This window comes from Candoia aspera, chromosome 14 (assembly GCF_035149785.1).
Source record: "Candoia aspera isolate rCanAsp1 chromosome 14, rCanAsp1.hap2, whole genome shotgun sequence".
In the NCBI taxonomy this organism is placed as follows: domain Eukaryota; kingdom Metazoa; phylum Chordata; class Lepidosauria; order Squamata; family Boidae; genus Candoia; species Candoia aspera.
In genome coordinates this window covers 10,727,605-10,787,627 of record NC_086166.1, presented here as the reverse complement: position 1 = coordinate 10,787,627, position 60,023 = coordinate 10,727,605, and the positions used below count along the sequence as shown (strand labels likewise).

The 60,023-nt window shown below is 43.4% G+C and overlaps 1 protein-coding gene across 1 annotated transcript; it reads left to right on the top strand.

Moving 5' to 3' along the window:
* Positions 1–21,705: 21,705 nt before the first annotated feature.
* On the top strand, positions 21,706–59,691 carry RAB40C (RAB40C, member RAS oncogene family). The gene is made up of 7 exons (XM_063314854.1): positions 21,706–21,803; positions 24,578–24,929; positions 47,518–47,578; positions 51,289–51,349; positions 54,409–54,486; positions 55,968–56,190; positions 58,877–59,691. The coding sequence occupies exons 2-7, from the start codon at positions 24,776–24,778 to the stop codon at positions 59,155–59,157; spliced, it is 858 nt and encodes a 285-aa protein (XP_063170924.1). The 5' UTR covers positions 21,706–21,803; positions 24,578–24,775; the 3' UTR covers positions 59,158–59,691.
* Positions 59,692–60,023: the final 332 nt, after the last annotated feature.

Genomic DNA, 60,023 nt, shown 5'->3' with positions numbered 1-60,023 from the left:
TATTCTGTTTGTTATATTGTGCCCAGAGTCCTTCTGAGCCGGGTTGTGCCAAATCAATAAACAAACACAGATTGTAACCTCTTAGCGGAGATTGCTGTTCTGCCTTCATTTTCCTGTACCTGGAGTCATCTGAATGTTTAAGATCATCTTTCCATGCCATTGGAAAAACTGGCCTGTGCTCCCTCTTGTACACACACACACACACACAGACACAGACATACGCACTTGCACATAGCAAGTTTCTGAGCTGATGCTGCACAGAAGACAGTGTATTAAAAACAAAAGAAAAAGCAACTCTCTGATCCGATGCACTGGCTGTGTTTATTTCTGGACAAAGGATGCCATTTAATCAGTCTTCTTGACAGCGAGTAGGATTGGATGATTATCCTCTTTCTTTAGCCCCCTCCTGGGGGGGTGGGGTGAGGAGGGGGGAAGGGCCTGAAGGAAGCGGCTCCGTCAGGGCCAGGAAGGTACAATGCAGCATCCTTCCAGCGCACCAAGTTGCATTGTGGCCAAGCCACGCACTGACAAAGCACTTGGAGGGGAAGAATGACAGATGCCTTTCTCTTGCAAGCCTTGCTTTCTGACTTGCATTTTCATTCTGAGCACAGGATCTTTGACTCGCTAAAGCCAGCACTCCAGAATTCAAAGAGGGAGCAAACTAGCTATTCAGTCTCAGCCTGCAGATTGTCCGTTCTTGAGTGATCTTCGGCCGAACCACAGCCAAGACGGGTTTTTCTTCCGTCTTATTTACGAGATCCTTTGTTCTGAGACGGCATCTGGGACGTGCCCCAAAACTTCACCTTCAGCTATGGGTATGGTTTGGAACTTAGGCTGAAATCTCCTGCTTATTTTCTTTTTCCTCAATGTTCATAAAAAAGAAACCGGCGTTAAAAAGATTATTCCGTAGTAAAAGCATTAATATTATTTAATACCATCTTGAAAACCCAGTGTCCTTTCCCTTATTGTTGGTAGTGGTGGTGGGGAACAGCAGGATTAGATCTTGTTGGATGGGAAAACATATTTCCTTCCCTTTCCCAAATCTACTTTGATTGCTTTAAATCTGGATTGGACTCAGGCCTCTTCAGCCAGCAGCTGAGTCATGTTGACCAACTAGCTGACTTGGTGAGGTTTCCACATGTGCCTAACGCATGTATGTCACTGGAGGGGGTGTATATGTTGGGCTGTGTATGAAGCTTTACAACACTTCCTGCCGCAACCTCCTGACAACAATTTGGCAAAAATATTATAAATTTGGCATTCCAATCTTTTTGGCCCTGAGCATCCTGTCTGTTTCTAGAGTCACATTCTCATGGGGAACATAACCTGTAGCTCAGAATGACCCAGAACTGATAGTTAACAATATCTGTTGGTACAGAGTAGAAAGGACAAGGGAAAAACATGCTTTTGGCATGCAAGAGATTCCAGCCCAGCCCCTGACATCTAGCCAGAGTTGGGAAAGTTGTCTCAAATGCCAGAGAGAAACAAACTAGACTAGGATCTCTCTCTGGGTTGCAATCAATTGGCAACCCTAGGTTCATCACACTGAGTTAGACATGCTTTCCCAATCCTCACTGGTTAACAATAACAACGAAGAGCGAAAAGAACACTGTGCTCCACTTGGCTGTCTCTCAGTCACAGTTTTTTCCCAGGCTCCAACTTCCTTGCTTGTAATAGTTGCGTTGAACCAACAAAAGAAGTTTTAGCTTCTCCAATTTATAGGCTGTCTTTACCTAATGCTCTAATGCATGATTAACTGAACAGAACTTCACTAAATTAACCCAGTTTAATTCATCCAGTGGGGTGGCACAATAGTCCGAGCCACAAACCGGCTGGCCACGCTTGCACTGGGCATGCTGCAGGGTCCCCGTCACCGTATCTGTGGAACGATATATTGAGGACATTAAAGTCTGTCACTTGTGTTTTGCAGTCAATAATTGGTTCCAAGTCATTAACCAGCTTTTTCATCTTTCTCAGACAGCCATCTTGCACCAGGTTCGTTTGGTGCCCTTGAGCTTCTAATAAACCTAAAGGAGATCTTGCAGGCTGGATACAGTACCTGCCCACCCATCCCCAGTGCAGGCAGTACCAAGAAGTGGTGGTTGATGTTTGTGTGTGTGTGTGATGGACACAGATTTTGAATTCAGACCTTAGTCCATTTTCTTGCACCGTACTGTCTTTTCAGCACTTCTGGAGTCCCCACACACTTCCAGGTTTGAAGAAGAAGAGAAAAGTAGATAGTTGCAAAATAGTCTGTCCTCCTTCTTCTGTAGTCCCAGGGTCTCTCAAACCCCCTGTCCACCCATCAACAGAGTCCTTTTGGAAGTGCATCAGTAAATTTTGTACCATCTCATCTCAATGGCTGCTGAGCTGCCCAAGCTCAGGCAAAAGACTTCCACGTAGGCGTGAATGGGGTTTAGTTTCACGCGTCGTTCCTGTTCCTTCTGAAGATGAGACTTCCTTCCTAGACAGGGTGTAAAGTGTTGCCTGGCTTTTAACAGTTCACTGAGCTATTCTACCTTGGCTGACAGATCGTCGTTCATTGTCCTAGTGTTTTTCTAGCAACTGCTACCAAGTGGAGGAGGGTTGAGAGAATTGCCATTGCCCTTAAGATAACAATAACAGGAGCTAGAAGAAAATGTTGGGATTGTACAGCAGTTAGACATATTGGGATTTCCCAGCTGCACATGGAAGACACCTGTCCAACACCTTCCCAATAGGTGTCTATTTTTTTTTAAAGGAGGGGGATTGTTTTTGTTAGAAACTGCCCACCACCCAACAGCTGTTTCTTTCAGGAGGACATTTGTAGATAGGGCCCATCGTAAGTTTCCCTCTTAGGGTAAAAGGTAGCTTGTGTAAAGGAGATGGTTCTCATCCAGATTGCAGAACCCAGAAAAGACCTTTCATGAATCCTTTCTCCCTTCTTGACACCCCAGTTCTGATTGTACAGCCTGGTGCTTTTCCCTTCAGAAAAGGAAAGGAAAGGAAATTAAAAAAAAAAAAAAACTACCCTCCCTATGGAAGTGGTGGGTTCTCCATCTCTAGAGTTTTTGAAGAAGAGGCTGAACAGCCCCCTCTCATGGATGGTAGAAGTGGTTTTCTGCTCATTACAGAGGGTGGGACTAGATGATCTTCGTGCTCCCTTCCAACTCTACACTTCTGTGATTCTTGTGAAGTGGTCTTCTGCTGAAATCATGAGTCTTATATTCATAGCAGTGCTATTACAGAAAGATTCTCGGATATTGCTTGGGGCAAGTGGTTGCTGGGAATGTTGAGAGCTGCAGTCTCAATACATCTGGATGGTGCCAGTTTGGGGAAACGATGGTAAGAGTTGATGTTAACCCAACCAGCAGCATTTTTTTTCTCCCCCATAGTTCAAAGGGGAGATTATGAGTTTCCCTCTATCTACAATTCCCAGGGTTCTTTGCAGGGAAGCCAGAGAAATGTCCAAGTCTGGTGCCAACAACTAACATCTGGAGACAGTTGTCAGGAACACCCTCCCCCCCCAGTCCTGTGAAAATCTCTCTCTCTCTCTCTCTCTTCCTCTCTCTCTCTCCATCCCCTCCCAGTGTTGGCCCACTAAGCTGGACCCTGGAACTGGATCTAACTGCCCTTTTAAACGTTCTTTCTATTCCCCAACCTTGCCGTGCCTTAGGGCCATTGAGGGAAATTGAAGAGGTTGTTCAGGGCTACATAGAGCATCACTGCCAACGAATTCCTTGCTTGGATCAAACTTGGCTCCAGCTCAGGCAGTCAAGTTCACTTCAACCCTTGCTAGTTTTAATACTCTTTCAGAAAACTGGCCTTAGCCTTAGATTTGTCCCTTCCATTGCTTGGTAATGGTGTCTAGTAAGAGAATGGCAGGATGCGTGCTTTGCCTGCAAGAAAAACCAGGCCTTGGCATCTCCCGTGAAAAGGATCTTAGTAGGCAGGGGATATGAAAGGGCTCCCTGTCCCCAAGACTTCATGCTAGTTAGAGCAGGAAGAGAAACAAAGAAGACAGATGGACTATCGCGTGCCAAAGGAGATGAGTGTTAGAAGCTATGGTGATGTCACATGTTAGAACATCAACACACAAACAATACAACGAGAAATATGAATGGAATATACAGTACATATAAAGAAAATGCCCTTCTCACCCCTATGGCTGGTCTGTGTCTTCCTCAACTTTGGGTCCCTTACCAGAGGCCTTGGAGTTTGAGGGCTCTGCACAGAATCTCAGCTGTTCCTAGCCCTGCACTCTTCTGGACTGAGAGCTCTGATGTGGCTCCTGGGATCTGTTGGAGCCCCTCTCCCAACGTGGGGGTCACAGCCCCAAGTGGGGGACTAGAACTTTCTAGCCTGATGCCTTAACCACTATGCCAAACTTTATATAAATCACACCAAAATACATAATTCACCTCATATGCCTGATGCTGTGATGCACGTGGCACCACTCCTCCCCCTCCAACACCACCCCATGTTGGGTGAACTCAATCAGTTGTGGCTTATTCGGTCCATAGCAAACCACGCTTTGGTTATGTTGCACAAACACAGCCATAGCCTGTTTTGGTATACATTAGATTCGCAGCTTCCACCCACAGGAGAAGCAGAGAAGTTCCATTTGTCCTGGTAAGGACCCTGTTCCAATGCCTTGCATCCATGGGCAGGGAGATTTTCACTTTGAATTTTTCAATATCCCTTAAGAGAAAAGAAACACTTTGAAATCTTGCAAGCCTGATCAAAGTCTTTCCACTCCCCTCTTATTGTCAGCTCTCTAAAGTAAGATGGGGGGTGGGGTGGGGTTGGAAGGTGTCTGCTTTAAACTGGATGAATTAAAGCCACTTTTTAAAATCCCCTTTTCCACAGCTTTCCCAAGCTCTTCTCTCCGTGTCTGATTTCTTCACTGCTTCTTGCTCTCCCCTGCTCCCTTCTGCCTTATGTCAGTAAGAATATTATCCATTGCAGCCTTTTATTTTACAATCCCACAGCTACCTTCAGAAGGCTTTTGGCAAGAAGGCGAAGGCTGGGCAGAGGGAAATGGTAAAAGGAGATGACCCCAGCCAGACAGCTGCTCTGTTAATTTTTCTTTTGTCAATACTGCACTGAGCTGGTGTTGTTTTAGGGCAGATAATTTGGGCCCCAGGCTTACGTCGAGCAGCATAAATTCGGCAGGACTGTGCTGCTAGCGTTCCCAGCATGTCTTTGTTGGATTCTTTCCACCAATGATGAATTTAACATCCCAAGACTGAGAACATTTCACGCGTGTTATGGGGGCAAAGTGAAATATGTTTGAGCCCAAAACAGCTATGGATAATCCTTGCTCCCCCTGAACATACCAATATAATAGTTTCCGGATGTGTACCATAGTTTTTCACATGGACATTCATCTAGTTCAGAGGAAGGCAAAATATAATCTCCAGGGCCTGCAGAGAGCAAAGCCTTTGCTATCTTGACCTTACCCAAGTGGTCAAGCCAAACACTTTGACAATGCTTTGATAGGGTGGTAGCTCGGGGGAGAAAAGAAACATTTCAGCACAATGTAAGTGCGACAAACCTAAAAGAGGGCTTAACCTGTTTACTTTTGCTGTTTTCAGAAAAAACAAAGCAAAAATGAAGCTACAGAAATGAAGTAGGGCACGAGTGATTTTCAGTCAATGGTCTCTTACATCCAAACTAAAAAGGAACTTAAACATTAATATCAATACTAGTTTGCCCACATTCATAAATAATAACGGCCAATTTCTCTAGGGGATATTTTGTTTTTCCAACCAGTGGAGGGGGTAGGGAGACACAAATGTATTCCTGGGAAAGAACACTAGCCTGCTGACTATTTCAGAAGGTGAAAAAAGGAGGAAAATGGTTAATGGTCAGAATATTGTCTGGTGTCCTTTGTTCTCCTGTCATCTTCCTCTTTCATACTTTGCAAGGAGGAACAGAGATAATGTTTGGATGTCCAAAGACCCCCACTTAGCTGCCTTCCTGTGACTGCATGCAGCCAAGACATCACCCAGGATTAAATGTTTTAGGTTCTGGCTCCATCCATCAATTACGGACCAAGCCCCACTGGAAGAACATCTACCTCCCAGGAAGAATATCATGACAAGAGGAAGGTTAATCTAGGCCTGAAGTTCGCCAGAAAAGAAGCACCAGTGAGGAGTTTATTGAACCTCCTCCTGCGAGGTAGAACATCCAGGCTTTTCCTCTTCTTTTTCCCTCCACCTGTTCCCTTGGATGTCTTGTTTTAGTTTAATTCACTTTATTAATGCTCTCTTCAGAAGGCCGTTACCTGGAAAACAAGACAAGGTTACAATGCAGAAAGGCATCCCTGTATTTCTTCCTCTCCAGAATCTCTACTGGTTACCCTTGTTCTCAGTCTGGAGCTTTCAAGATCGTAGCTTAGACCCCAAAAGACAATGAGATTGGGGCAAGCTGTAAGCAATGAATGAATGAATACTAGACATAAAGCCGCTCATGTACCAGCTTATGAACCATGTCCCTGAAAGGCCTCTGCTAACCCAATGGGAATTTGTTGGACCAAAACCCATGTAAATAAATATTTTTCAAAATGTCAGATGGAACAGAAATCCTGAGGGATATTTGGGCTGGGAATTCTAGGAGCTTGGGACAAGGTAGTTTTGTGGAATTCATGTCAATACTTGACCTAAGTGCGTTCCATCAGGTAATAAGAAAAGAACCTGTAACTTGGTAATATGTTATTGTGAATATACATGCCTGAGAAAGACATTGTTTCAGTACCTCTGCTATCAAAACCTTAATAAAAATGCACAACCTGATTCCTCGGATGAGAAAAATAGATTGCCTTTTGTCCAGTGATGGAAAAAATGCAACAGTAGTTTGTGAGCCAAGTTCTTGGGTTTGAGAACTTCCCTGGAGCCCAACAATCATGAATGGTTGGAGTATCATCACAAAAGATGGTGATAGTGATGATGATTTATTAACCTTGTATGCTGCCTGACTCTCAATGACTCTGGGCGGTTCACAACAATCAAACAAACTACCATAAAATCAATAAAATGTAAAAGATAAAAGATGCTCCTCCGTTCCGGAGCACCCCAAGAAATGTTTGGATTTCTCCCACTCGCTTATCCCGAATCGTTTAGTGCAAGTCTTGCATTAGAAATCTGGAATTGCCTGCATAAAGGATGTTATTATAGTTTCACTCACGTCCTGGTTGCTGGGGTGTAAAATTATGTGCTTGCTTCAAGAGTACTGGAACATTTGTTCCTCCTGTGCCAGAAAACAACAATACTGCAGATCTGAATTCCCACAAGTTCTGACAAAGGTGAATTAATGTGGCTGGTGGCAGCTGTTGTTTAATTAAGAAGAAGCCCTTTGAAATCATCCATCAACTGCCTGGACAGCATGGAGAAGGCATTTGGGTCACAAGTCTTCCCTTTATGGTGAGATATATTTGTGAGATATATTTAAATTATCGTAATGACTTCTGAATTGTTTCCTATCTATCTATCGTCTGTCTGTCTGTCTGTCTATATATCTATCATCATCTCTCATCTATCTAGTTTTCCTTCTCTCTTTTTTTTTAGTGCAGAATAAGACTAATCAGTCACAGGAGAAGATCTATGCACTTAACCATTTTCTCCAAAGACAAAAGCCTGCTATTAGTCTCTGGTCGCAAAATGAACAAAGAGCGTTGTGGGATCTTCGGGGCTAATAAATAACCTGTATCATAAGCCGTCATGGCTTATAGTCCATCAAATGCATAGAATGTTACTCTATGGAAGAAGTAGATCTACACCTGTAGTTGTAAGAGGGAATAGTAAACCGACCAGAGGGAGGTGAAACTTAAAGAGATGGAGACAGTGATAGATAGTTATAAATAGTACCTGTCCTAACAACCAGGAAACACACTGAGACAAGGAACTGGTCTCTAATATTTATTGCTAGTACTTAACAGGAATCCTAACAAACTGAAGAAGCGTGGGAAAACCCAGACATATAACCCCCAAGGGTTAAGGCGGTCCCGATCTGTGTCTCTTTGAATGGCTGAACAATTCATCAGTGCCACGCATGCGCTTGACAGTCTGGATGGGAGCCCCCTGCTCGCCATCCTTACTCATGACAGTACCCTTCTCAAAAGAGTTGTTGAGCTTTAAGTACAGATTATTCTTGCATCTGTTAATTGACTGAACATATTGTGTGACAAGAAGCCTTGGTTTTTCTTTAAAACATGAGAAATCAAGTTAGCTGGTCTGATGTAGTGGATAAGGCAGGGTTTCTCAACCTTAGCAACTTTAAGATGTGTGGACTGCAACTCCCAGAATTCCCCAGCCAGTATAGCTGGCTGGGGAATTCTGGGAGTTGCAGTCCACACATCTTAAAGTTGCTAAGGTTGAGAAACAATGGGTTAAGGTGTTGACTAGCAGTGGGGAGCCATCCTCAGTCACCAACACTCACAGGATGACTTTTGACCAGTCTCTCTCTCTCTCTCACTAGCCAGTTATTCCAGCTCACAAGATTGTTGCTGTGGGGAAAATTGGAGGATGACGGACAAGTGGGATATATGTCAAAGAACTGAAAACCAAGGTGTGGGCGTTTAGGAAGGAGTCAGTGGGTCACTGGTTTGCACTAAACAGCAAAACGGAGCAAGGCTAGTTACCTAGCATGTGTTAGTGACAGAAATGGAAAACGAGGTAGGATATCTGACCTGGTCAGTTTCACTTCATGAGAGCCAATGTGGTGTATAGTGAAGGTGCTGGAGAGACCCAGGTTCGAGTCCCCCCTCCCTCAGCCACAATCTGGGGGACTTTGGACCAGTCCGTCCCACTCCACCCAAAAACTAGCCTGGTCCAATGATGAAGGTGCTGGACTAGGACTGGGGAGATCAAGGTTCTAGTCTTCCCTCAGCCACAGAAGGTCCTGGAGTGACTTTGGCCATCCTGCCCCTCTCTCTCAGAACCCAAGCTACCTCGCAGGGTTGTAGTTTGGGGGGGAAAAACAGGAGGAGGAAGTGCTCAGTTTGCTCCCTTATGCTCCTGGAGGAAAGGTGGGTTATCAGTGAAAAAAAGGTAAGAGTTCAAGTCCAGCTGTTTTCTGGAGGACATTGAGCTTTGAGCTTTTTCTTTGGGTCCCCTCCCTTTGGCACAGAGCAGAAGCGCTGAATGGACTGGGATATCCAACTCTGAATTACAGTAAATCATCATCACCATCATCATTATCCTGGTCTTGGGTCATTAGAATGGTCTCAAGGAAGCCCACTTTAAGGAGAATCTCATTCCTTGGGCTGGAATCTGTAGTGCAGTGTTCCTCAACCTCGGCAGCTTGCAGCTGTGTGGGCTTCAACTCCCAGAATTCCCCAGCCAGCCAGGCTGGCTGGGGAATTCTGGGAGTTGAAGTCCACACAGCTGCAAGCTGCCGAGGTTGAGGAACACTGCTGTGATGGGTCTGTTTTGTGTGCATTGTTCCTCCCCGGGAGGACAAATCAGTTTCCTAGATAGGTTTCTTTCGTGCCCTTCGCCGGCTTGTATTTCCCTTTCATTCTTAACCTCCCAGCAGCAGGCAAATGAAAGTTGCTGGGGATCTTTATCCGTGCCATGAAATATTAATAACCGGCCTTGGGTTCTGTTCCCCCTTGGCCTTCTCAGAGGCAGTCCAGCCTTGGCAAGGCAGCTTTGAGGATCTGAACAAAAAGGTTCCGAACGGGAAAAGTTCAGAGCATGGCCGGTCAGTCCCCAAGACCCTCTAACGCCGGGGTTGCAAATGAGGATTTAAGCGGAGCAAAACAGAGCCCACTTGGCCACCTTTTCCTTGGCTCATTTTTGAATTTATTGGTTGTATGTCCTGCCTTTCATTCAGGAGCTCAAGAGGAAAAGCAGGGCGATGTCTCCTTCTAGTTTCCAACAGCAACCTTGGAAGGTAGACTGGGTTGAGAAAAAAGGACTGGCCCGAAGACCCCACCACCACACCAGGAGCTTCCATGGGTGAGGAAGTGTCAGAATCTGGGTCTCTCCACCCCTAGTCTAATGCCTCTACAGCTATACCATGCTGGCATCTAGTCCTATCATGCAACCATGCAGAACTATGACACAGATTTGCAAATGCCAGGAAAGAATACCACTTTCTATTTCTGGTCCCATTTCTCAACATGGACCTAACCATGGCCCACACTTGCCCCAGCAACCTCCTTTTTCTGCCTTATCCCCTTGAAGTCGCGGACATCTCATCCCCAGTCCATGAGTGCGACCAGCTCAAATCACCCTTCCCGCTTGCGGTTTTCGAATTCTGCTTTCCCTCTTATTCCAACACCATCCAAGGACAGGTGTTACATCAAGGTGTGTAAAACTAATTAGGGTTTGTCAATGATCAGGAACAGAGGCAATAGAGGCAGGATGGGGATCAGCATAAAGGCCATGCTGTACAGTTTTCTGCAACCCAAAGGTGGATGATACTGTAACTCAGCAGTGGAGAAAGGGCCTATGTGTTATTTCTGGGGGAGGTGGTTGCATGGCTTTTGAAGGTATTAGTTTGCCCAAGGCCAAAAACAGTTTAAAACTGGTTCTTGGCACCTCTTCTGGAGGGAGGGAGGGAGGGAGGGAGGGAGAAAAGGCAGGGAGGGAGGGAAGGAGGGGAGAGGAGAGGAGAGGAGAGGAGAGGAGAGGAAAGGAAAGGAAAGGAAGAGAGAGAAAGAGAAAAAGAAAAAGGGAGGGAAGGCAAGCAGGCAGGCAGGCAGGAAGGAAGGGCTGATGGAGGGAGAAAGAGTATATGAGAATGAAAGAAAAGGCAGTTGGATATGAAGGAGAAGAAGAAACTGGAGGTTAAGTGGCTCAAGAATGCCTTTTTCACACTCTTCACTGAGATACAAAAGAATCCTATTGCACTCAGACATGCACTTAAATGCCAGCTAGGGACAAAAATATAACCTTGTGATATAACCAAACCATTAGTGCTTTCCAGGGCCAGATGGGGCAGCAAGACCCACCAGAAGATCCAAAGGCACCAACTGTCATCCAGGTAAACGGCCCTCGCGGAAGTGGCTTCTTGGCAGAAAGCCAGGCATGACTCTTATGGTGGGTTGGATCATGAGTATTTCATGCTCTGCCTGATCATGCCTTCGCTGGCCTATGAATAATTCACTTCCACAAGGCTCCCTTTAGCATCTCAAATTATTCGTTCTGCGAGGTTTTTGCTGAGTCCAGGAGTAACAACACTTGGACCGCCTCTCCCTGCCAAATCCTTTCCTTCAGCTTCATCTCTTTCACAACATTATGGCTTGGGGGAGGTTAAAATCCAAGTTCCAAAGAGAAGCAAGAGAAATGGTGGCTCTTAACACTTTGCCAGCACCAAAGGGCGGCTGGGCTTAGTTGGCTCAGCGACAGTTTAAACGCTGACCGGAACTGGGCCCTTTGCTTTGATCTCCATCACACCGTGTTTGGTGCCATAGTTAATAGGGATGAAAGAGGGTCACTCCTCAGGCGGGGGGAGGATGCTTAAAAAAGTATGATTTTAAAGGACAATCGAACAAGGTGTTGCCCAAAGCGGTGGTACAGTTGCAATTCTGTTTTGTTTATGTAATACTTGTCCTGTATCCAAACATACAAACACAGAACATAATATATTCTGATACTACTTGTTTTTGCTGAACGTAGGCCTGGAATTACGACTATATAGCATCCTCTTAGCCTTGTGTGGCACAGGGTGGCAGGTGGCAGGATTGCAACCGAAACTCTCCCCACGACCCGAGTTTGATCCCAGCGGAAGCTGGATTCTCGGGTGGCCGGCTCAGGTTGACTCAGCCTTCCACCCTTCCGAGGTCGGTGAAATCAGCACTCAGCTTGCTGGGGAAGGGGACGACTGGGGAAGGCCATGGCAAACCACCCCGCTATAGTCTGCCACGAAACGTCGCGAAAGCAGGGTCCCCCCAAAGGGTCAGACATGACTCGGTGCTTGCACAGGGGACCTTCCACCCTTTCACCAGCATCCTCTTAGAAGTTGTCAATAGCCACCAATGTAAGCATTAACAGTAATTAGTAAGAACATTGGAATTAAAACATTTTCAGCTCTTTCATAATGGCTTTCAAAGATGGAGGATCTGCTAATCCTGACTTCCAGGCACCTAAATGTTTAGCTGGGATAGGTGTGGAGGGACCTAAGAAAGTAGGGTCAGTTTGGAAAGATTCGGCTTTACCCATCATGGAGGAAATTTTGGTGAAATTGACAGAACTTGCTGTGAGGGCCAAACTGACTTCTTTGATTAGAGAAAGGTCATTATTGACATTGATCAGTGACTGGAAACCCCTTAGGGACTTTTTGTGTAAGAGACAAAATTATTTTGTAACTGATGGTTTTGATGGTTAGAAAGAATAGGTTATAAAAAGAAGGGAATTAGGATGTAATCTTAGACAGGTTTGATTAGAATTGTATGAGTCATGTTCAGTGAGATGGGTGGCCATATTAATTAATTCAATAAACAAACAAACAAATAAGTAAAGGCAGGAGAAGGACAGGAAAGTCCCTAAAAGAGGGACCAAAAGACACAGATAAAGTTAGAATCCCCATCTGTGGCAGAGGGAAAGATCTGCTGTTGCTCATTTCCCTGATCTCTACCTTTCCATCTTTGATGGAGACCTCAAGGCAGAATTGCTAACCCAGGAAGATCAATTTGGCTTCTCTCCCTTCACCTAGGATATTCTTCCTGAAACCCTGATGCCTGCAACTTTGTGAGACAACCAGTTTGATCGTATATCCCTTTGCATTTTTAATGCCAGCAGGGGCTCCCACCTTCCAGCAAAGGCCTTACAGCTGAAAAGCTCAAGGGGATTGAATTATTCAAGGCAACCAAACTCAAAGCATGTTAAGTGTGTGTGTGTGTGTTGGGGGGTTTGCCTAAGCAGTATCTTGCCTTGCAGAATTTGAGGATCACCAGGAAGACCATGAAAAGAAGAAGCAGGGATCCCTTGTAAGTTGGGTGGGTGGGGGGTGGGGGAGGATATTCAACCAAAAATTAAGAGCTGCTGTGCAAGAGATTGGTTGGGTTGGGATGTTGGTTTATCCCCCTGAAGGGCACTAAAATAAAGAAGCATTTTAAGATCTAAACAAAGTGACACATAAGACGGAACTGAGTAGAAACAGAACATTGGAATGTGCTGTAATAATGAATTAAATATATTACTTAGAACTGCCTTTCTAAACAAGCTGCTGCTAATTCATGAGCATCCATCCAGTTAAGAGCATCATAACTAAATCTCATTGGAATTATGGGGTAATTTAATCAGAATGACTTAAATGTGCCATTCAGTTTCATGATGCTTTGCAGGAGTAACTTCACCTGTAATCTACACTGTATATAAACAATATAAATAATGAAACGCAGTGGGGCAGAGTTGGACACCAATAGCATCACCCCAAATTGATAATGAAATCCAAATTGATTCTAGCAGTTATGGTCCATCCCTCCCAAGACCAGAAAAAAGTACAAACAATGTTCCTTATTCCTACAAAAATAACACTGAATTTTAATTTTAAAAAAAGAGATCCTTGAAATATAGAACTGGTAGCGACTCCAGCTGCAGCAGGAAGCAAGGAAGGAGCAAACTCTTGTAATCTGTGCTGGTGTCCCAATATAAATTGATCTCCCCAGGGGGTTTCCATAAGGTGTGGTCCAAAAAGTCAAGATGGCGGCTGTGATGGTATGATCAAAGCTCTGCCTGGTTTTTACACCTGTCGTGCCTTGGCTGGAGCGAAGCAGGGTCAGACCTGGTTAATGCTTAGATGGGACACCACCACAAAATCTTACGGCTGTTGCAGCCAAAGTTGGAAGTTGAAACAATACCCAGAAATAGTAAGGAAGGGATGAACCGCGCTCCACATATTGGATTTTTGAAGCTATATTTCTCATTTAAAAAGTATTCACGAAGGGGGCAATGGGAGACAAACTGCTTGTTGGGAACATCACCCTTGGCATTTGAACATCTGACCTGCAGCCTGAACCACAGGCACAGCCAGGTTACCGTTTTCCCTAACTGATCTTGCTCTTCTTTTGGGGGCGGTGATGCCTTTCCCCCCAAGATTTAGATGACCCAGACTCTACCTGCCTTTCAGAAGGCTCTCAAGACCTGGCTTTTCCCCCAGACACTGGGCTAGGAGCTTTGTGCCTAACTGGGTATCTAAAAACAATTTTGAGGGGTTGGATAAAGTTGCCCCAGGGCAATAGATTTTATTTTATTGCAATGTTTTGGGATCATTACGTGCTATTTTTATTTGTCTGCAGTATGCGCTGCATGTCAGTTGGGTGGCTGTGGCTGTACGGATGGATTTAATAAAGGAGTAAAAGAAGTATTCAGCCTGCTGACGGATCCCTGTCTGGGAACGCTTGAGTTAAATAGAAATCGGTAGAGCTTAGATTCGGGATGGGGCAGGGCCGGGGAGCAATTCTCAGACGTTGCAGTGGATTCTGTGGCTGGAGCATCCCAGCATGTACCTGCAGGTGAATGGTTGATGAAATGGCACTGCGGACATAACTCTTAGCTCGTCCTCTTATAACTGGGCTGCGAATGCTAGCTTGCGTTGCCAAGTCAAATGATCAGGTTGTTCCAGCCAGCAGCACTTCCTAACATCAGGAAGACAAGTGGTCTGGGGACCTGGAGCCCCCCCCCGCCCCCCACAACACACACACAACTGCTGCCTATCTCATCAGGGCGTGATTCCGTGTCTTTCGCTGTGCTGGATCCTGGCTGTAGGGCGGAGCGTTGCCGTAAGAATGGGTTCTGTTGCAGTAGCTGCTGCATTATGGACACGGGCGTGACGGACGGGCCCAGCTGACGTCCTGCTGCAGCGCAAATGAATTCTGCCATGCAGATGCCTTGCCCTGACGCTGTTGTTGCATTTGGCTCCAGACATCAGACTGCAGACTTTTCACTACGGAGTGCTGCAGTGGCGGGAGGGGGAAGACACCCACTCCCGGCTGGGTTTTGACCCAGTTGTTCGGAATCGACTTAGCCCAGCCCAGCTACCCTCATGGCACTAATCTTGAGCCAGCTGTGGGACAGGGGTGGACATTTGCTTTTCCACCAGCCCTCTCTGTTTGCATTCCACATAGGATGAATGTAGTCCAGCCTTTATGCAAAAGTCTGACATTTACTTGATATTAGAGCAATTTGGGAGATGTTCTTTAGATACAAGCGAGCGTTTCCTATCCTCTGTATTTCTGAACAAATCTTGTACGTCAAATATGATGAATGTCTGTGAGCGTTCCTCAATCGCTAACATTTCCTCGGTGATACAAATAGTTGAGTCACATGTTGCTCCTTAATCACTCAGTATTCTTTTAGCCCTCTACATCTGCTCAGGGGCACACCATCTAACAAGGGCTCCTGCTGAATTCTAGTTTCCAGGAGGGGGAGAGGGGGACTAACAAGTAGCTTTGTCCAACACAAAGCCAAGGTTTGTTTAAGCAAGGTGGTTTGTTGAATAAACCACAATGTGACTGGCTCGTGCTGAGCCATAAGCCACGTCTTTCTTAGGCTGTTTCATTTTGTTTCAATGCTTTGTCTTGTGAGTCACCGAGAGTCCCAAGAGGGTAGCAGCACACAAATTTGAGAGAGAGAGAATGGTTGGCAAACCACAGTGGTTAAACAACCCGCCTTATGTCTTAACACAAAAAATGAACCCTGGTCTACTGTACAGCTGACCTGAAAGGTGCCCCCCTCTCAACAGAGGAGGCATTTCAACAGGAAAGTTTGCCTCTCTTTGGCCAAGAGTAGAGATCTACTGCAAATGCTCCGTTTCGTTTCTCAGATTATTCCATTCCAGCCTTTCCCTTCCTGGTGTCCAGCTGTTATGGAATCTGGCCCATCTAGAAGGCACCCAGACAGGCAAGCCTGCTCCATCCCATTTGATCTCCTATTGCATTTCCCTCCCACCCATGCCTCCTCCATCAGCGTCCACCGAGCAAGTTTTCTTCTCATTGGGCTATGTGGGGATTGTTGGAATTATCAGGGGTCAACTCAGCATTGTCTCATAAGCATAGTAAGAGGGCTTATCTGATAGGCGTGTCTCTATTGTGCGTGTGGGAAGTCACATGGGTCACCTGATTTCCTCTTCCTCCTTTTCCTTGAGTCTGGGAGATTCACAGTCTCCATCTTTTACTTTGTGGGCAGACATGCAGGCAGGAGGGCTGCATGATGCAGGCCTCGTTCTCTAACATCTCGCTTGCACACAGGCTTTCCATTCCACATAGAAAGTGTCTACAAAGAATCAGCGATGAAGTGCCTTTCTACTATGAACCTGCCTGCATCCAGATCTGCTGAATAAAGCAAGCTATCTCTACTTTTCTTAATCTCACTGCTGTGTGAAGACTGAACTTATTTCTGAACATAATTAAGCTTGATGTGCAAGTTCGTTTGTTTTTTGGTCCACGCTTCTACTCTGCAAGATTGCTGTTAGCTGCTTGGAGTTCTTTTATTAACCTTTAAAAACTCCATCAGGGATGCCCCCATTGTGGTCCTTTTCGGAACCTGACAATGGGAATTGTAGTCCAGTGTAGCTGGAAGATGCCAAATTCAGCGAGCTGGCTGAAGCCACAAGCTCTTTCTTCATCTTTAATGTGCCAAACAATTTGGAGAACTGGCTGTGCACCTCGTATGAGTCACTGCTGTGGGTTTGTTTTTTTCCATATGAAGGTGGGCAAGTGGTGGGTGCAGGCCTCCTGTTGTAATTCAGCAGAGCAAGGCATTGCTATTTTCAAAGGGTGGGGAGAACTGGAGGGCGACATTGGCAGCTTATATTGGAGGAGGAGAGCCGGGTTAATCTACGGCAGCCAAACATCGGAAGTACAAGTTTGGTAGCACTTTTTTGGACTAACATATCAGCCAAAAATCAGAAGTTCCTCACAAAAGCTCCTGCCTTTTAATGAAATGTGTTAGTCCAAAAAAGTGCTACCAGATTGGCAGCTGCTTGTAAACCACACCGTCCAACTCCATCTTGTCAACATTGACTTACAGCTGTTGTCCCAAATTTCAGCCTGGCATGTCTTCAGCTCTTTTCGGAAGCTGAGACCATTTCCATGCCAAGCCACGGAATGTTGGCCTTTGCTTTCAAAACAAAATAACCAAGAGAACTTCTATCCAATCTGGGCCCACCACTGTTGCTATTGGGCAATGATGACAATGACCAATGCAGGCTGAGGGTCATGGGGCTTGTAGTGTTGCCTCTCTGAAGATTGTTGGGTTGGGGGAAAGCTGCAGTAGGCATCGCAACATGGGGGTGGGCTGAAAATGCTCACAGGGAAGCCTTAGAAAGCCTGTCTATTGAACAACCACCGAAAAAGCAGCTTGGAGTTTCATCACTTGCATCTGGAATGCTATGGTCTCTATATGCTGCTGTGTGCCCCCCATCTCCAAACTTCGGGGCTCACCTCCCACGGATTTCTGGCAGCTTCAGGTTGCAGCCGGTCATGAGCCAATTCCTGGCTTGGCCCTGCAAAGCTGGCACAATGCAGGCCTTCTCAGCATTCGCCAGATGGAGAGGCCTTCCCACCGCCACTAAAACAACAGCTTCCTGTGAAATTCTTGGATGGCAAAAGAACCGTCAGAATATTGAGATGGAAATGAAGGCAAATGCCCAGAAGCGATTGAGCTGCTTCACTGCTGGGAACAGGAGGTGCTGTCTGCTCATCCGAGTTCCTCTAGGATGGGGAAACGTGGAGTATTATCCATTCATTGCAATTCCATTGCGGAGGCCAAGCCATCAACTCTCAGAGGCCACTTGGCTGTTGAAATTCAGTGGGCTTGCTCTGGTGTAAAACTCTGTGGCTCCTAGATGATCTTGTCAATATTCGGCATGGTGCACTTAGATAATGTTTGGTTCTGCACTTAATTTTTATCTGATGGGGAAGAAGGGTCTTGGATGGGCCTTTAGCTAAAATCACACTTCAAATTTGCAATGAGTAGATTCATGGCAGGAAGTTAATCTGTTACAATATGTTCCCAAGAGTTATTTCAGGGTTTTGGACATGGTAGGAGGACAGCGATGTTAGTTTATAGCAGAGTTGCTCAACCTTGGCAACTTGAAGATGCATGGATTTCAACTCCCAGAATCCCATGCTGGCTGGGGGATTCTGGGAGTTGAAGTCCACCCATCTTCAAGTTGCCAAAGTTGAGAATTGGTTGGTCTATAGTAGCAACCAGTTAGGAGTCTGGGAGCACCTTTCCTAACTCAGACATTTTATTAAAAGGCTTAAGCTTTTGTGAGTTGCATAGAGCAGCCACATTCTAGCCAGTTCTTGACTCAGCGCATCTGGTGAAGTGAGCCCCGGCTCACAAAAGCTGATGCCTTTTAATAAAATGTCTGAGTCGGAAAAAGTGCTCCCAGACTCCTCTGGATTTTAAGTATTTGGGGTTTTCTCTGCTGGGGTGCAGACTTAACAGACAAAGAATGATGGAGAAGCATAGGATACGCTAGCAATTTTTGTGCAGACTCAGCTCAACCCCAGGGAACAAAACACAACTGCGGTGTTTATACAGCCTGCTATGCCCAAAGAAATGAACCATGGTATGGTTTAATGAGATGGCTCAGTTCACACAACCTACAAAGCCAATCAGTGATTTCAGAAGGCAAATCAATGATCCGAGAAGGCACAGCAGGTCACAGATGGCAATTTTAATATAGGTATTCCTTCTCTTTCAAAATACACATTTTTCTAGTCACAAACCAGAATCAACACTCATTGTAACATCGTGTTCTCTGTGAGTGAGTGGGTGGGAGGATAGGCTCATATGCATGAATTGTCTAGACTGGCACAATTAGAAGAGAATGATTTCCCTAATTCCAGAGATGCTCTTAATGTAATTTTAATTTATGGTACATAATACATCTTGTATGTTCTGTCTATCTGTGTATGGTAGATGTATGTATGAATGTATAGGCAGAATTGTATAAATAGATGAAGTACCTCTGTGTATATAATATATATTAATGTATAGACAGTTGTTCTCCCGCTATCTTGGGATTCTCTTATGTTTTTATTTTTGTTGTTATTTATGTTTGATGTTTTTTATATTGTGACATGGTTTTGTTATTCTGCTTGTAAGCCGCCCAGAGTCACTTTTTGTGAGATGGATGGCTACTGTATGTAAATTTGCCAAATCAATCAATCAATAAACAAACAAAATATATGTTTATATTTTTATGTTTATATAAACATATATATGTTTATATATTTTGTCCATCCACATATGGTAGATGAGAGGTAGATTTGGTCTTGTGGTTAAGGCAGCGGGCTAGAAACCAGGAGACTGTGAGTTCTAATCCTGCCTTAGGCATGAAAGCCGGCTGGGTGACCTTAAGCCAGTCACTCTCTCTCAGCCCATGATGTCATGCTCAGGTGACAAGCTGGTCAGTCAATTCCTGTTGCAACCAATGGATCAACATTCAGTCCGTATAGGCAGAATTGCAATGTTTCTCAACCTTGGCCACTTTAAGATGTGTGGACTTCAACTCCCAGAATTCCCCAGCCAGCATGGAATTCTGGGAGTTGAAGTCAGCACATCTTAAGGTTGCCAAGGCTGAGAAACATTGGAGTAGAGGAAAGTACATCTCCATATGTAAGCATAGGTAGAATTTTTATACCTATACAAAACTTTAATCAAGCAATGCGGATCCCATCCTTTTAGATCCCCCTCAATTGGGAGAAGCTGTAATGAAGCTTCCTCTTTCCAGAATGGCTTTCTTTTGACATCAGGGCCATCTGGTACCCCAACTGCCGGAGATTCTTCCCTGGTGTCCTAATCATCTTTGTCCAGCTGTGTGCCAGGAGATCGGCAACCATAAGCTAGGGTCGTCTTTGCTGCTCTAGAATCCAGGGTTGCCTGTCGTCTGCCTTGTTTGGTTGTTATGATAGAGCCAGTTTGGGGTCGAGGTTAAGGCACCAGGCTGGAAACCAGGAGATGGTGAGTTCTAGTCCTGCCTTGGGCATGAAGCCAGCTGGGGGACCTGGCGCCAGTCCCTCTCTCTCAGCCCTAGGACGGAGGCAATGGCAAACCACTTCCAAAAAACCTTGCCAAGAAAATGGCAGGGACTTGTCCAGGCAGTCTTTGAGAATTGGACATGATTGGATTAAAAAAAAATTGCAATTAGTGCGAGTTCAGATACTGCAAAATTCGATTTAGTGCAATTGATAAATTGATGCCAGGTTGCATTTAATGCAAGCCCAAATTCAGTAAGTGCAAGGTTAGCGCGCACACAGTTTTAGACACTAACCATCTTTTGTGCAAAATGGAGAAAGGGAAGCTTCCATTCGAGGAAAGCTCAAAAAAAGAAGAGGCTCATTTTGAAGAACTCCAGCAGAATACAGGAGATAGGAGGTACGCTTTGGATATGGGGTTGTCCTCTTTCATATAGTATTTCATTAATAAGCATATACAAATTGATGTTTAAACATTTTAATTGCCTATTTCTGTCGAGTTGGCACCAGTTACCCTATTTCCCATAGAACAGTCACTTTAAATAGTGTGAATTCGAATAATGCAACGGTTTTGTGGGATTCCATAATGCCACTAATCGAGAGCGACCTGTACAACTAAATCTTTAAATCTAACTAAATAATATAAATAAATATAAATAACTAAATCTATAAATATAACTAAGACAGCTATTTATGCGGGAAAGTGATCCCCATATGCCTTGACATAACTGAAGGATCAGCCAAAACTGCTTGTAATCAAAGCCAGGGTTTATGTACTTTCTATCACGCTTCTCACTCTGTGCCTCTTTACAGGTAGTCCTCACTTAATGACCATTTGTTTAGTGATGGTTCGGACTTACAACTGGCCCTCACATGTACGACTGTCGCAGGCACGTGACCACAATTTGGGCGCTTGGCAACCAGTTCGCATTTATGACTGTTGTAGCATCCTGTGGTCACATGATCACCATTTTCAGCCTTCCTGGCCAGGTTCTGGCAAGCAAAATCAATGGGGAACCACATGATTTGCTTAATGACCACGTGGTTCGCTTAATGGCCACTGCAAAAAAAAGTCTTAAAATCAGGATGGATTCACTTCATGACTGTTTTGCTTAGCAACCAAAATTCCAACCCCAATTCTGGTCGTTAAGCAAGGACTGCCTGTACTTTATTGTTGATCCCTGCCTTGAAAACCCTTTTTGGAAGGAAGGGAGGGAGGGAGGGAGGGAGGCATTTCCAATTAATAATACCCATTCTTGCTCATAATTTCTGCTTGGGTGCACAAAACAAATTCGACAGGAAGGAAATTCTGTGCCATAATAAGGGGTTACTTTCTAAAGCGTCCCAAGCCTCTTCATGTAGTTGGGGCGCTTACAGAAGCCTTATCTCCACACCCTCTCCTTTACAACATCTTACTTCCCCTTCCTCTCCAATTAATCTAACCCGAAACGCAAAAGAGTTGAGCAGTCTGTCCGGGAATCACACGCCCACACGCCTCTACTACCACTCCCAGCGTGCCCGGCGGTAAATCGGCCGTGGTCGCGGACGGAGGGAGCGGCGCAGGGCATGCCGGGAGCTGTGGTCCCTCCCTCTCTATGTATTGGTCTCTGAAAGCGAGAGGAAGCGTTCCGAGAGCTTCTCCCCGCCCCTCTCTCCTGAGTGGTCGCGTCTCCTGGACGAGGCGGGCAGAGCGGGGAGACGGGGGCAAATGGGAGAGGCGGAGGGAGGATTGGCGCGGCGGGGAGCGAGTGGCGCGGCGGCGGCGCTGTCGCTGGGCGAGCGGGAGGCCTGGCTGGCTCGCGGCGGAGCGCAGTTTCCGAGGAGCGGCGGCGGCGCTGACGGGGCGGCCGAGCCCGGGGCGGCCGGCCTCAGCGGCCCGAGGGAGGTGAGTCCGGGCGGACGACGACGCTGCCCTGCCCGGCCCGCGCGCTCGCCCCGAAGTCGGTCCTGGGCGGGGGTCCCACCGCTCCCCGTCCCGCCTCCTGAAGCAGACCTCTTCCAACCTGCGCGCCCCCGACACGTGTCGGGGCCGCTTCACACGTGCGGGCCGCCCTGTCTCCCTGGCGGGGGCGTGATTGAGCTCCTTTTGCCGGCCTTGGAGGCGAGGGCGGCTGGCTGGACCGTGGAGGGGGCTGGAGCGGGGGAATTGCCTCATCCCCGGGCGGAAGGCATGGCGTGCCGCCCCGTCTCCCCCTCCTCTTGAGTTACTCTTTATTGTTATTTAACATTTCTATCCCACCCTTACTCTGGCAGCTCAAGACAGTGTCCGGGGTGGGGTCTCCCCTGTATTACTATCACTAGCGTTATTGGCATTTCTATCCCACCCTTACTTTGGAAGCTCAAAACAATGGGGGGGGGCTTAATAATAATAATATTAATATAATATTATTATCATCATCATCATTATTGGTATTTCTCTTTCATTCTGGAAGATCAAGACAGTGTCAAGCAGGAGGTATCCCTATTATTATTATTATTATTGGCGTTTCTCTCCCACCTTTAGCCTGGGAACTCAAGACAGTGGGGGGTCTCGCCTTTTTATCCCACTCTTAACATCCCTGTTAGGTAGGATCAGCTGAGAGAGAGAGAGAGTCAGTCCCTGGCCAAAATTCACCCACTCGGTTTCTCGAGGGGGGGCCTTCCTCTGGATCTCTAATGCCTTAACCACCATCTCTCCTTCTGCTTCCCTCCATCAGCCCAGATCCAAGCGAGCAATATGCTGCTTTTATGGTGCCATGCAATCAAAACTTGCCGTTTGTATAAGGAAGGAATGGGGGGGGGGTGAGGCAGAAAACCGGGACCAAGCATGTGGGGGAGTCAAAAAGAAGCAAGGGCTGCTGTGGGTTGGGGACCTGGGGGTGTGCATTGTTTGGAGGTGCACATCCCAGGCGGATGTTTGTTTGCATCTCAACAGAGTCCATTTAAACAGTCCAAACCAACCTTGTTTGCAAACCGCCCAGAGTCGTTGCATACGAGATGGGCGGTAAAGAAATAGGATAAATAAATAAAATATTGTGGTTTGACCTAGCATCGCATCCAAATCAGGGCTGGACTGCGTATGAACTACGTCCTGTGTTTCTGTTTACAGCATTTGCCTGCAATAGAAATAAAATTGAACAGACGTATGGGTTTTAATGAAGTCAGTGTATTTGTGAAACGGGGGTCCTTTTCTTGTCCCTTCAGCCCCCAAGTGCAAGGGGGCACCTAATGCTTCTGGCTTATTTTGCAAGAAGCTGGTAAAGATGCCACAAGATGAACTGCTTTGAGCATTTAAAAGCGACAAATGAACGTTAAGTAATATAATTACTGTAGATTACACATCTTCGAGCTTTGCTTTTTTTTTTCCCTGTATGTTTGCATCTAAACTCCTTTAACGCAATGGAATCTAATTTTTTGGAATGATCTCCTTTCCACAGACACTAAACCAGCTTGGGTTGTCTTCCGTGTACGTAACTGAATCTTTTGTCAGCTGTCACTTTTAATGCGAGGTTTAATTTCCGTTCATATTAGACCTGAATCTTGACCTTTCTCATAAATAAACCTAATGAAATTGAAGGAAGAGGCCCCCATTTCTTCTCCATAGGTGGTTAAAGGGAACAAATAGTTAACTAACTTGAAGCTACTATCTCTTTCTATGACTCCCTTAGGCCCTCTTCCTTCATTGTCCCATTTATTTTCCCCCTCTTCTCCATTCCTGTCTAATGTCTAATATCCTGCTTCATTTGTTGTGACACTTTTCTCCTTACACTCTTTTCCAGCCACTGTGGCTTTACACCTTTGTGTTCATACCTCATCTTTATCCTTGTCCTTTTCTGGACTTCTCCCTCACGGGGTTCACAACCTTCTGTTCCTTGTTAATTAATCTTCAGCCACCTCCTCTTTCTGTAATTGCAACGGTTGACATGATTTATTAGCTCACAATTCTGGGGAAGCAAAGAAAAACAATTTGCTCTTTTTTTTTTTTACTGCAATTTAACTGTCATTTATAAATACAAAAGAGAGAGAGAGATGCTGACATTTTAGTTTATTATTGGTTCCTTCTTGAATAGCCATTTCTTTTGAAGCATCTTGATCCAACTGCAGTTATCCTTGGAAAAGATTAGGAAGGATGGAAAATAGTAACATCCCTTAAAGAAAAAGTAGGTAGAGTAAGGGAATTATCAGTGCAGTAGAAATACCCATATTGCAGGTACCATATTAATTTTAATTATACTTCATTGATCTGGAAAGTCACCTGATTTCTCTTACAGGATTCTCAAAAGAAGTTGGGCATGTAGACTAGGAAAATAATCCAGGGAAAGTGTAAGAAGTCTGAAATCTATTTGTGCTTTTGTGTAAATGATTTGTGGTTGGCCTTCGCTTACAATATCCAGTAAATTGATCTAGGAACAGTCTCTTCCTTCACAAGAGGGTAGCTGTATGTATATCAGATAGATTTCATTTGATCAGAAGACCCTTTTTTTCTTGCTAAATAAGCTTGTCACTAAAGTGGCAATGAATGGATCTTTTCCTCCCTTATTTGGTATGTATATCTGGAAGAGTTAATGGTCCAGCTATTGTTAATATCCTTTTTGGTAGCTTAGAGAATTTTTTAAAGCTGCTTGTCTTTCACAACTTTTGAGCAAAGTAAGTAGGTCATCTTTCCTTTCTCTTTTTCAGAATTCTGGCATATTTTGACAGCGGGTCATTCACAAAAGATGAAGAGGCTGTTGTGAGAAGAAGCCTTTTTTGAGTTGAGTCTGCTTTGGGGAAGACGGACTCGCACGAATTCTCTCCAGATTACCACTGCAAGTTTGGGGTCTCCTGCATCTTTCAGTCTGGCTGTGTGCTCAGTATGCGAATTGTGCGTCTTCACTAATGAGAGGGAGAATGGGAACCCAGGGCAGCCCTGTTAAAAGCTATGATTATCTGCTGAAGTTCCTGTTGGTTGGTGACAGTGATGTGGGCAAAGGAGAAATCCTTGAAAGTCTTCAAGATGGGGCATCGGAATCGCCGTATGCCTACAGCAACGGTAAGCGTTTTGTGTACGAAAAGCACAGCTAAGATTCAGAGGTGCACATGCTCAGGACAGCTGGATTAGCTCAATTCTATCTCATTTCTGATTTGGGGTACAAGAAATGCAGAGCTAAATCTGGCTTCCTTCTGCACCAATAACCCTTTTTTTTTTTTAAATGAAAAGCTGGAGAGATCATTAACAGTTGTGCCAGAAGACTGTAATTAAGAGCCAAGACACAGCACCATACTTTCCCCTGTGTCTTTCCATGGTAGTTAAAATGCAGTGCTGTCTGGTCGGGCTATGCCCTGTTGTGTTTTTGCAAGCTGTCATAGCTCTAGCCATTTAAAATTCTGTATAACAGCTGTAGGAGCCTTGACAGAGAATGTCAATTCTTGCACCAGCTTTGGATTGAATGTTTGGCATCTGACACTTTGTTTACACTGATAGCAAAGTTAGTGAGGCTCAAGCTGAATATAAGAGAAGCAGACCTGTTTGTTTATGACTATTGAAGCATCAGGAGCTGATTCTCATATTCTTCACTTAGCGTATCAAAATTTTTCTTCTCTTCCTTCACTCCCAGCTAGGCAGCAAAAATGCCATATTCTTGACATGCGTATGGATCCTGCACTCTAAAAATATGCATTCCATACTATAAATTAGGGGGAGTAAAATTATGTTTAAATAATTTTGGGATACAGAAGTATTTGCTTAGTGTGCTTCAGACAGGCAGTTTGATTTGGTTGTCTCAGCCTTAGGCTGTCAGATTTTCCCATGGAATTTAGATGCTCTAGGGAAAAAAAACTTGCTTGAAAATATGAAAATACAGAGATAGTGTGAGTTTTCCTGCTTGTTCATTTGTTACTCTTAGTGGTGAAAAATCAGGAGGAGCCTGGTAGCACTTTTTCTGACTAATAAATTTTATTAAAAGGCATAAGCTTCCATCCGCTGCAGCTCACTTCAGATGTGTGGAATGTCTGTCAGTAGCTTCAAGTCACATTGGCTGTATTTTGCCTGCAAGATTGGTGGAACCTTGCATCTGCATGCTAGTAGCTGAGAAGGAAGTTTTCTCCTGTGCCCTGCACTGGAGTTTCTGAAAGGCAGGTTGTTAGTCACTGTGGGAGCCAAACAAGGTACTGAACTAGATAGCCTGGTTTGGGGTATTTCTTAAGTTGTTTACAGTTAAGCCTTTACAGTATTTGTGAGCAGGGATGATGGATTATGAACAAATAACCTGGAAGTGAAATATTTAATTTTCTCCTGAGCTAAGCTTAACAAACTGTAATGCTGTCTCCAAACCGCAAAATTAAAACATTATGCTGAGGCTCTTTTGCAAAACCTGGAAACTACTAAACACATCCTAGTTCCCATTTTAAACAGATGTGCTAGTGTGCCATCTCTTTGTCCTTTTGAAGACAGCTCCCTTCCAGTGTGAAATTGCTATAATCCCAGGATAATTCCAACGGTTGTTTTGGAAGAATTAGCTGGGGCTACTGCATATACTGATGCCATACTTTTTCAAAAAACAGCATAACCTTAGTTTTCACAGGTATCTCTTGCCATGTTACTATGTAGTCTCAGTCTCCTGCAGAAACAGTAGAAATTATAGCAACAACTCATGAAATTTCTCTTTTAAACCTTGCCTTATTAGATAGGCAAGTAAAACAAATCTTAAAAGCTTAGTTATTTTTTCCGGCCTGTTCAGGAGATTTACTTGCCAGGAGAGTGAAGAATAAATTCTAATAATTCCTTTGATTTTTTTTTCTGTACTTCTGCATGAGTTTAGTGGTTAGAGCTGAAGTAGAAAGCAAGTTTTTTTGCATTTCAGGATTAGTCCAGAGTAGTCCACTAGGGAAGATGGAAGCTCCTAAGAAGAACTGGAATGATTATGCTTCACACAGAATTGATCTTTGATCTCTATTGATGCGGCCATGGGGTATAATGAGGAACTGACCTAGCATATTAAAGTGGTGCTCAGTTTCCTTAGCAAGCTTTGTGTGATCTTTCAACAACTCACATTGCAGTGGTTTTTTTTCCTCCCTTGGCTTTGAGCCATTGCTCTGTTGCAAGTATCAGTAAGGAAGAAAATTTGCAATCCTTGACTTGCATCACTTAGCTCTAGAACATGTCCATTAATGATTGTATTTCAAGGAGGGCTGAAAAGTAGCATTTGAGTTAAACTGCCTGGTCCATTGTAGCTTATCCGGATTAAACATTCACAGGACATGTTGAAAGATTTATCAGAAGACTCATTTCAGAACAGCTAGCCCATCCTCAAATTGTATGCATTCTGCAGGACCCTTGCAAGCCTTCATCTGGAATCCAGTTGTCTGTAGTAGAGGGCAGCATGATGTGTCATGAATCCAACCCTCTCACTGAAATGCGGGCAACTGCAGTAAATCATATCCAGTTTGTTTCTTTTGGATTAACTCTCTGCTTTGTGTGCATACTGAAGACATGAGTCATGTGAAAGCCTTCCCTGATCTCTGGATTGTTGGATACCAGGTAGGAATGACAGTACAACCACCGAAAAGCATTTGAAGGGAATTTACTCACAGCTAGGATCATAATAAGTCATGCTTCCCCCATGCGCAGGCTTCAGAATATTTCTCTCTTTATTTGCATTAGTGGCGAAAGCTGCTGTTGCTTGTGAAAAATTGCTGCTAGGAATGCAGAAAGGTACTTTGCATTGTTCCCCATAAAACTGCATAGAAGGGTCCATGAAATCATGAGGAATTGAGTTTGGTTTGAGACATCCTCCGTCTCCCCCTTGCCCCCAATCTTTCTGCAGCTGCATAAGAGACTTTGCATTCAATTAGAAAGTCTGCCATTGAAATAGAATTCCTCCAAATCAGAGTTGTTAAAAGCATGACTAGGTATGACTTTCTTCAGTTGTACCTATACTTATGGATATGCACAATTTGTTTTAATTTTCAGAATAAATGTGAATATACTAGAGAAGCGTCTCACAGATTCTTTGAGACACGCAAATTTTCATAAGTTGAATGCAGATGGGAGTGCAGCAAAAATAGAGCTTTCAAATCTTTAGGCCTCTGCAAATATCAAAAAGACCATTTGTATTAAACATTGGCAAAACCAGGCTGTTACTGTATCTTACCTGAGTGTTTACAGATATGTTGCACTTTGTAATTGCAGATAATAGCTTCAGGGGCCACACGTTTACAAGCTAGCAGCCATTAAGATTATCGCCAGGAGATAAAAGCTGTGATTCGAACTAACTGCTGCAAAAACAAATGGGTTATGTGCATGCTAGGGGTGTGCTGGCATGGGCAAACTTGAGGCAGAAGAAAGCCACACTTTTTTCCCCCTGCGGGCTCATATTTTCCCAGTGGAAAAAATGGGAGGACTAGGAAAATTCCAGTGGAATTGTTTCTCTTTAGACACAAGTGAAACGCTTTTTACAGTTAATACGCAAAAGTCTGCAGTACAGTGATTTCGGAGGACGCTGCCGGCCTGCGTGGCTGTCATAGTCAAGAAGCATTTCATCCCTAAGAGGAGCCTGCAGATTTAATGAGCAGAACATACACGACCTTTGCTGCTTGCGTTTACAGTCACATCTGCCATTTCCATTTGATCTTTTCCTACTTCATAAGGGACAAGTTTGAAGCATTTGCTCTGATTTGGGCTGTCTTCAGGTTTGCTGGCAGTAATATACTTTTAGGCTGCAGTATTACATCTGAGAATGAATTAAATTTGAATAATAAATAAATAAATTCTACTGTTGGAGGAAATATACAGAGGATTGTTCTATGAATATCATGAATGAATGAATCAGTGAAATTCTGTTACCTAAAGTTATAGATGATGTATTTTATAATAGGATAGTTAGATAAGCTTTGGTTTTGATAAAGTGTTACACTTAAAAAAAAATTAAATTCAGTATTCTATTTCCCCTGAAACCTTTTCCTGTGGCTCCAGCAAGCCTACCCGACATGGCCTACGATTAGATTACATAGGAATTTTCAAAATGTCATGTTTCAATACATGTGACCAGTTCTGGTGCTGGTATTTGATATTAATATTCTCACAGATGCCTATCAGACCTTATAACACGATGCTTAAATTAAAGCTCTTGTTCAGAGCAGTATATATTAAAAAACAAAAACAAAACTCTGGAAGTCCTCAGCAAAATCCAATGAAACCATCCAATATTCTGGAATGCCGGCGTAAATAAAAAGAAAAGTCTTTTGATATCTGGGAGATATCAAAGCTGGTACCATGTGAGTTTCTCTGAGAAGGAAGTTGTATATCACATCACAACAGAGAGCGCTCCCATTCTTATACCTATGAGCTTAATTTAAGTAGGGACTTGGGATGAGGAAGAAGAGATTTGGCAGGTTAATACAAAAGAATACCCTCCTTCAAACAGCCAGATCCAAAGTTATTTAAGGGCTTAATTAAGATGCAAGGCTGGCACCACAGTTGTCTTTAAAATAAATTTAGATTTTATCTATGTAAAAATCAGTGTTGGGAAAGAAAAGGAATCTACAGTTTTACTGATAGTCCAAACTTTTGCCTTATAATTCCTCTTTTGTCATTTTTTTAAAACAGCATCCTATATTGATAAGATAAATAGTAACTGAAAATCTTTTGGACACATCAACACGACTGGACTTTACGTCAAGGGAAACCTTTACCTTTACCTATGGCAGGGCAAAAGATTGTAAATTTTCTCCCTTATAGAGCTATAAAGTGACTCTAAGAAAGTTTCAGTAAAACATTATAAATCGTACCACTAAAATCATCCCTAAAAATAGAGCCATGAAGGTGATTTGTTCTCTTCTAACAGCAACTTCTTAAGGGAAATTAGGGGTGTGCGTTATAGGTGACTATACAGATGTTTTGGATTTGAAATACTTCTGTGTACCCCCAAGGAAAGGGTTGCTTACATTAGGTGACAGCATGTTGAGCTTGCCTGGGCTCAGAAGCCAAGCAGAGTCGTCGTTAGTTGGTATTTGGATAGGAGACCACCAGAAGATGTTCAGGATATGGGCTGACTGGTAAAGCTTCAGTATGATAGACCTAACTTTTAGGTTTTTCTAACTTTCAGCCCAGGTTTGTAGTTCTAGTTACTTGTGTTTAACAAGCTGTCATTAGTCGAGATAAAAGTTCTCCCTTTTTTCTGAATATAGATGTTTCCTTGGCACGTTAAACAGGTTGTTTAAAGCAAGATAACCACATTCGTTTAATATGCAGTAATTAGAACTGAAATGGTCATGTTCGGGCATTATAATCAAATACATAATTCCACCTCAGTTTTTGCATCAATGAGAATATGAAAATCTATACACCTCCCTGGCAGAATGCCCTAACAAATGCCTTACACAGCACCAGATTTGTGCAAGATGCGTTTTTCTTTCTCTTTGTACTGGCACAGATGAGAATCACTGGAGAATCGGTAACCCAGCAATTTGTCTCGTTTCGGTTTGGGCTGTCTTGTAACTCTTTCCCAACCTTACCTCTGTGTGTTCCTGATAGCCACTGTTCGCTGTAAAAAATCAGTTTGGAACCGTATCAGCCTGCTGGGTTTCAAAAGCGGTTGGAAACAGATTCAGTCCAGTGCTAACATTTCTATGCACTTATGTACCGTTGGTATTTTGTTATCAAAATAGGAGTGTTATCACTGCCTGGGTGGAACTGTAACCAAAAGGAATGTAGGAAGTGGGCAGCTTGGTTTCCTTTAATTATGTTTAGCCTTTATGGAGGAATATGAGAGAATCCTTGCCATTTTGGATGGCATTTTCAGAAATCAAAGTATGCCATAGTAATATTTCTTGTGGTAACGAAGAAATGTTGTGCTCTGTGCAGCTTGCCTCCCTTCTTCTGTAACAAGTAGAAACAGAATTTGTGCAGAGTCAAGCACATATTTTTATTTACATTGTGGAATGCGTTGCTCTTAGAGCAGATTTTTGTGCAGAGGCTTTCTTTGATGCAGAGTTGCTGCTTAGAGCCCCTGAAACTCTTGGCTACAGACCCTCAAAGCTCCAGAAATGGTTGTAATTTTCAAGGTAACCAAAGGGGAAAGCGTTAAATAAGTGATCGAGGAATAATATTAACTACACGTATTCTTATTTCCATTCGAATGCAAAGGAAATAAAATCAGATTTATTTATTTCCCTGTTATTTCTTGGAATGAGGCTCCTGGCATGCCACTTAGAGACCAAGATATAACTGTTCAGCATGGAAGAAATTTAAAGCTGTTAGTTCCAACCATCCTGGTAGCAGGATTCCATAGATTTTTCAAATACACATCAGAATTGGAAGAAAAAATACACACCCAGATTAAGTTACTTGTTAAAAGAGGGAGGGAGGGAGGGAGAGAGAGAAGTTATTAATGCACATCAGAACTCCAGGAATTAAATAACCTGTTAATTAAATGGGTGCTAAGGACAGTTTTGAAAAGTGATTTTCAGTTGCTTGCTTAATCCAAATTGCTGTGCTTTTGTTGTGTGTTTTCAGCAACCACAACATAAGGCAGCAATTGGCAGTGCCTTGTCTCCAGCACTTTGGTATACTTCATTTGCAGCACCCTAACATGTAGTTATTTATTTGAATGGCTGAAGTCTCATGAAAATGTGACGTTCCAACCATTGCAACATTTGGGGCAAGAACGTCAAAATCTTGAGAGATTTGACCCTTAAAAAAAAAAAAGGATCACTAGGATCCACTTGCCACACTGCTGCTGACTACCATTAAAAGTTCCATTTATGAATCATCTCAGTGATGCTTCTGGTAGGCGCACAGCGGAGGGAATATACACAGAATACTTTTACAGCGGGATTGGCTGTCGGGCGGGTTGGGGCCCCATTTACAGGTTAAAGGTCCCTCAGTCTCGATAACTGAATTTCAGATATCCGAATAATTATTTTTGTCCTTAAGCCCTGGTGAAATGGGTGAAACAATATGGATAAAAAGCAGCTTTCAATGTATATATTGGCAGTTTCTGTGTTTGGTAAAATACTTGATTACGATCTTAGACCAGAATGCCACCAAAGGTTGCCCTCAAGTTTACCCACCTCTGATATCTTAGGCCTGTTTCACTCATAACAAGGCTAGGCTTTTTTTTTTAATCTAGTATATGAAACCTGAATTGCTTGATTCACCCAAAATGTTACTAAGTGCACGATGCTACATTAAAAAAGACAGCCAAACAAGCCACATTAGCGTTTAGCAGCGTTCTGTGTGAAAGCTGAGCCGTAGAAGAACAAGGACATTTTCCAGGCCTGGCAGCGTTGCCAGAGTCATTCTCACTTGCTCTTCCTAGCCTGGAATGAGATGATGATGGGACAGAAATAGCCTTCACTGTTCCGCTGGCTTTGAAATGCCAAAGTCATGGTGCATTTGAGACCTTCCCTACCATAGTCATCTAAAAATCTGCCCGCCATTGTAAATACTGTCAGAAAACTTCCTTTGTGGTTCTGTGATTGGCAGAGTTCTCTAAGGTATTTGAGCTCAAACCTTAAAGCTTCCTTTCAGTACTTTGAATTGGAAACTCTAAAAATGGATTCTTTTCTACGTTATTTCTTTGACTGATTACAAAATCACTCCATGTCGAAATTAAAATAAATCGTATCCTTGAAGACAACCAACGAAAGAGAATGAGCAAGAAATGTCTAAGAGGGAATGGAATGCTTTGTGGTCATTTGGCAAGTTTAATGGTTATTCACTGACTTTCAAACACTGCAATTTTGAGGGCTGCAATTTCAAGCTCTTTTATTCAAGATTGTAAATATCTACTGTCAAGTTCAGGTTTCCATAATTCTGCTTTCCCATGTGTCGGCTTTCTAATGGCCTTTGGTGACAAGTAGGTAATTCTGCCAGCAGAAGCAGTATAAACTCCTTTATATTGATGTGTTTTATGCTTCTCAAGTCCTCATTTTGTACGAGTAATCTATAGACCTACACTCTGTCACCACAAACTCTGTCCTCTATAGCATTTCTTTTTTCGGAGGAGGATCAGAAAGCATCCTGCATCAACCATGTAATGGGATATTTGGGGCAGGTGCCATTAAATGAAGAACTAATATTGAGGGAAGTCAAGTTACTGGACTTCCACGTATGACATAGAATGATTAGGGATGGAAAGATTAAGTGGACCTTGTGTTTGAGATATGAGTTGTGGGTACTGGGAGTGTAAATCATGCCCATTGCCTGGAGTAGAACTCCTATGGGGTATATAACTGCTGAATGAAGATTAAGAAGCCTCAGGGTTCATTATGTAAAGGCGCTTTCCAGATGGGACTATTTAACTCCTTCTTCCCCTGCAACCATGTGCTGGAGGGAAAGCTCAGTGCAATGAGAAACACTTCAGAGCTGTCTTCCCTATAATTCTACAGCTAGAAGGATGCCTGTCCCTTGAAACACTAAAGTTTTGGTTGAGCCATTCTCAAACTAAGAGGAGGGACTTCAGGTTTGGGTGAAGGTGGGAGAGATGTTGAGGTCCACCTTTTGTACTACAAAGGAGCATCAACTTCATTGTCATTTGTAATGGTGATAAAGACAAGGAGTATTTATGAGAACATGCAGTAAATGGTACATTTACTTCAATAGGGGGGTTTATGTAGAGTTGGGTTGCGCAGCAAAGAAGCGCAACCGTCCCAGACTCCACAGTTGCGTTCTTGAGAAATGACTGAAAAGTCCTGCAGCTGCTGTATTTTTTCACACTTCTGTGCTGTTTTCAAACCGCAGCTTCTTTGCATTATGTGTAAGAGATGATGCCCCACTGTTTTTGGCTTTAGTCATTGTTTCTACAATTAAAAAAGGGTTAAGATCATCTCCTTGAACACAGCTAAAGTTTGTTATACAGCCTGTAAAATTAGGCAGACTTTGATTGTCTGCCAGTGAACCCACTGTCAATTGTAATATTTTATCTTGCTTTGTTTTTGCTTTATTTTTATTTTTAATGTGTTTCTGTTCGCAATTCTGGTTAGTGACTGTAGTAAAAATTCTGTTCTAAGGATTAAGATCCTCTGATATTGGGAGGTACTTGAAACTCATCTTTCCTTGATAATATAATCATAGATACGTCTATGATATGTCTAATCACAGATGCACATGAATTTTTAGGTAGCTGCTCAGATAGCTTCATATAAATGTACTGTTTATTATTTTTGGGTCATGAGAAGCAGGTTCTTAAAAGCACTATCTTGCATTTGATTGGTTTGGTTGTGGATCATTGAGTGTACAAATGGATATTGAGAAAGATGTCACAACTGGCAGATAAGCTCTGTAGTGTGCCAGATAATGCCCAGAGCCCCAGCCTGAGGGCATTGGATCTATATGGGACAAATAAACTAAAAACTCTTGTGTGCATCTATCACTATATCAGCTCTCCACATGTTTTTGCTATTTTGCATGGGGGGGGGCATTTAAAAAAATATTACATTTTATTTCAAAAATTCAACACTCCCCAACTAACTACACACACAAAAACATACAAAAGCAAATTAGCCATAAAAGCAGAAGAACATAATTAATAACAAATGAGTGGGCAAATGAATAGAAATTAATCTGCTTCTGGGCCTCTGGTGGAATTGACCAATCCATGGATGCTTCTCCTGAATTCAGAGGCCTGTTTATTGCAAATGATGTTCAAAAATTCCATGAATGTCATAGGCAGCTTTACATAAATAGCAGCTTACTTTATTCTTTTCCCCATCACATCATAACCCAAACAGCTGGAGTGAAAAAACATTTCTTTCTAGTTTGCAGGAGTCAAGATCATAGAAGCAAACACCCCTTTCCCTGTGTTGGGGGCAGGCCCTTCCCTCAGGTAGTCTCTGCAGGCCATATGTACATCTTAGCTGAGCTAGTAAACACCATCTAACCATTGTTTGCATCATTCTTTTTTTTTTTTTGCTGCTGCTGTTCTGCCAAAGAAATGTTTTAGTTGCTTAGCTAATAATTATGAATATCTGAGTTTGCAATTGACAAGTGCTCTTGACTAATTAAACGCCTACCCTGATCATTGCTGTTTCATTTCCACTAGTCTTTTTAAAAGTATGATTATGCCCTAGTTACAAAGAGGAGTGTGAGCAAATGATAAAAAGGGGAGGGTGGATGGGTAGTCAGGCTTTGTATGAATATAGATGCTAGCTGCAAAGCGAATTAACTATCTCTTGGAGTATGTAATTAGAATCTTTGAAGGATCTTTAAGCTGCCTTTGTAATGAAGGGGCAGATCTGTCCATGTGCAAATCCCATAGTAGCAACTTCCTGTTGTTTTAAGTAAATCCTGTTTTAAGTTCCACAAGGAGCAAGCATTCTTTTATGGTTCATATGTTGCAAGCATCCATTTCCTTATAAAATACAGTCATTATTTAGAAAAATGTGTCCCAAATGGCTATCTGAAATATGGTTTCAGAGTAGATTTGTGTGGGAATATTGATCTAATATTTCATTCTTTTTTATTTTTGCTCATTACTACTCATAATGACTGGGTATTAATACGAAGAAGCATGTACTTCACCATATACGTTTTAAACTTATAAGAATGATCATGCAGTGTATATAGTTGCCTGTTTTGTTTTAAGGATGTTATGATTTTTTTCCACAATTTTGCATGACAAAATGCCTTGAATGTGGTGTTGGTGATAAGATTAGTGTTTACATTTTTCCTCCCTGCAAAAATAAGTCCAGTAACATGTAATAAAAATGTAAATGTAAGTTCTCTTTTCTTCCATCTGCTTTTGTACTGGAACAGCATCTTAATGTAGCTGTGCAGTGCAATACATTGGTGCCCCATCTTTCCTCCAAAAGGTCAAAGCAAAATACACAACTACCAGTTCAAAAACCTTCCTTCCTTCCTTCCTTCCTTCCTTCCTTCCTTCCTTCCTTCCTTCCTTCCTTCCTTCCTTCCTTCCTTCCTTCCTTCCTTCCTTCCTTCCTTCCTTCCTTCCTTCCTTCCTTCCTTCCTTCCTTCCTCTACCATAATAGAATGAGATGATAGAGTAGTCTTAAATATTTGTGAGTGCAGTTAAGCAGTCGTGTTAGTCTCCTGTGGTGATAGCTTTCTGCAGAATAAAATATCAGCGTCAGGCAATGAATTAGTCGTTGTACGCGAGATGGGCAGCAGAGAAATTTGATAAATAAATAAATTAGAACTTACTTGGTAATCATGCCCTCTGCAGCCCGCCAGGTTAGGCATAGTCTACTCCAGGCATGCACAACTCAAAGAGTTGATAAATTAAAAATAATCATGGGCCACAAAGGAATACCTGGCATGCCACTCAGCTGTTCGGCAGCTGGCCACACAGTGGCAACGATGGAGCTGGCGGTGCTGGCGAGGCATTAGGGGGGTTTGGCAGCCTGTCTTTTGAGGTGATGGCAGCAGATTCTTCCTGGCAGTGGCAACATTTGGTGGATTGAGTGGATCTATTGAGTCTTTTAAAAAACCTAGCGGGTCTCACAGGCTTGGCAAGCTCATGTTGGGCGGGCCTGGTCTATTCTGTGCTTAATTCCAGCATGCTGTAGATCTGTTTAATATGATGGGTGTAGCCTCAGCATACGACACACCGTGTGATTTGCAGCAGTAATCAACATCTTCCATGCAGCTTAACCTTCCTTCTGCCTTTCGGTCTTCTTCTGTCCAGATTTCTGGGGTGGCAGCTTCTGTCACGCCTCATGTTTTGGGGCCATCTGCTTGGAGAAGCTGAGTGATCTTGCATCCTCCCTGAGGACCACATTACAATTGCATATTCTTTTCCTTCTCCATCCCATTGCCCATTTTAAATGCACCTTCAGCCCTGTTGGTAATTAGATATGACCGTTGCTGTCTAGTGATAATTAGAACTTCTCTCATACTACCAATATATATATGTATATGTATATGTATATATATTATGATCATGTATTGAGCGATTTAGAAATCAAGCCAGAGTGCTGACTGTATATCATTCACAATGGTTTGTTCTAGGCTTAATGGTTTATATATCCAATTAACTTTTGATCTCCAAAATGCAAGTGGGAATCTTTCCTAGGATCTATAAAGCTTTGTCACTGTTACTGGAATTTGTAGCTTTCTGGCTGTCAGTGCCTTGTAAAAGCCACTCCATCTCAAATAATTACTATATGGGTATGACACACCCTGAGATGTATATTAAAAACAAAGATTGCCACACAATTTCCTGTGAATCAGCCAGTCAGCTGGAAACCCAGATTTACAATGCTGTAATATAAAATGTGAATGCTTACGCTGCATTTATGAACAATATTGTTAGGGGAATACAGTTTCCACTGGCGAAGAGTGGTGCCATTTGATAGATGCATTGCTCAGAATTGGTCCTTTCTGACATAACAATTCTAAAGTAGATCCGAGAAACAGTCATTTGCATACAGCTTCCGTAAACTTCAGCAAGAGCTGTGTCTTTTCTCTGGTAGCTCATGCAAGGCTTTAATTTGCTGATCTTTTCAGCATTCTTATCCAGCTGTATTCTGTTGACATTTCAGTAAGCTGTACTTACGGCCATAGTGTTTCTGTGACCCGTCAGCCATTTTACCTTGTCTTTCCTTCTTGCTTAGCAATACGGACAAGTGATTATATAAGGGCAAAGCTGCCATTGGTACCCCCACTGCAACTAGATAGAGGGGGATGCAAAAATCCCAATGCATTACAGTTATTCTCTGAAGGCTTTGTAGATGAGCTTCTGATGTTTTACACTCTGCCATCTGCAGGTCCCATATTTCCCTCCAGCCTCTGGGGATGGTGAACCTTTTGGACTAATTATCTCTCATATTTCAACAGCAATCTGTCAGTTTTTAAAAGCTAACTAGACCAATGTCTCTTATGTGTGCGCATGAATTTGTGTGCATGTCTGTACGTTTACCTACACTTATACAACATCGTTTTTCTATCCACTTGAATTTTCAAAACCGGCTGATTTTTTTTGTCTCTAGCTTCACGCTTGGTGTTCTTAAATCCATTTAAAATGCTTGCTTAATTATGGGCCCCAGAAAATAATGCTCAGTGGGTGGGGGCGGGGGCAGGAGATGACAAATGTGCTATTTTGTTTTTTAGTGAGCCAGGATAAATTCTTACAATATGTGATGTATAATGATAATGGAGAGGGGGATCTTGTAATAAGTTAGATTCCCCAAATCATAAAATCTTATATAGGATTGATCATGCAGCAAGATGAATTTTGATTTACTTAAAGAAGTCCAGTCTGGGGAAATACAATTTGTGTGGCCACCTACGCTTCTAATATGAATTCTCTAACCTGCCATATCATTTCCTGGCCTAATACTTAACTAGATACCAGGATACAATCAAAATTCTTGCCCCACCCAATAACAGCAAACATGTACAAGTGAATAAGAACAGGATCTCTCCAAAGCTAAGCCTTCCAGCTGCCTGAAGATCGATATTACCCAGTGTCCTGCATTCCACAACAGCCTTTTGGGCTATTCCAAATCATACGCACTCAGTCTTGGAAGGAGCAACCTTTGCAAGACACCAAAGCATCGCATTTAGACAAACTCTTCACATAGGTAAAAAGCACTTTCAAGCCTTGGGAATAATATGTAATGTAGTCCAAGGGAATTGGCTGCGTTAAGCTGTTCTTTATTTCCTTCCAGCTATAAGCTTCTCTGTACACACGGCCTTGTTGAGTCTGAATAACCTTACCTTTATTCTTGGGAAAACAGAATAAACAAATCTCTTGTATCCTGCTTGTGTTTTCCATTCTGGCAAAATCCTTGTCATGAAGCATCCCTTGAGGATGCCTCTTTGAACATGTTCCTCAGAAGCATAACATGAGCTTCCTGTGTGAATGCAGGGTATAAAATAGGTTAGAAACAACCACCTGGTTATTTGCAGTGGATTTTGACCAGACAATGAAAATCTCTTTTGAATAGAGCCCATGGAAGTGATTATTGTCATAAAGGCCACCTAAGCCTACCTGAAAGCTTGTAAAGAACTGAGATGATTAATTGGCCCTGGAAATAATCCTGGGGTTGGCAATTCAATGGATATAATAACTTCCATGGCAACATGGTGCTTTGTATATATGTTCATAGCCTTATGCCTGTATATATTCCCTTTATCTAAGCTGTGTACTGGTAATAATAACGTTTGTGGATGGCTTCTGAAGAGACAATAATAGTAAAATAGTTTCTCTTCATTATAAACCTATCTCATGTGGCGAGTCAGAGCTGGAATGAGCTCTAAACTGAAAACAGATCAGACTGGTTTTCCAGCCTTTGCCAGCATTGCATTTCAGGCTGAGTATGGTCAACATCCTTCATGTTTTTTATAGTGTTTGACTTCCTACCTTGGCTTCCAGGTATAATTGCCATAACAAGTTTTCTAGCCAGCAGACATCTTTTATTTTTACTGCTTTTCATATATACGTAAAGGAAAAAGACATCCCTATGGCTTCCATCATGGCCCTGTTGAAGCAAGCCCTAAAATTTTAGTTCTGTCCTCAGATCCTGGGTGAGAATAGGAGGTAGACCTTTGGTGGGACATTTTGGTTGCTTAATTGATGGTTGTTTTTCTCCAAACTTTTTTGCGGATTATGCGTTCTGTGTTTTTACTGTTGTATTCTGTAAGCAGAATCATGCAGATTGGAGCACCCTTGGAAAAAAAATTGCCAGATTAAAAAAATGAAACATGCAAACGAAAATAAACCTAAATAAATAAATATATAACTCTTGAAATTAATGTATATAATACGAAAAACTCAGGTTTTAAACAACAGATTTAACCTTGACCCACATGGAGTAATATTGATCAGACTTTTCACAGTGTTGATCAAAAGCCAGTTCTCATGTAGAAAGTGAACACCTAACTTCCATCCAAAGATTTAAATCCTAGAGCTTTAATATCTTTCCACCAGAGTAAAACAGTCTTTTTAGCTGTGGTCCATCTGTGGTAAATCTAAATTTCTTCAGTGGATTCCAATTTTTTGGAATATAATTTAACAACACATTCCCATATTTAACCCTTGTTTGTTTTTTTCAGTACCCTATTAACAACTTTATGAATATGAAGTCAAACAGTGGTGTTGTAGAGGAATTGAGTCACTGTCTCTTCTAAAATATGACACTTCCAACATACAAAAGTTAAAACACAACCCTTACTACCCATCTTCTGGGGTGTCCAAAAAGCCCTTTGTTATTATTAATTGTGTCTTAAGACAACAGGATACTAATTTGACATTCCTTAAAATGCTAGCCTACTAGTTTGCTAAAAGAGTATATTCCAACTCTTGGCTCCAAATTACTTGCAGATTTCTCAAATTACTACTTTTCCATTGTACATAGAAAATAACTCTAGATTTAGTCACTTCAAAACCTTTTCCCAGTAACAGTAATAATTTAGGAGCACTGATGTATCATGTCTCAATTGTAAAGTTAGAATATATTTTAAGGAATCCCAGTTCTTTTTGGAAAACATCCAACTAATTAACAATGAGTTGATCCAAAGTACTGATGCCACGTTTTTTTCCCTACGAACACCAGAAGAAAGGTCTATCAGCCATTTTTCAGGCTAGGATTATAATGTCCTTAATGAGGACATTTCTTATGAGAATTGGGATCAGAATTAAGCCCCTTCCCAACATGACTTGTATAGGTTTTGTGGCCTTAAAACAGGAACAGAACTCCTGCCAAGATGTTAAGAGAGGCAGATAAAAACTTGTGCTCATACAGTAATGATTTTTGAGACGAATCACTTAGGTGCTATTTCTCTGAGGTCAAAATACAACCCTAGTCTAGCTGGAATCAGGAAAATTACTCTTTCAATCTTCTGTGAAAGTCATAGTGTAATTGAAAACATAGAGGGCTAACCATCCCATAAGTCCTGTTAATATTTCAATAATCTGTTTAAAATACTGAGCAGCTCTTCTCATAGGCATCGCTCTGTGAGTATATATCAGCCTTGGAGTAACTTTCATTTTTATCACTTTGTCTAAGAGCCCACTTCAATTTCCCTTTTCTGCTATCTTTTTAACACCTATAGGAGGAAATTGCCATGGGCGTGAGATTTCTTTAGGCCGCAGAGCTGAGTCAGGCACACAAACGTTGGTTTTGCCAGATTTAGAACAAGCAAACAATAGTGCAGAGCATACTGCCATTCCCTTCCTGATATGTGGTGAAGGTCGTTAGGCAGGATGGCTTTACCAGGATCTGTCCCATGCCTACTTTTAGGCACAATAGCTAAATAACATATTCTTGTCTAAAGTCAAGATTACTTGAGTTTCGAAAATTGAGTCCTGGAGTTAGAGGAGAGATGAGCAATAAAAAGGGAATTTGGTTTTACACCCCGAGTGGAGTGCTGACATTTGAACATTATTAAAGACTCGATTCTGACCAGATGCACCTTTGATGCATGTCAGCAGAGCTGTTTTTGCATTCTTAAAACTAGATCTAACGGCCCTCTTCAGGTCTGGGTCTAGAATTTTATTTATTTCTTAGATTTCTGTCCTGTCGAGGTAGCATATGTAACACTCCCTCCTTGAATTTTTCTCTCAACATCCTTGTGGGGTAGATTGGGCTGAGAAGGACTAGCCAGCTTAATGAAATCGGGAAAGTTTCTGAGTGTAATGTGTTAGTTGTATACATGCTGTGTTTGCTTAATAGTTAAAAAACAAAACAAAACCTGGTGTTTTCCCACAGAATTGGTGCTTTGTGGTTGGATGGAAGCAGCTTTCCAGGAGTTTATAAGCCTCTGTGCCATACTGCCCTCTAGTGTTGCAGTCAGTTTAAATCTCCCTTATTTGATTAAATGTTAGGTTTTATAAAACGTATTTGAGCAGCCCAGTTCTCCACTTTGGCAACTTGTCTGAACTGGCCTGATGCTTTCAAGCATAAACAGCAGCTGCAATGAAGGTGCTGAAAAGTGTTCCTTTTTTGTAATAGGATTAAAATAGGTACCGTGCGACCTTAAATTTGCAGTAAACGATCCAGTCCCTGATGTAGAAAAACTTCTTTAAGAAGCTACTGTAAAATGAAATAGGACAGCTCCATAGTTCCCTGAGATTTGAGTTCTGAAACTGTTGGTTTTTCCTGCTAGCCCTGTGCAGACTTACCAAAGTGACAAGTCTTGAGTTAGAGGACACTCACACCCTCAGTAGTGTTTCCTGTAGCTGCCAGTTATTGCGATACACAAGGCAAAAGCTAGACATGGTGTTGATGGCATGATCACAGTGCGTGTCTGCAGATTTGAAAAATATAAATAGCTGCAGGTAAGCAATCCAAGATTTTGACCTCATGGGGAAGAGTATCTGCGTTGGCATGATGGAAAACATTGAATTAGTTTCCCTAAAATTAAAGGAGTTGTTGCAGCACGTGGAATGGAATTAGTTATTTTAAAGGATGTTTGATGTTGCAATGAACTTTAGGAAGGCTCTGCTTTGCACGCGTGAATTGGCCCGACAGCTCTTAAAACGTAATTGCATGGATTCTTGTTTTGTGTGTAGTGCTGGTGGCATTCATCACTTCACCTAAGTCCTACACACTGCACCAGTTTTGAGTGTTGAGTTGAAACAACTTCTTCATGGTTAGGTTGTTGTGAAGAAGGTTGTCATGGATTTAATAACGTTGATATCATGGATTTAATAACACAGCTTGGGATTTCTTAGCTCCCTTCTTCTGAATAGCTGTTGGTTTTTTGTGACTTCCTGGGTGGGGGAGAAAAATATTAAAGCTTGCTTTTAGGGGAAATAGTTACTGGATTTTACTGGCAGGCACCAGAAACTCTCCAGAAGTATGGGCTGATTTCTATTAAGCTGAACAACAGTAGCTCATAAGATGGGATGCCCATGGTAGCCTGTACTTATAGAAGATAATTAAGTATGTCCTGTGAGCAGGTCATACTGTATTCTGAGTTATCCTAGTGAGATACTAAAATGGGATTAGAGTTACAAATACGAAAAGTTCAGATTTGAGATCAAAATACTGAAGTTCGCTTTAATGCAAAATTAAGTTACTTGTCCTTTAAATCCTCAAACCTTATGCAGCCCGTGGCTATCTCGGCATGATACAAAGTGCCAGTCAAATCACCAAATCTGTAAAATTTATTTATCCAATTGATATGTTGTTGTTTATTCGTTTAGTCGCTTCCGACTCTTCGTGACTTCATGGACCAGCCCACGCCAGAGCTTCCTGTCGGTCGTCAACATCCCCAGCTCTCCCAGGGACGAGTCCGTCACCTCTAGAATATCATCCATCCATCTTGCCCTTGGTCGGCCCCTCTTCCTTTTGCCTTCCACTCTCCCTAGCATCAGCATCTTCTCCAGGGTGTCCTGTCTTCTCATTATGTGGCCAAAGTATTTCAGTTTTGCCTTTAATATCATTCCCTCAAGTGAGCAGTCTGGCTTTATTTCCTGGAGGATGGACTGGTTTGATCTTCTGGCAGTCCAAGGCACTCTCAGAATTTTCCTCCAACACCACAGTTCAAAAGCATCGATCTTCCTTCGCTCAGCCTTCCTTATGGTCCAGCTCTCGCAGCCATATGTTACTACTGGGAACACCATTGCTTTAACTATGCGGGCCTTTGTTGTCAGTGTGATGTCTCTGCTCTTAACTATTTTATCGAGATTTGTCATTGCTCTTCTCCCAAGGATTAAGCGTCTTCTGATTTCCTGACTGCAGTCAGCATCTGCAGTAATCTTTGCACCTAGGAATACAAAGTCTTTCACTGCTTCTACATTTTCTCCCTCTATTTGCCAGTTATCAATCAAGCTGGTTGCCATAATCTTGGTTTTTTTGAGGTTTAGCTGCAAGCCAGCTTTTGCACTTTCTTCTTTCACCTTCATCATAAGGCTCCTCAGTTCCTCTTCACTTTCAGCCATCAAAGTGGTATCATCTGCATATCTGAGATTGTTAATGTTTCTTCCAGAGATTTTAACTCCAGCCTTGGATTCCTCAAGACCAGCTTGTCGCATGATGTGTTCTGCATACAAGTTGAATAGGTAGGGTGAGAGTATACAGCCCTGCCGTACTCCTTTCCCAATCTTAAACCAGTCCGTTGTTCCGTGGTCTGTTCTTACTGTTGCTACTTGGTCGTTATACAGATTCTTCAGGAGGCAGACAAGATGACTTGGTATCCCCATACCACTAAGAACTTGCCACAATTTGTTATGGTCCACACAGTCAAAGGCTTTAGAATAGTCAATAAAACAGAAATAGATGTTTTTCTGAAACTCCCTGGCTTTTTCCATTATCCAGCGGATATTGGCAATTTGGTCTCTAGTTCCTCTGCCTTTTCTAAACCCAGCCTGTACATCTGGCAATTCTCGCTCCATGAACTGCTGAAGTCTACCTTGCAGGATCTTGAGCATTACCTTACTGGCATGTGAAATGAGTGCCACTGTTCGATAGTTTGAACATTCTTTAGTGTTTCCCTTTTTTGGTATGGGGATATAAGTTGATTTTTTCCAATCTGATGGCCATTCTTGTGTTTTCCAAATTTGCTGGCATATAGCATGCATTACCTTGACAGCATCATCTTGCAAGATTTTGAACAGTTCAGCTGGGATGCCGTCTTCTCCTGCTGCCTTGTTATTAGCAATGCTTCTTAAGGCCCACTCAACCTCACTCTTCAGGATGTCTGGCTCTAGCTCACTGACCACACCGTCAAAGCTATCCCCGATATTGTTATCCTTCCTATACAGGTCTTCTGTATATTCTTGCCACCTTTTCTTGATCTCTTCTTCTTCTGTTAGGTCCTTGCCATCTTTGTTTTTGATCATACCCATTTTGGCCTGGAATTTACCTCCAATGTTTCTAATTTTCTGGAAGAGGTCTCTTGTCCTTCCTATTCTATTGTCTTCTTCCACTTCCGCGCATTGCTTGTTTAAAAATAATTCCTTATCTCTTCTGGCTAACCTCTGGAATTTTGCATTTAATTGGGCATATCTCCCCCTATCGCTGTTGCCTTTTGCTTTCCTTCTTTCTTGGGCTACTTCTAGTGTCTCAGCAGACAGCCATTTTGCCTTCTTGGTTTTCTCTTTCTTTGGGATGTATTTTGTTGCCGCCTCCTGAACAATGTTGCGAACTTCTCTCCAGAGTTCTTCCGGGACCCTATCTACTAAGTCCAGTCCCTTAAATCTATTCTTCACCTCCACTGCATATTCCTTAGGAATATTCGTGAGCTCATATCTAGCTGATCTGTGGGTCTTCCCTAATCTCTTTAGTCTGATCCTAAATTGTGCAAGAAGAAGTTCATGGTCTGAACTACAGTCAGCTCCAGGCCTAGTTTTTACCGACTGTACAGATGTCCGCCACCTTTGGCTGCAAAGGATGTAATCAATCTGATTTCGGTGTTGTCCATCTGGTGAAGTCCATGTGTAAAGCCGTCTCTTAGGTTGTTGGAAGAGAGTGTTTGTTATGCAGAGTGAATTGTCTTGGCAAAATTCTATCAGCCTATGTCCTGCTTCGTTTTGTTCTCCCAGGCCATACTTACCTGTAATTCGAGGTGTCATTTGACTGCCCACCTTAGCATTCCAGTCTCCTGTGATGAAAATAACATCTCTTTTAGGCGTGTTGTCCAGTAGGTGCTGCAGATCCTCATAGAACTGCTCTACTTCAGCTTCTTCAGCATTTGTGGTTGGGGCGTATATTTGGATCACTGTGATGTTAGATGGCTTGCCCTGAATTCGAATTGAGATCATTCTGTCGTTTTTGGGGTTGTATCCAAGCACTGCTTTAGCCACTTTACTATTAATTATGAAGGCTACTCCATTTCTTCTGTGGTCCTCTTGTCCACAGTAGTAGATCTGGTGGTCATTTGATGTGAAGTGGCCCATTCCAGTCCATTTCAGTTCACTGACGCCCAGAATGTCTATCTTTAATCTTGACATCTCACCAATAACTACATCCAATTTGCCCTGGCTCATAGATCTTACATTCCAGGTTCCAATGGTGTGTTGATCCTTAGAACATCGGATTCGCCGTTCACCACCAGCACCGTCGGCCGCTAACCGTCCTTTCGGCTTTGAGCTAGCTGCGTCATCACGACTGGGGCTAGTTGAGCTCATCCTCTGTTCCTCCCCAGTAGCATTTTGACCATCTTCCGACCTGGGGGTCTCATCTTCCGATGGTATACCGACATATCTCTGGTTGTACTGATCCATTTAGTTTTCACGGCAAGAATACTGGGGTGGGTTGCCATTACCTTCCCCAGGGATCGCATTTAGTCTGACCTCTCTGTCATGACCTTCCCGTCTTGGGTGGCCCTTCACGGTTTAGCTCATGGCATCATTGAGGTGCTCAAGCTCCAGCACCACAACAAGGTAACGATCCTTTGCGGAGGATTGACTGAATTGATATGACTGAATGAATGAATTATTAAAATGTTTAAACTCTCAAAAGAAATCGTTCTTGATCTCCTGGAAGGCAGAACATGATGCGTCCCATTGAACTATGAGCCAATTAACAAAATATTGAAACCTTCCAGTAAAGATAGTTTGTTTACTGGTACTTGTTGTACTAAGTACTCTACAGGTTCAATGTTGGGAGGGGCAGAGAGAGAGGTGGCCAGTCGAAACCCTATCAGTACGATGTGAAGGTCTCTAAAATTGCTGATACTGCTCTGTGGCAGGGCACTGGAAGTTTTGTTTTACTGCTGATGCTTCATTCCCGTTTTATTAAGTATTTGGGTATACATGGTAGTAGTAAACTTTAGCTCCTTGACCTAGTATCTGATAAACACCTGGAAATGCTATTAAGGTTGTCCCAGCAATGACATGCATTGCTTTGATGAATTGGATGCTAATTTTTGAAGATCTGGCAGAAGCTGGAAGTGTTACCGGTGGAAATGTAGACTTCCCGCATGCATAGCTCCAATGCAAATACCGTTTTTGGATGCATGCTGTAAAATCGGTTTTCCAATCTGAGGCCCATATGCCAGGAATATACTGAGAGAGGTTATTGGTGAACGGGAACGGTCCCCTGTGCAAGCACCAAGTCACGTCTGACCCTTTGGGGGGATGCCGCTTTCGTGATGCTTTCTTGGCAGGCTATAGAGCGGGGTGCTTTGCCATGGCCTTCTTACCACTGCTTTATCCAGAAACTGAGATCTTAGTTTTGGCCTCTCCAGAATGGGAAGGCTGAAACGCACTATATTTAGCATGAAAAGTTCCCCATCTTATAAAGCAGACCTATTCCATACGCTGCTACTCCAAATACGTACACAGAGATAAGATGTAACCCTTGTACTGTATGAAATATAGTGCTGTAATAGAATGTGACTAGCAGATCTAGGTCAGACTTGCAAAGATAACAGATTGTTTCCCTCTTCCTCCCATCTAACTTGGTTTTATAGATATTCAAAGAATTTGCCTTGATCCCTTTCACTTCCAAATTGTGAAGAAGGAAAAGATAATCCATCTGTTACCTGTCCATAATAGCTAGTAACATCATGGAGCATAACTACCTGTAATTGAAAAAACCTACATATTTTTTCCTTATTTATCCTTCCATTCCATTTTTTTCTCCTGGGCAATATTTTCGGTAGTAAGTTTCTCAAGATAGGGACCTTTTTTCTTACATATTGAAGTACTGTCTCACTGATAACACTGTGGTAATAAATATGCCCATATGCCATTATTTATGTAACCGTATTTCCGCTCTTTTCATTGCAGGAATTGATTACAAAACCACAACAATTCTGTTAGATGGCAGAAGGGTCAAACTGGAGCTCTGGTGAGTCTGCGTCGCTGAATTTTTTCAAAATAGTGGAAAACCTGAGCAGAGAATCTGAACTCATTAAGATAGCTTGCAACCTTAGCTTATAAGGTTATTAAAATCTGTTTTAATTATTTGAGGTTAGTTGAAAATGCCATATTTCATGCAAAGTAATGTTTGTGTAGCTTGTGAAGTAGCTTATGTTGAATCTCCTCTCCAGCATTATTATTTATTTATATTTATTTATATTTCAAATTTAGTCACCACCCATCTCACTCAGAGCAATTCATGATGAACGATATCCTACAAGAAAGCAAGATTTTGCTGAAAGTTGCGAAAGCTAGCCAACAGGTTTATAATCTAAACAGGAGGAGGAAAAGTTAACAAGGGAAGAAATACTGAGTCTCTCTCTGGTTTTTAAACATAGATGTCAAAATGAAAGTGGCAGCCATGGCTTGGAGGGCCGTTGCACAAATCCATTCTGTGTCATGAATACGGATGGTGAGCAGGAGGAGGCCCCTATCCAGGGGGGAAAACGCGTAGTTTAGAGACTTTGAGCTGCCATTCAAAGAAACCCAGAACAGACCTGCCTTGAGTTTTGGGGTTTAGCTGTCTGGGTTTTCCCACGCTTCTTCAGTTTGGTAGGATTTTCTGTCTACTTTAGCAGTTAAATAAAACACTAGAGACTTTCTCCTCGTCTCGGCATGGTCTTTGCTTAAGCCTGGGCATCTGTGCCAATGCGTCCTTTCCTGCATCGGGAGGTCTTACGGTCACTCATGCCTCGGTCACCTCTTGTCTGGATTACTGTAGTTTGGTCTATATGAGGCTGCCCTTGAAGGCAGTTCATCCAGAATGCAGCAGCACATGTAGTTATGTGTGCACCTTAGTACGCCCATGTAACACCTCTATTCCAGGTGCAATTCAAATGTCTGGTTATCACTTTTAAAGCCTCCCATGGCACAGGGCTGGGTTATTTGCTCCAATCATCTCTGCCCAATTGATGAGTGTGAGCAAGATGAACATGCGTTGGGTCCCATGACCTAAACAACGTCTTCTTAAGGGACGCAGAGACATGTTTTCTCTCACTGCGCCTGCTCTGTGGAATAGCATTCTCCCCAAGATCTAGACAGCCCCAGACAACCCACCTGCTTTCTATAAAGCCTTAAAGACCTGCTTTATCTCTCTGGTGTTGGATCAGGAAGAGCCAGTTTGGGGTAGTGGTTAAGGCACTCGGCTAGAAACTGGGAGACCATGAGTTCTGTTCCCGCCTTAGGCACAAAGCCAGCTGGGTGACCTTGGGCCAGTCCCTCTCTCTCAGCCCTAGGAAGGAGGCAATGGCAAACCACTTCCAAAATCTTGCCGAGAAAACTGCAAGGACATTATTGTCGTTGTCATTATTGAGGGCCAGTTCAGTGTAAAGCAGTGTTTCTCAACCTTGACCGCTTTGCTGGCTGGGGAATTTTGGGAGCTGAAGCCCACGCATCTTCAAGCGGCCAAGGTTGAGAAACACCGGTGTAGAGCTTAAGGCACTGGGAGACCCTGAGTTCTAGTCCTGCCTTAGGCACAAAGCCAGCTGTGGGGTTTGGGGGCAGTTATTCTCTCTCAGCCCCAGGAAGAAGAAGGCAAGGGCCAACCACTTCCAAAATCTTGCCAAGAAAACTGCATGGACTTGTCCAGGCAGTCTCCGAGAATCGGACACGATTGAATGGATTAAAAAAAAAAAATTGGATCGGGAGCGTTAGTGTTCCTATCTGATAGGATTGTTTCTGTAAGTTGAACTGCCTTGTTGGAATTTCCTGTACAAGTTTTATTATAGTTCATATTTTATGATAATTTATGGGGGGAGTCGCTCTGAGAGAGCAGTTATATAAGCTTGTTAAGTGCCCTGTTTGGGCCATTTTTTTCCAATGCTAAAAATCTATCCCTTTGATCTGGGGTTCCTTAAATTTCTATTCTGAGAGAATTATCCACAAGGCTCTAGCTTCTAGTTAATGCCTGTTCTGAGAATATTGATTTTGGATCATTATCACCGTAGGCATAATCTCTTGCATGAGCGGGTCGGAGAGCCTTTGGAAGTCTTTGTTCCACGTTTCTGACATGCAAAGGGTACTTCCCAGCTAACCTTAACTGCCACCATTGAAATGACCTTTTTCCAGGTTTATATGATGCTGCTTATGCCAAGGAGAAGACTCTTTCTAGGAAACATTTGCTGAAATATATCCTTGTAGGTTACATAATAATGAGAACTGATTGAATAAGCGTGGTGGTTCCTCTGGTTTCGTGGGACAGAAAATCTGATTGCCAAGAAACCTGATATAGGAAATTGGGCTAATGAGCCTTCCAGCTGCTTGTTAGGGGCCCCTCCCGGATCGTGAAAAGCCCAGCATGATTCAAAGCACCGGGACAACTGAATCTGACCTCTGCTTGCATTGCAGTAGACACTTGCTATGTTCCACACAGCACTCCCCGTAACATCAGAGATGTCTGGTGATGCCCCTTGGTGCGCTCTACTATTTAGGTAAATTCAAAGGCATGACGTAAACATCTCTGCATGCATGGAGGCAGCTGGTATCCTTAATGCACCCTGGGTCTGTTTACTACAGAACACGTTGTCCTCCTAAACACCGTTGTAACAACCACGTGGCGTATTCTTGATCCCTGCAGTCGACCTTGATTGCTGGACCCCAAAATTTTCTCTTCTAGAAGAAGCAGATTTGTTTTTATAACTTACACAATAAAGCCCTGAGCACTTTCTGTACTGTTGGAACCTCCCTTCTGACATAGGAGGAGGAGGAAGAGGAAGAGGGGAAGAAAAACGACTTGCTTGGCCAAAGCGTTAAGACAGTGAAGGATAAGTCTTGACTTCTCTAGTCCAGTGTTTTTCAACCGTGGCCGCTTTAAGACGTGTGAACTTCAACTCCCAGAATTCCCCAGCCAGCATGCTGGCTGGAGAATTCTGGGAGTTGAAGTCTAAACTTCTTAAAGTGGCCATGGTTGAGAAACCCTGCTCTAGTCTAATAGCAAAATGAAGTAGGGCTTGGAGATTCTGAGGATCATTTCTGACAGAGTTGAAAAGTATTGCCAGTAAGAATAGATGTGGGAGCAATAATCTGCGTTAGTAAATGACAGGTTAGTGAGCTGAAAGCTGGTTTAGCGTGGATGACCAGGTAAAATGTTAAAGCCCTCTGCCCTCCCGAATCAGGTCGGATATTTTTTACACACATTCCCTGTACTTGGGTATCATATATGGAGAAGGTACAATGCATATTAGTGCATTGTAAAATATTCTCGAGTATTACAAAAGAAAAGAAATATTTGTTAATTCAGCATACAACCCTTGGATAATGACAGTGTCTGGAGCAAAAGACAAGAGAAGCAAGAACAAGTTTCTTACAGATATGGGTTGTCTTTTCTTACCCCCCCTCCCCAATCCTGACACCTCTGCCTATGAAGCCCCCACCCCACCCACCCCCTTGGGCAGGGATATGGCTTTGCAACTTTCAGGAGCTTTAAAAAATGCTCAAATTTATTTGTTTGTTGGTTTGTTTTTCAAATTTCTATCACTGCCCATCTCTCCCGAAAAGGGGACTCTTTTATGTACTAGTGTTAGCCAGTCAGCGACCAAATGTATGGATATGCACCTGCCTCACTTCCTACGGTGAGGTGAGGAAAATGGGACATTTCAAAGCTTCTGTGCTTTTGATTTCCCCCCCCCCCCTCTATTCCAGGGACACATCTGGCCAAGGGAGGTTCTGTACTATTTTTCGATCCTACTCCAGAGGAGCCCAGGTGAGTCCCACTAGCAATATTAAATTCTGCTGCTTTTTTTCCCAGCACAGACTTGTGCCTGAAGAAAAATGCTTCTTGCAATCATTGCTTAGGAGCTTCTTGATACCTGGGATTGTATGGGAAAGAGTGAGGAAACGGAGATTGCTCTTTTGGGATGGTCCTCAAAATGCCTTAGCTTGGGGTAAAAGAGATAACTTGGTGCCCTCTGAATGTTTCGGACGACTGCTTCTAACTGTGATGTAATCTGAGGTCTGCGTTGATTGAGTGGGCTTTGAAGAAGCAGGATAGAAAGAGTATTGATGTTTTTGAATGTTGGGGTTAGAGAAGACTCTTGAGAATACCATGGATAGCCAAAAAAACAAACCAATGAGTCATAGAACAAATCAACCCAGAGTTCTCACTTGAGGCACAAATGACCAGGCTCAAATTATCCTAGTTTAGACATGTTGTGCAAAGACCTAGCTCTCTGGAGAAGGCTCCAATGCTGGGAAAGGTGGAAGGAAAGAGAAGAAGAGGACAACCAGCAGCAAGGTGGAGGGACTCAATTACAGTGGCGATGGGTATACCATTGGGAGACCTCAAGGACCAGGTTAGGGACAGATCCTCCTGGAAAGCAGTGGACACCAACTTGGTGGCTCATAATCAATCAGTTGGAATGAGAGTCTTGTGATAATCATTTCTGCTTCCCTTAAATGGTTTCTTCCCTGTTCAGCTTAAATTCTGACAACTGGTCTTTCTGTGGGCTCTTGATGTCCAAAAATATATAGTGTGAACTTTTAGATTACTTTCAGTATAGAAGCAGTCTGATTCATTTTGTTTTGAGCATGTGGCAATAATTTTCTGAAATATTTTAATTTGTTCTTGTTTTATTAAGTAGTCTTTTTTTCATTCATAGTAACAAGTTTCACACCCATATTGATAAATCTCAGGAATCCACTTCACAGAATAGTTGTGACTTGTAACCAGGAGACATGGGAGGTACCACAGGGCTCCGTGCACGAGATTTCTCAACTCAGATGATCCGATTTTCTCCTTGTGAGCAAAATATCTAATACGAAATGCTTATGGAGAACAAGCAAAATGAAGGTGCAGCTGTCCATTCCTGCTGCTCCTTTGCAAACTTGCAACATTCCTGGACTATGTAGGGCATGTATTTGTTTCACATCAGGAAAGGTGTGCAGTTACACAGTCGTACTAAGTAAAATTGGCCATATATTCTTAGATCTATTAAGAATTCTGAATGTTAACTAATAACAAGACTCAACTTCCCCTTCCTTCTCACTTTCAGTTCAAAGTTTACAGCTAGTGTTGGTCAAAACTCTTCAGATAAGAAGGGTTTAACCTCGTGCTTTTTACCTGTAGAGGACAGTGTCATTTAATCAGATTATTCTTCCCAGTAAAATATGATTTGGAAATCAAGTGCTTGAATTCAACTCTGTGTTTCTACTGGTTTGGTCTTCTAGCCAAATCATTCACTATAATCAGTTATAGTGAGTGCAGACTAGGGATGAATTCCTTGAGAATGGATACATGGGTCCCAGCAGAATCATAGAAGTGCAGATGAGATGTCCATGGGCTGACAGCATACAGCTGGGGTTACTATTCCCCATGCTGTTCCTGCCAGACTATTTTGAATCTTTCTTTTCGTAGGAAGCTATTGAATGTGCCCGAATCTGCAAGCTCAGGATTTGTGGTCACCATCTTTGGCAAACTGGCTCCTGGTCAAAGCCAGGGTGTGCTACTAATGTGTGTGGGAAAACTTCTCTGTACCTTGAGGTGCTTTTGCATTCAATTGCCTGAGCTTGCCAGGCAGCAAAGTGGGCTTTTAAGCCATGCCTTTGCAGAAGGCAGCATTTGGGTGATTTTCTCTGAGCTCAGAAGCTAAGCAAGCTTGGTTAGTACTTGGATGGGAAACCACCAGGTGGTGTTCTGGAAGAATGCAATGGCAAATCACTTTCACGTTATTTTAAAAAAAGAAACAAATTGCATGAAAATGTCCATGAAGTCACCAGGGTTTCAACTTCACTAGAAGGAGTTGTTACTTTACCTTCTTAAGTCATTAGTCAGCCCAAACATGCTGCAAGCTGTCACTTGCTGTGATTCTACCTGTACGGCAGGCTGGCTCCTTACATGCTAGAAAGCTCAAAAACAGCTTTCTGCATCATCCATCCATCCATCCATCCATCCATCTATCATATTTCTTTATTGTCCATCTTGTACTGCGACGACTCTGGGCTGCATTAGCAGTTTGTTTGTTTGATTTCTATAGCCGCCCATCTCAGCAAGTGACTCAGTTGCTTTCTTGCATAGCACAGTTATTCCGCCACTAGAAGAAACCGCCACAGTGACATGGCACGGGAGTCGAGGGGGTGACAGCCTCAGTTCCTGCAAAAAACATTTTGACACTGAGAAGCCATTGGCAGGGCAAACCTCGTGTGTGCAAATTGCGAGGTTTGTTAACTCAGCACATCGGTGCTGAATGGTTTCTGTGAAGTGCCACACATACGTGCTCAAAATCCGTCTTGGCCCTCTTCATTGCAGGCAGCCCCGAGGGGCGGAATGCGCCGTTCCCCACAGATTTCCATTCTGCCCTCGGCCTTGATAAAAACATGGCTGAATTTAAATAGAAGGTTTGGGACCAAGTCATTCAAACTAATTGAGCCAGAGATTCCCATCTCTGCTACAGTGCAATTCTCCCCCCCCCCCCCCCGATATTTCTACAGCATCTTACTTGCTCTGCACAGAAGACGTTTTTCCCTGGGTTTTAGCGCCGTCATAAGTCCGAACCATTGCTAAACAAATGGTTGTTGAGTGAGGACTGCCTATATTTTTATTATTGGTCTTGGACCATAAATAAAATGAACTTTTCGATAGGCAGAGGTGGGGACTCCTACTCCATGTGTCTTTGCTTCAAAAACTTTTCCAGGAAGCTCTGTAGCTGTACTATGCTTCAGTGCGATAGGAAAGTGGCATTTTGGCAGAATACCCTTGCAGCGCACAGCCTCCGCTGGCTTTTCTTTAACGTGAAAGTTATTAGCTGAGTGTTTTGTTCCACCCAGGGCATCCTCTTGGTTTATGACATCACCAATCGCTGGTCTTTTGATGGAATAGACAGATGGATCAAGGAAATTGATGAGGTAAGCATGGCAGAGATTATTATGGGGTCTGCCATTATGGTCCTAGGCTTTTGAAAACTCCTCTAGATGTACTCAGGTTGATCTGACCTTCATACAATCACGCAGTTCCCTTTTGAGGTCAGCAGCGTTATGCAAAGTCTGAAAAAGGTGAAAGAAATAGTCAGCTAAGTAAAGGAAAGGCATGTGAGAAGAAAAAAGAAAAGCTAACCCAGTTTGCACCTGCCTCGTTAACTGTATCCAGATCTTTCTGCAGTTGCAAATGATCGCAGCTTCCATCATCTCCATGCACTTCTTCATATATACACCGTATGAAGCTCATGTTCCAGTTAAATTATCTAGCTAAGTGCTGTGGCTAAACCTGCCACAAACTGAATGGTTTCTGTTGTACAAGCTGACACTAGAATAAAAAGGAGATCTAACCTTAGCAGTAATGCAGCTTTTCCAAAGTGGGCATTTTTTAAAAGATTTTTTTATCTCTCCTTTATTATTTTTATGAATAACTCAAGGTGGGGAACATCCCTAATACTCCTTCTGCCTCCTATTTTCCCCACAACAACAACCCCCTGCGGTGAGTTGGGCTGAGAGGTAGTGACTGGCCCAAGGTCACCCGGCCGGCTTTCATGCCTAAGGTGGGACTAGAACTCACAGCCTCCTGGTTTCTAGTCTGTGCCTTAACCACTAGGTCTTCTCTTAACCACTAGACTTAACCACTAGACCTTCTCTTGGCTAGGAAGCAGTTACAGTTCTTGCTTCAGACATCAGGGGCGGTCTTCCTTGGTGGCTGCTCTGAAGACCAAGTTTTCATTGAAGGGACTGAGTTATCATTGAAAGGACCATCAGTATCTGAGTTGGTGCTGGAGTTAAAACCTTCCAATCCACACATTAATAAAAAAAAAACCTTGTCATATTTTGAAGGCTCTGTTGCTATCCATTTCCTAATGCCCAAGTGGCAGAGCCACCATTTTGGTAAGCCCAAACCACAGTCTGAAATGTTGCAATCTGGACCTGGTTCATCCCCACCGTGTGCAATAACCCACATACCTGCCCGGCCTTAACATGTAACGATGTTAGTAGTTCTTTTGAGAACAGGGTGTGTGGTAAGAAACTACGGTCAGTCATGGGAGTTATCTTAAATACAAGCTCGTACAACTTGGTCTCCTTTTCTTGATCAAGCAATCCAGCAGGGTATTAAACTTGGGCCATATCCGGGCAACAGCCTCTGTGCTCTTCTTAAAGACAGATGGAGTCGCTCCAACAAGGCAATAACGAAATACATAAAATAAGTAATAAAAGAATGCATAGGAACCCACATTAATCCCTGTTAGCTTAGCAAAGCAGGAAGGCACTGAATTTAAGACTTTTATGTCACTGGAGCTGCATAGAGCCGCTGGATGGGTACGATGGGCTGCCAAATTTACGACTGAAGCTTGGGTGGCATGTGAGCACAAATGTCCGCACCATTATTCTGTGTCTCCTTCAAGCATGCCCCTGGGGTGCCCCGTATCTTGGTTGGCAACCGCCTCCACCTGGCCTTCAAGCGGCAGGTGCCCACGGAGCAAGCCCGATCCTACGCAGAGAAGAATTGCATGACCTTCTTTGAAGTCAGCCCGTTGTGCAACTTCAACGTGATTGAGTCCTTCACCGAGTTGTCCCGCATTGTGCTGATGAGACACGGCATGGAGAAGATCTGGAGGCCCAACAGAGGTGAGTGAGCTTAATCCACCCCCTCTCCCTTGTGCAGAGGACCCCGTGATCCATCCCTTATCCAAGATGTTGGGATCAGGAGATGCAGTCTTGTCATGATTGAGTTTGGACCACAGAGCTTGCCACATCAGAAGTGTGAACTCTGTTCTGAAACGACTGTGACTTAATTTGTTGAAAGTTTGCTCCTGCTAGAACACTGTAGGAATAATTATTATTAATAAGAGAGGAAAAGTTTTTTTTTCTCTTCTCGCTATTGAAGTTAAGCACAGGCTCTATATTCTGTGTGCTCTAATGAGTAGGTCTCTTAACTTCCAACCTAATCAGGCCCTCCTTATCTTGCTTTCTTGAATAGAAAATTGTGTATTCAGAATTGTGTATGGCCTTAGTTCTCCTGTGCCCTTCCCATGTGCCCTTGGAGCAGAGTAGGCTCGTTAATTTAGCTGCAGAAACGGGCTTAACTCATTCTTAATCCTTTGTCAAGAACTGAATTAAGAGACTGCGGTGAATGATAACGTCCTTTGTGAAAAGATCTGTCCTGGGAGATTTCAAATTATTCAAGAGATTAAGGCCATAAAATGGCTGGCCCTTGGTGATCGTTCAGCCCCCTTGATTTTTGCGGACGCTCTTGGCAAGAGGTACCACGAGCCACTGCCTTGTATTGGTCCTCCGGGCCAGATAACAGTAGTGGTCAGGAGGGCTGTCTTTCTTCTTCCTCTGAGGTGCAACTCATCTTTTGACCGGAAGATGGCACAGCCTAATTTCTGTGCAGGACACGAGTCCCTTGGCCACAGGGAGTCTCTTCACAAACACCCCCTTTCCAGAAGTTGCAGTGTTCTCTTCAGTCCTCTGTTTAGAGGCATGCAGGCCAAAATAGGAATTGAAAAATGGGGGCCTTTTATGGTCTCCACTAGGAGAGGGGCTGCTAGTTTGCTGCTTATGTGTAGATCCAGGAACATCGATGTAGAGGGGGAATAGAAGAGGAAGGGGAGGTGTGCTATTTATCTCTGCGTGACAGTAGTAATTTGGCTTCAGTTGGTGGTTCTCTTTAGCCTGTCTTGGAGTGAGGCATTAGTTACTAGCATAAAGCCTGCCTGCCTAGAATCCTTGCCTGAGCATCACCTCTCGTCTAACAACCACCTCAGAACAGACATCCCATCTCCAAAGAAAGAGGCCAGCCTCGTGAAGCAGGCGCTGGGTTCTTGAGTCGACCAGACAGTGCAAGGCCTTAGCTTCTCACGGGCATGAGCCCCTTCTGCTCGTAGGGCCTGGTCCAGCTGCTGGGAAGAGGTCAGAGTTCAGAACTGTTTGCTCGGGGTTGCCAGAGCACGTCCGCTTGCCCAGCCGGAACGCATTCCCTGCCGAGGCCCACCGTGTGTCTGCGCACCTCTAGACTAGGCTGGTCCTCTCACATTCAGCCTTCAGCCAGGGAAGCCCTCCTCCCATTTCAATTGCCACCTCCCGGGAATCGATATGCAGTGGGCTTTCTCCACTTGGCCAGCCCGCTAGTAAGTCATTAGCACGTCTGCAGCGGCCCTCAAAACTCTGCGGGGGCAGAAGAGTTTGGGAGGATGTTGAGATTCGTTTCCAGCTCTGAAGGTCCCGTGTACAGGTCGCTCCTTCTCAGTTCCCAGTCTGTGATATGATGTGAACGAAAGCAGTTTGTGGGCTGAAATGTGCCACATGAGATGGGTAGGCATATAGCCATAGAAAGAGCCTGAGTAGAGAGGCAGAGCTGGGGGGGAAGAAAAATCAAATTCAGAGCTGCTTTTCAGTCTAGCATTTTAACTTAGCCTATCTGAAAATCAAGTTTCTAATGCTCTGGATTAGTGTCTCCCAATCTCAGCAACTTTAAGATGTGTGGACTTTAACTCCCAGAATTCCCCAGCCAGCATTGCTGGGCTTAAAACAGAATAAAAAACCAATGAGATACAGTCTTTGTGTAGTTTAATCTGCCTGCCCATTTTAAAATGCTTTCAAGTGACTTGCCATGTGAAGCAGCCAGCCTGGTGTAGTGGTTAAAGCGCTGAACTAGGAACCAGGAGACCACGAGTTCCAGTCCTCCCTTAGCTGTAAAAGCCAGCTGGGTGACTTTGGCCAGTCCCTCTCTCTCCGAACCCACCTTCCAGGGTTGTTGTTGTGGGGAAAACAGGAGGCAAGAGCATGAGGTATGTGCACCACCTTGAGCTGACCAAAATAAAGGTGGGGAAAAAAATAAATAATAAATACAATACACTAAATGAACAAAAACATAAAAGCAGGGAGGATTAACAATGAAATACAGTGATACGAACAGAATTAAAACTAAAAATACCAGGGATATTTCTTGAAAAGGAGGAAGGGCAGGGACCTTCGGAAGCCGTCGTTCAAACCAACAGTGGGATAACTTCTCCGAGGAGCAGTTGAAAAGGAAAGGGAGTGACCGGAAGTAAGGAGAGATGAAGGGCAAATGGCCAGAAAATTTGTCGAATGCAGCCATAACCTCAACTCCTGAGTTGATTTGGGATGAAAAAGCTTGGCTTGGCTTGGCCGTCTCATCTGTCTGTTCACTGATGGTCATTTAAAAATGAAACGATCCCCTGAAAATGTATATCCTTGACTCCTTGTATCCACCCTTCAGGGATGAGATCTCCTTCCTTAGCCTTCCAAATCTGTAACCTTCCTTTCCTCTTTCCACCCCACCCCCCAGTATTCAGCCTCCAGGACCTCTGCTGCCGGGCCATTGTTTCCTGCACGCCGGTCCACCTGATCGACAAGCTGCCCCTCCCTGTCACCATCAAGAGCCACCTGAAGTCGTTCTCCATGGCCAACGGCATGAACGCCGTGATGATGCACGGCCGCTCATACTCCGTGGCCAGCGGCGGAGGGGGCAGTGGCAGCAAGGGCAACAGCCTGAAGCGCTCCAAGTCCATCCGCCCGCCGCAGAGCCCGCCGCAGAACTGCTCCCGGAACAACTGCAAGATATCTTAGCGGGAGGGGGGGTCTCCTCCAGCCGCATGCACCTGCACCTGCTCGCTGATGTACAGATGTTTACACACACGTCACCCATTCCTCTGTCACCTCGACGGCCACATGCCTACCGCATCAGCTGCGGGTTTGCGGCCTGCCCGGCGTGGCGGGACCCCAGGCGGAAGGACAAGGCGCACCGAGCTAGCTTTCCCAGAATGCAATAGGTGTTCCCCTTCCCTGGCAGGAAGGACAGCTGCCTCCAGGGCATGAGTCTTTCTTCTACCTTTTTTGTGGGGGGGTGTTGTTGATATAGAGAATGGGGGCTGCCATGTCAATCCTTGGGTTTCCAAGGGGATTGCTGGTGCTACATGGAAAAAAAAAACACATAAATGGGAACCCAGTTGGACAAATTTGACCCAGACGGAGTCCTACCTTGGCTGGACAAAGACTATGGCTGCCTGGGGCTCTTAGAAAGCAGGCCACTTGACGTCTTTTTGCTTTATTTATAAAGAAATTAGCTCACTATGTAAAAGCCGCCAGCCATCCCCCACTCTGCACCTCCAGTCTGTTTTTTTAAGCCAAGGCTGTGGAGGGGAGGGAAGCAGCCTTCTCCCCGCCTTGTAAATAGAAGCACTGAGCCTTGAATTCTGGGGCTAACTGAAGCCGGAGGGGGGCTGGCCAGGGTCAGGAGGTGAAATGATCTAACACTCTTGAGAATTGTTAAGAGTCGATGGGATGCTCTTGAGATCCTTCCTTCCTTCCTTCCTTCCTTCCTTCCTTCCTTCCTCCCTCCCTCCCTCCCTCCCTCCCTCCCTCCCTCCTTCCTTCCTTCCTTCCTTCCTTTTTAAATATTTGGAAGGAGGGGGGATTTTCCTTTCCTTTCCTTT

Coding starts and splice junctions, on each gene's coding strand:
- RAB40C (XM_063314854.1), top strand. CDS start 24,776: ATGAGAGGGAGAATGGGAACCCAGGGCAGCCCTGTTAAAAGCTATGAT. Junction 24,930..47,517: donor GCCGTATGCCTACAGCAACG/GTAAGCGTTTTG, acceptor TTTTCATTGCAG/GAATTGATTACAAAACCACA. Junction 47,579..51,288: donor AGGGTCAAACTGGAGCTCTG/GTGAGTCTGCGT, acceptor CCTCTATTCCAG/GGACACATCTGGCCAAGGGA.